The following is a 72,089-nucleotide window of genomic DNA, read 5'->3' as shown; positions in this document are numbered from 1 at the left end:
CGAGTTTCCAAATGCGACCTGAGTTTCCAAATGCGGCCACACATCAGAATTATTCAAGGTCACACCTGCCCATGGTTCTGATTGGTTTTTTGTTTGTTTTGTTTTATTTAGATGTGGTCTAGGAGCCTGTAGGTTTGGAAAAGGCCCCAGATGATTGGGACACTGACACTTTGAGAGGCTCACATGTGTTCACCAGATATAAAAAGTACAATTAGATGCAGTGGATCTCAACCATGAGTGCATGGTAGAGTCACTTGAAGCTTCTGAAAGTCCTAATGTCCAGGCTGGACCTGAGACCAGTGACATCAGAGTCTCTTGGAAGGAAGGACGGAGCATGTATCCAACCTTGAGAACTACTCATTTTTTTTTTTTGTACTGGAGTTTATTTATTTATTTATTTATTTATTTTGGTGGTACTGGGGTTCCTGGAAGTCCTTCTACCTCCGTGCTACACTCCCAGACCTATTTTATTTTTGGAAACAGGGTCTCTTAAGCCAGAGTGGCTGGCTTCGAACCTGCGTGATGCGCGATCCTCCTGTCTCCGCCTCCCAAGCGCAGGGATTACAAGCGTGCGCCACCATGCTCGGTGGTACTGGAGTTTAAACCCAGGGGCATTCTACCTTCGAGCCATACCTCCAGCCCTATTTTATTTGTCTTTTGAAACAGGGTCTCGCTAGCTTGAGAGTCTCCTTGCTGCGGGTGTGCAGTGATTTAGAGGGAAGAACAGCAGCAGGGGGCATCAGAGGACTCTATAGAGAACATGCTTGCGTTAACCTTTGAAGCCGGGCACACAGGTGGAAGGGCCTTTCCAAACAGAGAAGAAAAACTCATGCCACGACACAGAGGGGAGAGAGTTCAGCACAATGTTAGGACCTTGAATTTCACCTTGTTACCCTAAGAGAGATAGCTATATGCAAGTTCTTTTGTGTGCGTGTGGTGCTGAGGATTGAGCTCAAGGGCATCCTCTTCTCTGAGCTATACTCCCAGACCCAATTTTATTTTTTGTTTGGGAAACAGGGCCTCACTAAGTTGCTGCGGGTGGCTTTGAACCTGTGAGCCTCCTGTTTCAGCCTTTCCAAGTACTGAGATTACAGACGTGTGCCACCACGCCTTTCTCTACTGAAGTTCTTTTTAGCTGCTGTCTCATCTGTAAAACAAAAATCAGATTCACACCAAGTTCAAATTGTTGTGTAAAGCTCTTCATAGCCAAAGCTTAGAACAGTGCTTGCTTGGCACAAAGTGCTCAAGAAATGTGAGCCGTTATTAAGTTTTAGCTGGCATCTTGAAAGTGGCTATGGTTGTGTTATGGTAGTGCACGGTAGTGCACAGTTTGGGGGCTCTCCAAAAGCATTTTTACTCTGAAAGCGTGGTAGTTGATCAGAAGTGTCAGAGGAGGGGGGGAGGATTCAAGGATGCTGGCCAGACTGTTGCTTGGAAAACTGAGTGATCGTCAGATCTATTCATTGAGATGAGAAAGTGGGAAGAGGCCGGGTTTGGGGCAGGCGATGGTTGGATTTAGAACAGGTTGGGCTAATCAGAGCATCTGTGGACATTGAGAGGTGGTGGTAGTCAGTCGACATGGAACCCAAAGGTATGAAAATTTCCTAAGCGAGATAGGAGCTGGAGATCGGGAACTTGTCAGATGTTTTCTTGCTACCTGCAGCCTGTAGGGCCAGAAGGTGGGTGTCCTAGTGAAAACTGGTCTGAGTCACTTCCTTTCCGAAGGAACCTGAGTGAGGGTGTCCTTGGCTCTAAGTCATTATTACCTCACACATTCTTTGTGGCTTGGTGTAAAGCTTATATGTCTTGTCTTCCTTCCTGTTTTTTTTTTTTTTTTTGGTGTGGTGCAGGGGATTGAACCCAGGGGCATTCTACCTCTGAACTATACTCCCAACCGTATTGTATTTTTTATTTGCACCCTCAGCCTTATTTTAATCTTATTTTGAAACAGAGTCTCCCTAGGTTGATGAGAATCTCACTGTTTGCTGAGATTGTCCTTGAACCTGTGGTCCTCCTGTCTCAGCCTCTCAAGTACTACAATTATAAACATACACCACTATGCTCATCCTGAATGTTATTTTATCTTATTTTATTATTTATTTATTTTTTGCAGTATTGGAGATTGAGCCCAGAGGCATTCTACCTCCAAGCTACACCACCAGCCTGTTTTTTTTTTTGTTGTTGTTGTTTTTTTTTGTTTTTGGTGGTACTAGGGTTCCTGGAAACCCTTCTACCTCCGGGCTATACTCCCAGACCTATTTTTTATACTTTTTTATTTGGAAACAGGGTCTCTTAAGCCAGCGAGACTGGCTTTGAACCTGCATGACTGTGATCCTCCTGTCTCTGCCTCTCAAGCTGGGGATTACAAGCGTGTGCCACCACGCCCGCCCAGCCCCAGCCTATTTTAATTATTTATTTTGAAAGAGAATCTCACTAAATTGTGGAAGGCCTGAGTCGCTGAGGCTGGCAGGCAAACCTGCGATCTTCCTGTCTCAGCCTCCCAAGTACAGTACAAACATGCACTACCACCATGCCTGGCTTTCAATTTCTCTCTCTCTCTCTCTCTCTCTCTCTCTCTCTCTCTCTCTCTCTCTCTTTCTCCATGCCTTGCTCTGAATATCATTTTATTTTATTATTTTATTTTTATTTTTTGGTGGTACTGGGGTTCCTGGGAACCTTTCTACCTCCGGGCTACGCTCCCGGACCTATTTTTATACTTTTTTATTTGGAAGCAGGGTCTCTTAAGCCGGTGCAGCTGGCTTCGAACCTGCGTGATCCTCCTGTCTCCGCCTCCCAAGCGCGGGGATGACAAGCGTGCCCACCACGCCCGGCTCTGAATATCATTTTAAATGCCACATATTTTGAGATGTAGTAAGATATTTTCCCCTTACAAATGATCTATCTGAGGAAATTCCTGAGGAATTTTAGTAAATACATTTTTTACTCTCATAAATCAATTGTTTTTCTTAGTGCTGGGGATTGAACCCTGGGGCATTCTGCCTCCAAGCTATATATATCTCCAGCCCTTCTTAATTTTTTGTTTTGAAACAGGGTCACCTTAGGTTGCCGAGAGCCTCACTATGCTGGTGAAGCTGTCTTTGACCTGAGATCGTCCTGTCTCAGCCTTCCAAGTACTGGGATTACAGATATGTGCCATCATGCCCGGCTAAAAATCAGTTTTTTATGTGCAGAATTAATTGCTTATTTTTTTCCCCCTTTCCTACCCTTTGAAGAAGTTGAGCAGTAGATCACAAAGAAGAAGGAAAAACTGCCCTGTAGCTCTGGACTCAGTGTGAAAGCATGGGCTCTGGTTCTAGTTGCTGTGTTTCTGGCGAGGAGGTTTCTTAATCTCAGAAGCCCAGATCATGGTACTGTTGCATAGTCATTTCTGCTCCTGGTCTCCCAGGGTTGTTGGGAGGGGCAATGAGAGAACATCTATGAGAAGGCAGGGTGAACTACAAAGCATTCCATAAATGAGTGCGGTTTCCCATCCCTTCTACGTCACATCCATCCCCCGAGGTGATCTGTGGTTGCAGGTTGGTACTGTGAACCTAGGACTTCAAAAAGTAGATCAAACTTACACACTTTCTCATCTTATTTGGAAGTGAATTCTGCTAGGCCTTTGTAGCATTCTTCCATCTACTTCTAAAATGCAAATAGCCTCCCAGTTGCTACTAGCGCTGGAAGAGGAGGAGGTGGTAGATGAATTAATGCCTTAAAAGAATGAGGAGCCAGGCGTGGTGGCGCACGCTTCTAATCCCAGCATTCGGGAGGCTGAGACCTGAGGATCACTGTTCGGGGCCAGCCTCAGCTACTTAGTGAGGCTGTCTACAACTCAGTGAGACCTGGTTTCAAAATAAAGAATAAAAAATAGGGCATGGGGTGTAGCTTGGAGGTCGAATGCCCCTGGGTTCCATCCCCAGACCTGCAAAAAAAAAAAAAAAAAAAAAAAAGAATGAGGAAATAAGAGCTGGGCCTGCTTCTGTACTTGGGAGAGAGGAGGATCGCAGGTTCTCAGCCAGCCTCAGCTACTTAGTGAGGTTCTCTGCAAGTTGATGAGACTCTGTTTCAAAATAAAGAATAAAAAAATAGGGCTGGGGGTATAGTAGTTCGGAGGTAGAATGCCCCTGGGTTCCATCGCAGTACTGCAAAAAATAAAAAATAAAAAAAATTTTAAAAAGGGTTGGGGTATAGCTCGGAGGTAGAATATCCTTGGGTTCAATCCTCAGTACCAAAAAAAAAAAAAAAAGAAAAAAGAAAAAGAGGAGAAATTATAATAAATGAACTTATTACCCTATGAGGCCTGTTCATGTTAGTAGACTTTTATGATATAAAGGCTTGATTTATAGTCTATATGTAGATGTATTTCACACCTATGCCTTTTCCAGACCACACTGGAACTTCCTAGAGGTTAAGAAATGAATTTTTTTTGTGGTACTAGGGGTGAACCCAAGGGCTTTTCTACCTCTTGGAAACAAGGTCTCACTAAGCAGCTGAGGCTGGCTTTGAACCTGCGCGATCCTCCTGTCTCAGCCTCCCAAGCGCGGGGATTACAAGCAGGCGCCACCATGCCCAGCATAAGAAATGAACTTTGATATTTATATGGTACATTTAAAATTACAAGTAATTATATGCATAAGAAATCTCTATAGCAAAATACCTTTCTGATTTTCAAAGTTTAAAGTTGACAATTTGTACTTGCCAACTTTGAAGCAACTTGAGCAACAATTTGAAAGTGCCAAAAGGTTTTTTCTTAAATGGAGGAATTGAAAGAGTTTGAATCTGTCGCTTTCCCCCAATAATGATGAAATGAAAATTTATAGTTAGTTCATACAATATGAAACTTTACTGTAGTTTTTTTTTAGGGAGAAAAATATTCCCATCTAATGATCTGTTTGAGGGTTTGAAAGGGTTTTTTTTTTCTACTTCTGCTGAGTTTTCCCTAATTTGTGCATGGCTTCTTGTCAGTTTTATTCGAAACCTTCAGCAGTGCCAACCTCTCAGTGCGGTAGCTTTTTAAACTTGCGTTCGGTCGTATGCCGAAACTTGGAGAAGCAAGAATTTAGAGCAAAGGTCATAGAATTTTCAATATGCTGAACGCCTATAAATTTGAAAATTAAGCTGTATTTTCACGGACAGCTTTGTGCATTACAGATAGTGTAATTGGGTTTGGAGTGAGCTTTACTTTAAAGGCACTCAAGTACAAGTCGTCCTTTGTCTTCGGACTTCTTTCTGGGTCTTTGAAGCAGTGCGGTATGTTTTATTCAGAGCCCACACTGGCTCCCACTAAGGACTTCTTTGTTTAGATCCACAGGACGAGGAGGCCTCTGTAGAAGCTACGCATAGTTTCCCAAGTACATGTTCACCGCCAGAGTTGGGAGGGGTAACTAGTGGATTCTCTTCCAGATATGTCTGTTCATTCTTTTTGAACAGTCTATTTTAAGTAGGATATATGAAAAGAGTAAAGGTTCTATTTTTTTCTTCTCTCTTTCCTCATTTCACACTTTGAATTCTTGCGCAATAGCCGCCTGTTTTTTTGTTTTTAGTTTTGGTCTGGCTCGAAGGAACTTCCTTTCCTATTGGAGGGGCTGATTCCTGTGTCATACTATGACATAGGCTAGAAGCCGGGGTAAGTACGCAGAAAGGGACACAAAGACTCCAGCAAGCGCCCTAAATTGTCTGCTGGTGGCTTCCAGCACCTGGCAAATAATTGGCTTTGAGCCTGTTGCTGGTGGAGTCGGTCACACGGAGAGCTCTGTTAAAGTTGCTGTGTGTAGTCCAAATATTTATTCTTCTTGTTTTTTTATTCCGTAGCTTTGCAGAGATTTTCACTACAAATCCAAGTGATCATTTGCACTTCAAAGAAGAAAAGCACAAGAGTAGCTGAGATGACACTGAAGGCAGTTCTCAGCAGAGAGGGCCTGTTCTCTGTGCTTGTGGTGGCCTATTAGGAAATGAAACTTGGGTCTAGATATACCAGACTTCGACCTAGTAACTCTTCCTACTAAATTAGGCACAATTAGCTGGGTGTGTCTCACACCTGTAATTTTAGTACGCAGGAGGCTGAGGCTGGAGGATTGCAGGTTCAAGGACAGCCTCAGCAACTTAGCAAGACTATCAGCAACCTAAGGAGACCCTATTTCTTTCTTTCTTTTTTTCTTTTGCGGTACTAGGGGTGGAACCCAGGGGCACTCTACCTCCAAGCTATACCCCCAGCCCTATTTTTTATTCTTTATTTTGAAACAGAATCTCACTGTGTTGCAAAGGGCCTCACTAAGTAGGAGCTGAGGCTGTCTTTGGCCTCAATAAGTAGGAGCCGAGGCTGTCTTTGAACCACCGTCTTCCTGTCTCAGACTCCCAAATGCTGGGATTACAAGCATGCGCCACCATGCCCAGCTGGAGACCCTATTTCAAAACAAAAATAAAGCCTGGCGTGGTGGCGCCCGCTTGGGAGGCAGAGACAGGAGGATCACGTAGGTTCGAAGCCAGCCGTGCTGGTTTAAGAGACCCTCTTTCGAAATAAAAATATAAAATAGGTCTGGGAGTGTAGCCCGGAGGTAGAAGGGCTTCCAGGAACCCCAGTACCACCAAAACAATAACAACAACAAATAAAAAATAAAAAGTACCTCGGAGGTAGAATGCCCCTGATATCACCAAAAAAAAAAAAAAAAAAAGAAAAAGAAAAAAGTGCACATTTTTTTCATTTCCTTGAAAACAGAAACCAGGCATGCTGGGACACACCTGTAAACCCAGTAATAGGGAGGCCAAGACAGGAGGATTATAGGTTCTTGGCCGGCCTCAGCAACTTAGTGAGATCTTGTTTCAGATTAAAAAATAACAGCCGGGCGTGGTTGCGCACGCTTGTAATCCCCGCGCTTGGGAGGCTGAGACAGGAGGATCGCGCAGGTTCGAAGCCAGCCTCAGCTACTTAGTGAGGCTCTCAGCAACTTAGTGAGACCCTGTTTCCAAATAAAATAAAAATAGGTCTGGGAGTATAGCCTGGAGGTAGAAAGCCTCTGGGTTCCACCCCCAGTGCCACCAAAAATAAATAAATAAATAAATAAATAAATAAATAAATAAAAAATAAAAAAGGGGCTATTGACATAGCTCCGAGACAGAGTGCCCCTTTGTTCAATCCCCAGTACCAAAAAAGAAGAAAAGTAAACACAGATTTGAAAAGCAAAACTTGAAGTAAATTTATCCTACAATTTTTTTCCTTCCTGTATTCCCTGATCTTATAGGAGATTCGTTGAATCTCAGGATGCCAAGCCATCAATTTTTGTCTGGACGAGGAAGTTCAAAATAAATGTAGAACTTGGTAAATTATGTATTATCTGTGTTCCAAGACTGTGAAACAAGTACAGCTGAACTAGAGGACTCGGAACCCACCTAAAAGAACAATTATCTCACTTTTTGGCCCTAAGGTTTCTTTCCTGATTATCACATGTTTAGTATTTTTTCTAACAAATTATATAAAAACCGATCGCTGTTTTTACAGAGGAGAAAATGAAACTGTTGTGGATAAAACATGTGTATATTTCTTGCTTTGTTGGTCTAATTTTGAAGCGAAGTCTGTCCTCTCAAGATAAAATAGAATTTGTTTGTGAGAAAAAGATAATGTTAATCTTGAAACAGCCTCATATTTCCTTTGCTTATCTTTTCTGATTAAGCCTGTTTGTAGTGGATGAGGAAGAACTAAGAACTATCAATTGCATTTACAGAACTATAGCATTGAAAGCTTCTCACAAAATAGTTCGTCATAGTAAGATTTTCTTGTTCAAAGTTTGAACTCTTAGAATATTGACTTTATAGTCTACTATGAAACAGATTGAACGAGTGTGGTTTCATATATATATATTTATTTTATTTTATTTTATTATTATTATTTTTTTGCAGTTCTGGGGATGAAACCCAGGGGCATTCGACCTCCGAGTTACACCCCAGCTCTCTATTTTTTTTTTATTCTTTATTTTGAAACAGGGTCTCACTGAGTTGCAGAGGGCCTCACTAAGTAGCTGAGGCTGTCCGCGAACCGTGATCCTCCGTTCTCAGCCTCCCGAATGCTGGGATTACAAGCGTGCACCACCACGCCTGGCTTGAGTGTGCTTTCTTTTGTTAACAAATAGGAATACTCCCAAATGTATACATCCACATGAGTACCTGTTAAAGCAGTTGTTTTGAGAGTATAGATTTGTCGATAAGTGATCAGCATATTTATCCCAAAATACCACAGAATATATACATATATTCTGTGAAACATATATGTATATACTCTGTGATACACACACACATATATATCTATATATCACTCTTTGATATATATATATCTCCACTCTTTATTTGGAATTACCTTTATATTTATATTTTGTGGCAAATTCTTTAGAATACCCTCAGAGAGCCAGCAATTTTTGTTCTTTACATTTTTTGTGGTGTTGGGGTTTCAACCCAGGGTTGTTCAACCTCTAAGCTACACCCCAGTCTTGTTTTATTTTTTATTTGGAAATAGGATCTCGCTAAATTGCTTAGAGCCTTGCTAAGTTCCTGAGGCTGGCTTTGAACTTGTGATCCTCCTGTCTCCGCCTCCCAAGTACTGAGATTACATGTGTACATTACTATGCCTGGCTATGTTCTTCACATTTTATAAAACAAATTAACAAGCCGGGCTAGACAGTATAGACTACTAATGTCATTTTTCTTTCTGCAGCACTACCGAGCTGTACTCTCAGCCCTACTCCACTTTTCTTTCTATGAAGGGTCACACAGCCAACAGAACAGAGGCTTTCAGTGCAAAGGAAATCAGAGGGAGGCAAATAATAGGAGCCTAACCATTAACTGTATTATTTGGACTTTTGAAAAGGAAAAGGTATTTTAGTATTACTTTATTATTTATTTATTTATTTATTTATTTATTTGCGAGTCTGGGGATGGAACCCAGGGGCATTTGACCTCTGAGCTACACCCCCTGCCCTATTTTTTATTCTTTATTTTGAAACCAGGTCTCACTGAGTTGCAGAGGGCCTCACTAAGTAGCTGAGGCTGGCCGCGAACTGCGATCCTCCTGTCTCAGCCTCCTGAATGCTGGGATAACAAGCGTGTGCTGCCACGCCCGGCTAGTATTACTTTAAAAAAAATTATTTAAGCTGGGCATGGTGGCGTAGGCTTGTAATTCTAGTACTTGGGATGCTGAGACAAGAGGATAGATAATCTTATTTTCATATACAATTACATTGCACCAGTAATTATAAGAAAAGAAAAAGAAAATTGTATTAAAATGTGGGCACCTACTGAGTGCTCATTATGGGGCAGGGTATTTCCTAATTTGGGTTGGGGGTGCGGGGGATTGAACCTAGGGACATTCTATCACTGAGCTATACCCCAGACTTTTTTTTTATTGTTTTGAAACAGAGTCTTGCTAAGTTGCTGAGGCAGGCCTCAAACTTGGCATGCACCACCATGCCTGTCTTGGTATTTTCATTTTTGCAGTTCTGGTGATGGAAGCCAGGGGCAGTCTACCTCTGAATGGCACGTCCAGCCTTATATTTTATTCTTTGTTTTTAAACAGCGTCTCACTGAGTTGCAGAGGGCCTCCCTAAGTAGCTGAGGCTGTCTGCAAACCGCGATCCTCCTGTCTCAGTCTCCCGAATGCTGAGATTACAAGGGTGTGCCACAATGCCTTGCTAGATATTTTCTGTTTTGATGTTTCAAGAATTACAGACTCCCCAGTACCACAAAAAAAAAAAAAAAAAGAATTACAGACTCGTTTGGAATGATTTCCTTTATTTTTAATTTAATGTGTCCTTAGGGACACAAGTGTTGCCTGATTTGGACAAAACTGTTGATTGTTTTCATGATTTTATTTTACCCTAAATTCCTTCACACAGTTTTTCATTTCCTGTTAGTTACTTAAAACAAGAGTAACCCTAAAAATATTGTCAGTTTTCATAGACCTTTCTTAAAAAAATCGATTTCAAGGCTGGGTGTGGTGGCGCACACTTGTAATCTCAGCATTTGGGAGGCTGAGACAGGAGGATTGTGGTTTGTGGACAGCCTTACTTAGTGATGCCCTGTGCAACTCAGTGAGACTCTCAAAATAAATAATAAAAAGTAGGCTGGGAGTATAGTTGGAAGTTAGAATGCCCCTGGGTTCAATACTCAGTACTGCAGAAAACAAAAACAAAAGCAATTTATTTCAGATTTTTGCATCTTAAACAACTGAAAAAGAGTCAAATTTAAAAAGTTTATTTTTGTTCTGTGGTACTGGGGATCTATCCCAGGGCCCTAGTGCATGCTAGGCTAGTGATACCACTGAGCTACATACAAAGTATTTTGTTTCAAAAGAAAAATGATTTCGGAATGGAAACTATTTTTAGACAAGGCTGGTCAAAGATCAAAGAATCAGTGTAATATTTGGAGAAAAATACCTGGTTATGCCTCTTCCTGTAATAGGGAATTTAATCTAAAGTTAATTTTAAATGGCATTTATTTTATTTTTCATGCTTTTATTGGTGCATTAGAGCCTCACATCATAATGTAAATCATACTGACAATGACATCCATGCACACGCTCTTGGTGCCCTCTCCCCATTTCTCGCCCTCCCAATACAGAGTACCCAGATTGATGCTGGTGTATTCTCACGTGAATACACGTAGTCGATGGTAGTATTTCTATTAATGAACCCAAGTCTTCCTCCACCCCTACCCTTAGATCTCCTCCCTGGCTCCCCTGCGCTTTCTCATCATCTGGAGTCTCTCTGGTATCCCAGTTACTCCCTATTCTGCACACATTAAAGAAAACATATGACCCTTTGCTCTCTGTGATTGGCTAACTTCAATTAACATAATGTTCTCCAGTTCCTTCCATTTTCTTGCAGATGATGTAATTGTATTTTTCTGTATTGCCGAGTAGAATTCCATTGTGTGTATTACCTATAGTTTTGTAATCCATTTATTTGTTGATGGACACCTAGGTTGATTCCATAGTTTGGTTATTGTGAATTGCACTGCTCTGAACATGGGTACGCATATATTACTGTAGTCCTCTGGTTTCAACCCTTTTGGAAAGATACCTAGTAGTGCTATGGCCAGATCATATAGTGGATCCATTCCCAGTTTTCTTTCTTTTCTTTTTTCTTCTTTTTTCTTCTTTCTCTCTCTCTTTCTCTCTCTCTCCCTCCCTCCCTCTCTCCCTTCCTCCCCCCCCTCTCTCTACTGGGGATGGAACCCGGGGGCATTTTACCTCCAAGCTATACCCCAGCCCTACTTGATTTTGAAATAGGGTCTCACTGAGTCGCAAAGGGCCTAAGTAGCTGAGACTGTCTTCAAACCACAGTCCTCCTGTCTTAGCCTCCCAAATGCTGGGATTACAAGCGTTGTACACCACCATACCTGGACTCTCCACAGTGGCTGGACTAGTTTGCAATCCCACCAATGTAGAAGAGTGCCTATGGCATTTACTTTAAAAATATCTCCCAATACATTTATTTTCCATTTATGAATGATCATAGGCCGGGCGTGGTGGCGCACACTTGTAATCCCTGTGCTTGGGAGGCTGAGACAGGTTCGAAGCCAGCCTCAGCTACTTAGTGAGGCTCTCAGCAACTTAGTGAGACCCTGTTTCCATATAAATTATAAAACAGGGCTGGGAGTGTAGCTCAAAGGTAGAATGCTTCTAGGTTCCATTCCTAGTAACACACACACACACACACACCCACCCACCCCCACACACACACACACAAATGATCGTATGCAAAAACTTTGGAGATAGCTGCACATTTTAATGTACAGGTTATATGACAGTCAAATAAGTTATATGCCAGCTAAAATGCAACAATTGAAGCATTAGATTTGTTTATGCAGTTTTTGACGCCAAATTATTTTGAGTTGATTATCATTAAAACCACGCCTGACCTTAATATTTTAAAAGAACTTCATAAGCCGGGCATGGTAGCACATGCCTATAATCCGAGCTATTGGCTGAAGCTGAGGCAGGATTGCAGTTTTGAGGCCAGCCTAGTGAGACCCTGTTTCAAAATAAAATAAAACATAAAACAGGCTGGGACTGTAGCTCAGTTATAGTGTACTTGCCAAGCATATACAAGGCTCAGAGTTAAAAAAAAAAAGAACTTGTTGATTGAGAAGTTTTTTTTTTTTTTTTTTTTGGAGTACTGGAGATGGAACCAAGAGGCATTCTACCTCTGAGCTACCTCCCCAGCCCTATTTTTTATTCTTTATTTTGAAACAAGATCTCACTGAGTTGCAAAGGACCTCACTAAGTAGTTGAGGCTGTCTGTGAACCGCTATCTTCTTGTCTCAGCCTCCCAAATGCTGGGATTACAAGTATGTGTCACCATGCCTGGCTTGAGAAGGGTTTTTTCTCTTTTTTTTGAAGATTTAAAGAAGTTTATTAAAAAGATAGGAATACAGAAAATAGAAATACAGGAAATAGTTACAGCCCCATGCCAAAATGGCATGAGGGAGGAGGGTGGCCCGGGCCAACCCACCATTCCCCGAGAAGGTTTTTGATATTACTAAAACAGCAACCACTAAATGGTCTTCCATATTTGCTCTGTATTGAGATCATATCTATGCATGGGTGTAGACAAAAAAGATTGTGATGTGTTGAAAATCACCCTCATGTTCCAAACCTTTGGTACTCCTCTTCACAGAGACTTCCTAGTAACACTGAATCTTTTTTTTTTTTTTTGTGGTACTGGAGATTGAACCTAGGGGCATTCTACCTTTGAGCTACACCCACAGCCCTATCTTATTCCTCATCTTGAAATAGGGTCTGAGTTGCAGAGGGCATCACTAAGTAGCTGAGGCTAGCCACGAACCTGCGATCTTCCAGTCTCAGCCTCCTAAGTATGGGGATTGCAAACATGCGTCACCAAGCTCAGCACACTGATTCTTAACATCAGTTTATTGGGTGATTCAGCTAGAAAAAAATTTGGAAACTTTCTGATTATTGATTTTGCCTCCTCTCTGCAGTTTCCCCCCAGTTTTTTGGTTGTGGCAAATTATTCCTTTTTCTGTGTTAATCCTGCCCCTCATCTGGTAGTGCATTTATCACAGGTCTAGTAATTTGTTTATCTACATTATCAGTTATACCAACTAAGGTTGAATAACTGCTTCCTGTGGAGGCAAGGACTGTATCTCATTGTCTTTGAAATCTATTTTCAAAGCTGGGTGTTGTGGTGCACACTTGTAATCCCAGTACTTGGGAGATGGAAACAGGAGGATTGCAGGCTCAAAGCCAGCCTTGGCAATGTAGCGAGGCTCTCAGCAACTTAGTGAGACCTTGTTTAGATTTGGGGGTATAGCTTTGAGGTAGAATGCCTCTAGGTTCAATCCCCAGTACCCCCCCAAAAAATCTATTTTTTTTTTGTGGTACCCAGGTGCTTTTCTACCTCCAGGCTATACTCCCAGATCTATTTTATACATTATTAAGAAACGGTCTCACTAAGTTGCTGAGAGTCTCATTAAGTAGCTGTGGCTGGCTTTGAACTTGTGCGATACTCCTGTCTCGGCCTCTTAAGCGCTGGGATTACAAGCGTGCGCCACCACGCCTGGCTGAAATCTATTTTTATTGTTTTATCAGCAGTTGCTTTGATGGTGTCGTCTGTGTGGGACCATTAAGTGAGGTAGGGAACATCACAGAAAAATAGTTTTTTAAGAGAAAGATATGTTTAAAACATCATGTATACCTTAAATATGTATACTTATATATGTTAAAAAATGCATATATACAAGCCAAGCGTGGTGGCACACGCTTGTAATGCCAGCATTTGGGAGGATAAGACAGGAGGTTCGAGCCAGCCTCAGCTACTTAGGTCCTTTGCAACTCATTGAGACCTTGTTTCAAATTAAAGAATAAAATATAGAGCTAGGGGTGTAGGGGTGTAGCTCAGAGGTAGAATGGACCACAATAAATAAACAAACAAATAAATATATACAAAAGAAATACATTCTATTACCTCAAATAAGGCCACGTTTAGGTGGGCATGGTGGTACACGCTTGTAATCCTCCTACTTGGGAGGCTGATAGAGGAGGATCACAGGTTTGCAGCCAGCCTCAGCTACTTAGTGAGGCCCTTTGCAACTCAGTGAGACCCTGTTTCAAAATAAAGAATAAAAAATAGGGCTGAGGGTGTAGCTCAGAGGTCGAATGTCCCTGGGTTCCACCCCCAGTGCTGCAAAAAAAAAAAAAAATCGTTTACAGAATAGGCGGGGAGTAGACTTGTGAAAGCCAGAGAAAGAGTTGGACGATGATGGTCGCCAGCTGTCCCTTGGGGCTTAGCAACTGGGAGGCTCTTAGTAGTGTTGGGAAGAACCATTTTCGGTGTGTTTGAGTAGTGAAGGGAGGAGGGGATTAAGTCAAGAAAGCGAAAGAGTTTATCTTTTTCGGCAGTATTGAAATATACATACAAGAAAGTACTTGCATTTTAAGGGAATTTTGACAAACGGAATGTGCTGGAATATCTAGTGCATTCTAAAACTGTGTATCCCTTCTGGTTGCTTCTCAGTTTGCCAAGGGTGTCTAGTACAAACCTCAGCAAGAGGATACTGGGTAGACCTTCAAATTGAAAAAGAAAGCAAGGTGTTAGGGAGTGGAGCCCCACCAGTTGTGACCGTCTTTGAATAATTCTCGGCATCATATTTATTTATTTATTTATCTATATATTTATTTATTTATTTATTTATTTATTTAATTTTATTTGTATTCTACTTGTCATCGTATTTTATTTGTCTTTAGAACAGTTTAGCTTGAGTTTTTGTCTTTAGAACAGTTTTACCAGCCAAGCGTGGTGGCGCACGCTTGTCATCCCAGCATTTGGGAGGCCGAGACAGGTGGATTCCAGTTCGCAGCCAGCCTTAGCTCCTTAGGCCCTCTGCAACTCAGTGAGACCCTGTTTCAAAATAAAGAATAAAAACTAGGGCAGGGGTGTGGCTTGGAGGCAGAATGCCCCTGGGTTCCATCCCCAGCACCACACACACACACACACACACACACACACACACACACAGCCAGTTTTACTGGTGCACAATCAGAATATGGTCCCAGAGCTACATTGTTCTGGGCAGTACTTTTTTATTTGCAAAGCAGAACTGGTTCCGCCTTCTGGGTACCTATTATAATAGTGCTTATGGCCTCACCAGACTCGTATCTTGGTTAACTGTGTCAGGGAACCTAGCCTTGCTGCTGGAGTTGAAGAATAAACTCTGTCTTCTGACCGAATCTTTTACAGAATACTAATTATGTCTTTTTTTCTTTCTTTGGGGATTGAACCCAGGGGCATTCTGCCTCTGAACTACACCCCTGGCCCTATTTTATTCTTTATTTGGAAACAGGATCTTACTAAGTTGCGGATGGCCTCACAAGTTGCTGAGGTTGGCCGCAAACCTGCGACCTTCCTGTCTCAGCCTCCCATGTACTGGCATTTCAAGCATGCGCCACCATGCCCAGCTTGCCTGAGTCCTTTTTAGTAAACCTATATACTTCCTGAAGCTCTTTCAGGGCAGGACTATGTCTGCGTAGTGCACCTGATAGGGAGTAGGCATGTGATATTTGTTTTTGAAATGAAATTCTAGTCAAACTCTTCTAATCATTATATGATGTGGAACCCTGCTTACCTGGCTGGATTTGTTTTGCAATCATCAGTCCTTGGCAAACTTCAGTGGAAAGAAGAAAATGAATCCCTTTAAGATAATGGCAGTCTAGCCTTTATAGCAATTGTTTGGGCCCCCTTTAATCAGAGGCCATTCTAGTTGCTCAATTTCCATTGGGAGTTAAGCCACCTGTGGGCTGAATAAAACAAAAGTGGAAAGACAGAGTTCAAGATAGAGAATGTACCTCACTAGGGTGTATCTTGCTGGGGAGTAGAATCAGAAAGAAAGTTTTAGCCACCTGAGCCAGGGAACTCAATGGCACTACTGAGGTTCACACAGCTGAGGCTCACCAATTTACCTTTGAGCTAAATTTCAGTTTTCCCTACCAGTGTGGGCCTCATAGCTGTATTCATAACTTCAAACCAACCAACACATTGGGGTCCTTGCTTTAAGACCCCCCCCCCAAGCAGCTAAATTGCAGGAGAGGCATCTAGCAGTTGAAGGATGAAGTCCAGAGGGGTGGCATCTAAAGGAATAGTCTTCAGAATTAGTTTATGGTTTAGTACTCATTGAAGATGCTGCTCTTAACAGCGCAGGCTTGACTTGGATCCAGCAAGCCAAGACCCTTGTAATCCAAACTAGCCTCGGGAAGGTGGGGTTCTGCTGAGGCAAGGTGGGTAGTATTGCAGCAAGGGGAGCCCGCTTGGCTACCAAAAAGGAAGGTGGCCTCCCCTAAGTATTGAACGCATCAGCATCAGCTTTGTCTACTGTGGACCTTCTGCTGAGGCTTCTCTCGGGGCTTTCCATCCAACACTCAGGTCAGTATCACCTACTTCCATACTGTGGTCAGGTGTGTGGCTGGATCCTTCTAAGAATGATCTTTGGCCTTAAGTTCCCACCTATATCTTGGTGTGAACTTGGCACATAGTAGGCATGATGGAGGCCATGTTATTTCTTTGTAGGAGTACTGAGGATTTAACTCAAGGACATTCTACCACTGAGCTACACCCCCAAGCCCTTCTTAAATTATTGTGAGTCAGGGTCTTGCTAAGTTAGTGTGAGCTGACTTCAAATTTGCGATCCTTCTGTCCTCAGCCTCCCAAGTACTGAGATTACAGGTGTGTACCCCATGCCCATCTTGGGCTATGTGTTTTAAAGCATGAAGATTTTCTTTAAGTCTGGATGGTGAAAGATGTCAGCCATTAATATTTATTCAAATAAACCAGTGGTTCCTAATGAGGAGTGTCTCCCCAGAAGCACCTGGCAGGTGTCTGGCAATATTTTTGACTGTCAGGACTCAGAGAGGATGCTACTGGCATCCAATGGGTACAGGCCAGGGACAAGGCCAGCCTCCTAGAATACACAGGACAGCCCCACAAGAAGGAATGATGCAGCGCAAATGTCAACAGTGCCGAGGAGGAGAAACAGTAAATCATGCTTTCTGGGGAGAGAACCGTGCGCCTGGAGCGTACCAAGCTGTGGGCCTCCCAAGCCTGCTGGGTAAGGTTTGTTGTTTCCTTTGTTTTGTTTGCCTGATGAGAGCCTGGTGAGGCTGAAAAGGCCACTCCCACCCTGTGGTTGCAGTTTTTGCCGCGGATGGGAGTTGGGGGCACTTGGGGAAGAAAACTCATAGGAGAAGAGAAAGAAGAAAACAACTCAGGCAATAAGGGGGTCAGGCTTAGGATAACATTAAAACTAGAAAAAGAAGTAAGATGAGAGGGAGAACTAAAGTAGGAATTAATAATTAAGAATCTAGTAAAATGTTAAAAAAGTAAATGAGTCAAGCTTTGAAATCAAAGATGAAAGCGAGTGAGGATATTCATTAAGAACATAAAAGTGAGGGCTGAGGGTGCAGCTCAGTGGTAGAGCATATGCAAGGACCTGGCTTCCATCCCCGGCACTGCGAAAGCAAACCAAAAATTAAAAAAAAAGCAGAAAGAGGAGGAAAAAGATAGATCTTGAGAAGCTAAATGATACGTGTGAAAAGTAAGCATTGAAAGCAATCAAGGAGGAAAAAGGTCAGCCTAAGGCAGTCCAGAAAATGAGGATGAGGACAGGGGACAGGGACCCCAAGGACTTAGAGGTTCAAGTGCTAGATGGGGGAGTGAAGAGGGGGCATCAGCCAGAGCAGATAAGGGGGTGTGGGAAACAAAGTCCTTGGGCAGGGCCAGCTCAGCTGGGTGCAAAGTCCCCAGTTTAAGTGGCCAGATGCACAGGGCAGAGAGCAGTGAGTTCACACCTCCAGATAAAGCAGCTTCTGCGCCTTCACCTGGGGATCAGGGCAGGCTCCTTCATGACAGCGGCTGGGAACCCATGGCTGACTCAGGCCCCGGATGACCTGGCCAGGTGACCAGTTTGGATGCTCTTGACCCAATCCAGGAAAGAAGTGAGGGCCCAAGGAAAAGCACAGGAATGGATAAAGAAGGAAAAGTAGAGTTAAGGTCATTAACTCTACTTTTGGAGAGTTAAATGACCCTGGAACCCTGGGTCATTCTACCTCAGAGCTACACTCCCAGCCCTATTTTTTTATTCTTTATTTTTTATTATTATTATTATTATTATTATTATTATTATTATTTTTGGTGTTACAGGGAATGGAACCCTTCTACCTCCAGGCTACACTCCCAGACCTATTTTATATTTGATTTGGAAACAGGATCTCTTAAGCCAGCGCGCACGGCTGGCTTCGAACCTGGCTGGCTTCGAACCTGCACGATCCTCCTGTCTCCGCCTCCCAAGCACGGGGATTACAAGCGTGTGCCACCACGCCCGGCTTATTCTTTGTTTGTTTGTTTGTTTATTTTGCGGGTCGGGGATGGAACCTAGGGGCATTCGACCTCTGAGCTATATCCCCTGCCCAATATTTTATTCTTTAATTTGAAACAGGGTCTCACTGAGTTGCAGTGGGCCTCACTAAGTAGCTGAAGTTGTTCTTGAACCACGATCCTCCGGTTCAGCCTCCCAAATTCAGGGATTACAAGCGTGCGCCACCATGCCCGGCAGTATTCTTTATTTTGAAATGGGGTCTCACTGAGTTGCAAAGGACCTCATTAAGTAGCTGAGGCTGGCTGCGAACCGTGATCCTCCTGTCTCAGCCTCCCATATGCTGGGATTACAAGCTTACAAGCGTGCGCCAGCACACCGAGCCAAGTTAAAGTCATTTAATAGGCAGAATTAGCAGGACTTAGTGACCAATAGGGGAGTAGTGGTGAATATAACATCAGAGTTTCTTAATTATAAATGAGCCAGTAAACATCATATTTATTGTGTACAAAACAGGCTTTGAAATATATATATATATATAGCATTAAGATGTATGACTATAAGCACCAATAAAAAATTAAAAAAAGAAACATATACAGCAATTCCACATTAAATCAAACTAACTAACATGTATTACCTCACATATTTGCCACTTTGTGTATAATCTAAAAATGTTGAACTCATAAGAAGCAGATAGAAAGGTGGGATTGGGATGGGAAGTGCTGAGAAGTGCTGGTCAGAGGCTACCAGATTTCTTTTAGACAGGAAGAATAAATCGGAGCTCTAGTTAATAACAATGTGTCCTATTTTGGAGAACTGCTGAGAGTCAGCTTTAAGTGACCTTGCAGTTTCAGATGGGGTTGTCACCCTGAGAGGTAGAGAAAGAGGATCGGGTCTCAGGGAAAGACGATGAGTTGGCTTTGAACATGCTCCAAAGATTATCTTACACACAGAACGGTATCCGTCTCGCTGTCTAGCTCTTTTATTTCCTCGAAAGCCTGGGTAGAAACACTGAGGACCTGTTGTCATTTGGGAAATTAAGATAAAGCTGGCCTGAACTTTCCAGCCTGTAAGAACATGGATTTTCAGTTCTGGCTACCTCAGAAGTCAGGAATATACTTACTTCTGATAAAGCACAATTAGCCTCGCAGGCCAGGCGCCGCTGAGGTTATAAAGGTGCGTGCGTTGGACGCTCTGCAGCACGGAGAGAAGGCTTAAGATCGCTTGTGTGTTGCAGGTAATTCAGAGGTCCGTGGGGCCGGCCAGCCTGAGCCTGCTCACCTTCAGAGTCTATGCAGCACCGAAAAAGGACTCGCCTCACAAAAGTTCCATGAAGGTGGATGAGGTAACCTCTGCTCATGTAGTGACAGATACGGAACATCTGATGTAATAACTGGGGGGGGGGGTTGGCAAATTGTTTATCAGGAAGATGGTTAGAAGATATTTCTTTTTATTTTTGCAGTGCTGGGGATGGAACACAGGGCCTTGCACATGCTACTCTACTACTGAGCTACACCCCGGCCCAATTAGAAGATATTTAAAGCCGGGCGTGGTGGCGCACGCTTGTAATCCCCGCGCTTGGGAGGCGGAGACGGGAGGGATCGTGCAGGTTCGAAGCCAGCCGCGCGCGCTGGCTTAGGAGACCCTGTTTCCAAATAAAAATGTAAAAATAGGTCTGGGAGTATAGCCCGGAGGTAGAAGGGCTTCCCGGAACCCCAGTGCCACCAAAAAAAAAAAAAAAAAAAAAAGAAGAAGATATTTAAAAAGAGGAAATATTATTTCTTTATACTTTGTTTTCTGTGTGGGGAAACAGTAAACTATGACCTTTTCAACAGAAGAATCTTTTTTGGTGGTATTGCAGATTAAACTTGGGCATTCTACCTCTGAGCTACACCTACAGCCCTATTTTACTTTTTTTTTTTTTTTGAAACAGGGTCTCACTAAGTGTTGGAGGAGGGGTCTTGCTACATTGCTGAGGCTGGCCTTGAAACTCTGATCCTCCTGTCTCAGCCTCCTAAGCACTGGAATTACAGGCATGTGCCACCACACTTAGTTCAAGCTGTTTTGTTTGTTTGTTTTTTGGTGGTACTGGGGTTCCTGGAAACCCTTTTACCTCTGGGCTACACTCCCAGACCTATTTTATATTTTATTTGGAAACAGGGTCTCTTAAGCCAGCGAGGCTGGCTTCGAACCTGCGCGATCCTCCTGTCTCCGCCTCCCAAGCGCGGGGATTACAAGCGTGTGCCACCACGCCCGGCTCAAGCTTTCTTTTAACCTCCCCTCTACTGTTATTTCCACCCTTTAGAGTAATAGAATCTTTTTCCCAAACTAAATCTGAGGTGGAACTGTCAAATACTAGTAATAAAATGGATCAAGGGGAGATGCCCTGCCACCAGTGAATGGGCAGGTGAATACAAGGTGACAGGGCACCCTGTAGCCCCGTCTTCTTGGCCTTGTCCTTATTAAGGAAGTAAGGTGACAGGGCCATCTGAGCTAAAGTTACGGGTTCTATATAACCCTTAGAGTCACTGTAATTTATGAATTATTAGAGATCTTAGACTCTACATTTGATAATTTAGTATGTGATATAATTACTGTATTTTGTTTGTTTGTTTGTTTTAATTTGCACAGCTTTCACTCTACTCAGTTCCCGGGGATCAATGTAAATACGTGGAGGAGCCAAGGACCCAACTTGAAGAAGGCATCTCCCAGCTGCGCCATCATTGCGAGCCGTACACAAGTTGGTGTCAGGTACAGCTGCTTAGAGTCAATGGTGAAAAGCCTGCACTGAAAACAAGTTTACAGCTGGGCGTGGCGGCACACGTTTGTAATCCCAGCATTCGGGAGGCTGAGGCGGAGGATCGCGGTTCGCGGACAGCCTCAGCTACTTAGTGAGGCCCTCTGCAACTCAGTGAGACCTGGTTTCAAAATAAAGAATAAAAAAATAGGGGAGGGGGTTGAATGACACTGGGTTCCATCCCCAGACCTGCAAAAAAAAAAAAAAAGAAAAAAAGTTTACAATGGCTATATGTTTTTTTTTGGGGGGGGGAAGCATAATAAAGGGCCCTAAGATAAAAGTGCCCTACTTACCACTGTCTATCAGTGTCACCTGCAGAGCAGGTGTAACAGTGCCCCCCCTTCCTGATGGCAGCTGTTGTCCTAGCTGCAAAGAGAATTTCACTCTTTCTGACCGAGGTGTGGCACCTTGGCTAGAGAGCAGAAGAGGGCTGGCAACTACCTTGTTGTGATTATGAAAATATGGTATCTACAGGGGAGGCTGGGGAGTATAGCTCAGTGTTAAGAGTGTGTGCTTTGTAAGCACAAGACCCTGGGTTTGATCCCCAGCACAAATATACATACATATGTGTGTGTGTGTGTGTGTGTGTACGTGTGTGTATATATATGTATATACACATATGTGCAAATGCATATAGCCTATATATGTGTGTGTGTTTTTGTGTCACGTAGGTATGACTACTGTTATTTCCAGTTTGATTGTTTTTTGTTTTTGCTTTGGTGCTGGGGATTGAACCCAGGGCCTTGGCTTGCTAAGTATATGTTCTTCCACTGAGCTAAAGCTCCAGCCTGATTTTTTTTTTTTTTAATTCGGTCTCTTTACCTTTCAACATAAGGTTGCTTTTGTTTTTTATTTTTTCTTCTATGTATGATACTCAGTGCAACAAGATACCTCGCTGGAAGATAAACTAGTTGTCAACATGTTTTTGTACTACTTTGAAATAAAAAATTATAGTGGTTTTGTTTTCCTGGGTATAATGAAATCTTCATGAATAGAAATATTTCTAATTTCTGGCTCTTCTTGAGACCCGCCATTCCTTCTTTGAAGAATTTACTTAATTGTTTTAATAGTAAAAGATCCATTTAGCAAAAGAAGTGGGCTGTCACCCTAGACATCAATCTGTGGGTTTTCTTTTTTTTTAACAGGTAGAAAAACCAGTAATGGATTTTAATTATGTGATGTTCAGATCTTTATGCCCTCCCCCCAACCCAGCATCTATTATTTAAGACCATTTAAAAGAATGACTATGACTCGTTCTGACATGATCTGAATTACATCAAACAGATCCTTTTCCAAGTGGCAGCACAAAGTTTGTTTTCCTGTTGTGTTTTGTTTTGAGACAGAGCCTCACTGTGTCGCCCGAGCTGCTCTCAAATCCCTAGGTTCAAGGGATCCTCTCTTAGCCTCTTGAGTGCTGGGGCTACAGGCAAGCACCACTGCTTGTGGTCACAAAGCTGTTTATTATTCTGAAGAGAATGTTGATACTTCGTATACTTCAGGATTGTGTCTCTCAGAAGACTCCTCTGTCTCATTAAAGCTGCTCACTCCTGCTTCAAATGGCCACTTGCCGGATGTAGACTCTAAACTAACAGCAAATCAGGAAACAGACTGAATATGAAAGACAAAACTGATCTCACAGGGAAAGGATTGCCACTATGATTATCAAGAGGCTTGATTTTCTTAGTCTGTTTCCTTCAATTTTAGGAGAAGACCAAGAAAGCCACGTTGTTGAAAGCACTCTACTTGGAATCTTCACTTCCTATAGCAGTAGGAGGTCGTTCTGCTGAGCGGTTTGCAGTGAAGGGGAAATTGCAGAAGAAAAGAAAAAGACAAAACCCAGAACATATATCCCTTTTTTCAAAAGCTGTTAATAGCTGGACGTGCAGCTCAGTGGTGGAGTGGGTGCATAACCTGTCCAAGGCCCTGGGTTTGGTCTCCAGCACCAAAAATAAGAGCATTAACAACTTGATAATTTATTCAGTAAAATATATTTATTCTGTTACTTTCTTTAAAAAATTTTTTTTCTTTGTGGTATTGGGGATGGAACCAGGGGCATTCCACCTTCGAGTTACACCCCCAGCCCTAATATTTTATTCTTTATTTTGAAACAGGGTCTCACTAAGTTGCGGAGGGCCTCACTAAGTAGCTGAGGCTCCGGTCTCAGCCTCCCAAATTCTGGGATTATAAGAGTGCACCACCACAGCTGGCTCTTTGTGCTGTTGCTCTCTAATCAGTAAACCTCATTTTGTTTCTTTTTACCTTTTTAGGAAAGGTACTCTCAAACTAAGCCCAAGATACAAAGTTTGGTTCAAGGGGGTTTAGGTAAGTTGATTTTTAGTTGGATATAATAAGTTTCTCAATTAACATTGAGCCATTTTACTGGGGTTTCATGAATGGGCTCTCGAAATCTGTGGGTTTCTTAAAATCATATATGGAATTTGAGTTATGTGGATTTTTCTGGAAATAAAATGTATTGTTTTCAGGGGGCTGATATCCCCTAGATCCGTCAACATCATCAGGGTTATTGATGGAGGTAGGTAGTGTGCGCAGGTACACTGGATTTTTTTTTGTGTGTGCGGTACTGGGGACAGAACCCAGGAACGTTTTACCTCCGAGCTACACCCCCAGCCCTATTTTTTATTCTTTATTTTGAAAGATGGTCTCACTGAGTTGCGGAGGGCCTCACTAAGTAGCTGAGGCTGTCCGCGAACCGCGAGCCTCCGGTCTCAGCCTCCCGAATGCTGGGATTACAAGCGTGCGCCACCACGCCTGGCCTGATATGCTGGTTTGAAAGAAAACAGATTTCCAGGTACAATGTGATACAGCACACTAACTCATCAGTAGATTTTCAGAATCAGAGTAGCGCATTGGCAGTGCTGTTCCTAAGCGCGGTAGAAGTTTTGAGTCGGGAAGGCACTGGTCTGATGTGCTTGGGAAAGTTCTTATTGCATAATTAGTAGCATTCGTACATTTTTTTCCTTTGGCTTTTTTCGCCCTTCATCGTTTCTCACATGTGGGCCGCTTAGCACACACACTCCTCAGCCGAGTCTATGTTTTGACTAATGTTAATCGGGACCTAGTAAAATAAAAGAGACACTGACTATATATATATATATATATATATATATATATATATATTTTTTTTTTTTTTTTTTTTTTTTTGTGGTACTGGGGTTCCTGGAAGCCTTTCTACCTTCGGGCTACACTCCCAGACCTATTTATATATATATTTTTTTATTTGGAAACAGGGTCTCTTAAGCCAGTGCGGCTGGCTTCGAACCTGCGCGATCCTTCCTGTCTCTGCCTCCCCAGCGCAGGGATTACAAGCGTGAACCACCACGCCCGGCTCACTGACCATGTTTTATTCCCCTTATTGTATATCTTGGTGAGTCACAATCTTGTCTCTTTAAGAGCTTATTTTCATGATGGAAACAAATAAACAGGTGTGACTGAGGAAGTCCCTCATCGTCACCTGTCATTTTCCATGGCCTCATAGCAGTAGGCATTATTTCCAGTATTTTCTTGGGCTCACAGTTCCTGCAGAGACTCTTAGGAAGGACCATTCCAGTATGACTTGTGTTGCTGTCTGCCAAGGCTGTCAGACCATTTTCTGGCGGTCACAGCCCCGGCACGTTACCAGAAGCTGAGCTTGGTCTCCAGTGCAATCTTCAAACATGTTTTCTTTCCTATTTCTTTATAACTTACCCATGGGCTTAGCTCCCCAAAGCCACCTGGGTGTCCTCCTGTCAACTGCTCTGGGTGCACATCTAGAATTAAGCAATACAGTGCTGGTAAGCAAAAATAAGGGGAAGTAGAAAATCACCTCAAATGACCCGGATGAGAGAAAGGAAAGTAAAAGCTGGTTCAAGGCAAAATAAGTAAAAGAGCAGACAGGAATCAATGCAGACTTAAAACCAGCCCTACCGCAGTGTTTAAAATGTTCACATTTCCCAACGAAGCCAGGAAAGGACTATTGGGCATATATCTGGTATCACTCTGGGGAGAGAGAATACTGACTATTCTGCTTTTTTTTTTCTTTTTTTTTTTTGCGGGTCTGGGGATGGAACCCAGGGGCATTCAACCTCTGAGCTACACTTCCTGCAACAGGGTCTCACTGAGTTGCGGAGAGCCTCACTAAGTAGCTGAGGCTGTCCATGAACCGCGATCCTCCTGTCTCAGCCTCCCGAATGCTGGGATTACAAGCGTGCGCCACCACGCCTGGCTCTATTCTACTTTCTTTCTTTATTTTTTGCGGGTCTGAGGATGGAACCCAGAGGCATTTGACCTCTGAGCTACACCCCATGCCCTAATTTTTTATTCTTTATTTTGAAACAGCGTCTCACTGAGTTGCAAAGGGCCTCACTAAGTAGCTGAGGCTGTCAGCGAACTGATCCTTCAGTCTCAGCCTCCCAAATGCTGGGATTACAAGTGTGCCCCACCACGCCCGGCTACTATTCCATTTTCTTTTTTATTTTTTAATGAAGTTTTATTTGGCTCATAATTTATTTTTTGGTGGTACTGGGGGTGGAACCCAGCGGCTTTCTACCTCCGGGCTATACTCCCAGACCTTTTTTATATTTTATTTGGAAACAGGGTCTCACTAAGTTGCTGGAAGCCTCACTGAGTAGCTGAGGCTGGCTTCGAACCCGTGCGATCCTCCTGTCTCAGCCTCCCAAGCGCAGGGATTACAAGCGTGCGCCACCACGCCAGGCCCGCTGCGATTTATTTAATTCATCCAGTATTCCCCAGCTCCTGGCAGCATTCTGAATATCTGAATGAGTAGCTACTGGTAGCACTGAGGGAAGATAACATGCAGGTCTAAGCGGTCTACCATGATTGAACTGACATTCTCCGTGGGGAGGCATAAAACTCACCTGAGTAGCTACACACAGGCGCAGTTTATGGAATTGTTTCCCAATCTGATTCCTTGTAGACAGCTATGAATATCTCCAAAATGCACCTCCTGGATTTTTCCCAAGACTTGGTGTTATTGGTTTTGCCGGCCTTGTTGGACTTCTTTTCACTAGAGGTAAGTGCAACTTTGTGAGGTTTTCTTCCAAACAGTTCATATGGCGAAGATAAGACATGTTTGGGTTTTTACTTTCATTTAAGAGTTTTTTTGAATAATGATATTTTCTGAATATAGCCTTCTTAATATATAATGAACATAGTTGTTTAATCCATTATATTGACTTTAGTTATTTTTGTGGTACTGGGGATTGAACCCATGGGCAGTCTACCTCTAAACTATACCCCCAGCCCTATTATTTATTTATTTATTTATTTATTTATTTATTTTTGCGGTGCTAAGGATGGGACCCAGGAGCATTCTACCTCCGAGCTACACCCCCAGCCCGATTTTTTATTCTTTATTTTGAAACAGGGTCTCACTAAGTTGCAGAGGGCCTCACGAAGTAGCTGAGGCTGTCTTCGAACCTCCTGTCTCAGCCTCCCGAATGCTGGGATTATAAGCATGCTCCACCACACCTGGCTTTTATTCTTTATCTTTTTTTTTTTTTTTGTGGTACTGGGGTTCCTGGAAGCCCTTCTACCTCCGGATACACTCCCACGGGCTACACTCCCAGGCCTATTTTTTTTTTACCTTTTTTATGTGGAAACAGGGTCTCTTAAGCCAGCAAGGCTGGCTCTGAACCAGCGGGATCCTCCTGTCTCCACCTCCCAAGCACGGGGATTACAAGCGTGCGCCACCATGCCCGGCTTATTTTTTAATCTTGAAACAGGGTCTCACTGAGTTGCAAAGGGCCTCACTAAGTAGCTGAGGTTGGCTGTGAACCTATGATTCTCCTGTCTCGGCCTCTCAAATGCTGGGATTACAAGCCTGAGCCACCACACCTGGCTCACTTTTATTTTTTATTTTGATACAGTCTCACTAAATTGCTGAGACTAGCCTCAAATTTGTCATCCTTCTGTCTCAGCCTCCCAAGTCCTGGGATTATAGGTGTGTACCACCACACCTAGCTCCTTACGTTGACTTTAAGCATATACAGAAATTGTATACTCTTGGTAAAAGAAATTAGTTATTCTTACTGAGCATATTTACTTGCTCAGGTACCTATTGCTCTTTGGCACAGAAAGTGAATTTTTGATCAGTCTCTCACACCTAAGAAATAAACTGTTTATAAATGTTACACTATTACAACCAGGCTAATAATCATAGTAAATAGGACAGCAGGCTGAAAGTGGTACTGCACACATCTGTAATCCCACTACTTGGGAGGCTGAGACAGGAAGATTACAGGTTTGAGGACAGCCTCAGCTACTTAGCAAGATTTAATGAGACCTTCAGCAACTTGAAAGATACTGTTTCAAGATTTAAAAATTAAGCTGGGTGTGGTGGCACAGGCCTGTAATCCTAGTACTTGGGAGACTGAGATAGGATCACGGGTTCGAGGCCAGCCTCAGCAAGTAGTGAGACAATCATCAACTAATGAGACCCTGTTTCCAAATATGAAATAAAATCAGGGTAGGGGTGTAATGCTAAGGTTAGAATGCTTCTGGGTCCCATCATCAATACCATAAAAAAATAAAATAAATAAAAATTTAAAAAGGGCTAAGGAATGTAGCTTCGAGATAGAATATGCTTGGGTTCAATCCCTAGGGAAAAAAAGCAAATGGAGCATTGTTTTAATACAGATTTTAGTAACTTCTTTTTTCTTTTGCGGTGCTGGGGATGGAACCCAGGGGCATTCTATCTCCGAGCTACACCCCCAGCCCTATTTTTTATGCCTTATTTTGAAACAGGGTCTCACTGAATTGCAAAGGGCCTCACTAAGTAGCTGAGATGTCCTCGAATCAGGATCCTCCTGTCTCAGCCTCCCAAGTACTGGGATTACAAGTGTGTGCCACCACGCCCAGCAGATTTTATGAACTTGTTGATATGTCATGGCTTCAGTCAGTAATGATGTAAAAAGCTGTAAAAATGCTTAAAATTAAAGCCAGCCATGGTGGCTCATGCCTGTTGCTTTGGAGGCTGGGGCAGGAGTATGAAAAGCTCAAGGCCAGTGTGTATAACTTAGTGAAACCCGATCTAAGACATACTTAAAGTTTAAAAACTAACAGATACCAACTTAAAAATGTTACAAGGGCTGGAGATGTAGCTCAGTGGTATAGTGCTTTCTTAGCATGTGTGGGCCCTAGGTTGATCCCAGCACCAAAAATAATTAGTACTATTTTCACTGCTACATTATAAAACATTTTTTGGGCTGGGTGTGGTAGCACACATTTGTAATCCCAGTACTTGGGAGGCTGAGACAGGAGGATCACAGGTTCACGGTCAGCCTCAGCTACTTAGTGAGGCCCTCTGCAATTTAGAGAGACTCTGTTTCAAAATAAAGAATTAAAAGATAGGGCTGAGAGTATAGCTCAGAAGTAGAATGTCCCTTAGGTTCCATCCCCAGTACTGAAAAAAATAAAAAAGAATTATTGAAAATAGAGGATGATAAAAGACTTCACAATGATGATGATGGTGGTGGTGTGTGTGTGTGTGTGTGTGTGTGTGTGTGTTTGGTAGTGGTTATTAAACCCAGGAACATTCTACCTCTGAGCTACCACCCCAGTCCTTTTTATTTTTTGTTTTGAAACAAGGTCTTGGCTAGGTTACTGAGAGTCTTAATTGCCAAGGCTGGTCTTGAACCTGTGATCCTCCTGTCTCAGCCTTCCAAGTACTGGGATTCAGCTGTTAAAAAATTCCTCATAGAGAAATTCCTATAGAGCATGACCCCTATAACCCCACTCTTATAAAAGAGAACTACCAACAACCAAAAATTGTCACTTGCAGGAAAATGGAGGGAACTGGAGAACGTCATGCTGAGTGAGGGCCGCCAGCCTCGGCAGTTTAGTGAGGCCCTCTGCACCTTAGTGTGAGACCCTGTTTCAAAATAAAAGAATAACAGAGGGATGGAGGTGTAGCTCAGAAGTAGAATGCCTCTGGGTTCCATTGAAATAAAAAAGAAAAAGGGAAAGAAAATCAAGGGCGTCAGGTTTTCTCTCATATGTAGAAGCTACAAAGAAAATAGGAAAGCAAAGCTATCTCATAAAACCTTAATGATTTAAAAAATATCCAAGCCTGGCGTGCTGGCACAGGCCCGTAATCCCAGTATTGGGGAGGTAGAGACGGAGGACTGCATGTTCAAGGCCAGCCTCAGCAAGTAGTGAGATTCTTATCAACCTAGCGGGATCCTGTTTCAGAATAAAAATAAAATTGGGTTGGGGATATAGCTCAGAGGTAGAATACCCTTGAGTTCTATCCCTAGTACCACACACACAAATATCCCTGCAGGCGTGGACATGCGCAGGCGTACACATGATCATGCACATATAGGCGACAGCAAGTCTTCTCACATGGCTGCTGGGTGGAGAAGGGCCCGAGGTGAGCAGCATCAGAGGCGCCACTGTGGAAGACAAGCCGATCTGTTGATCTATTTAGGGGCGGCGAGAGTAGTTCACAGGCCCTGCCGGGAAGATGGTCCCCAGCACTGGGAGCCGCAGGATGGGCTCCGAGGTCCCTCCTGTTTTTTTTTTTTTTTTTTTTTTTTTTAGCATCTTTGCTAAGTAGTATGCTTCAATTGGCGAGGCTGCCCATGATGATGGTCGTTACAGAAGGCTCCCAGAGAGATCGTGTGGCCGCTGTTGCCTCTGGTGACAGTTCCCGTTAGTGGCAGCCAGTGATTCCCCTTTGGCAATGCTGATAGTCACTGCCTACACCCTGGCTTCTTAGGAGGTTCTGTGGCTCTTGGCTCATCGTGTGGACCAGCAGGGCAGACTGGAGGCCCAAGGGCTGCCGCTCATCAGCTTTCCCTAGTGGAGTGAAAAACACTGGGAGACACTTAGGGGACAGTTTGCGGCTCTTCATTTGGTCCCCACTTGTGTGTTTGTAAAGCTTCAAGTGGATGGGAGGTCCCAGGGGCAACAGGCTTTCGTCTTCTAGCATAGCTATAGCCTTTCAATCCAGGCGGTAGGGCAGTGAGAGAAATGTTAAGTTATTAATAGGCTGGGTTGGTACCCTTTGTATTCTCAGTAGCCCCAGTTTCATTTAGGGAGAATTATCTGTTTAAAATGGAAAACCCTGTCTGGCACAATGGTTCATGCTTGTATTCCCAGTACCTGGGAGGCAGAGAAAGAGGATTGTAGGTTTGAGGCCAGCCTCAGTAATTTAGCAAGACCCTTAGGAACTTAGACCCTGTTTCAAAATAAAAAATACAAAGAGGGAATAGCTCAGAGGTGAAATGCCCCTGGGTTTGGCCCTCAGTATACATAAGTAAAGTTAAAACCAGAGATGGGCTAAATGGCACACACTTATAATCCTAGATACTTGAGAGGTTGAATTACAAGAGTGAGGTCAGCCTCAGCAACTTAGCAAGACCCTGTCTCAAAAAAAGAATAAAATATAATAAAGTTTAAAACTAGGAACTGGTTTGTAGTTTAGTGTTAGAGCACTTGCCTAGCATGCCTGAGGCCCCGAGTTGGAACTCTAGCACCAAAAAAAGTTTTAAATAAAAATAATTTTTAAAACCAGTAAACAACAACAACAACAACAACAACAACAACAACAACAACACATTATACTTGTGTTTGTATCGGCCCTATGTCAAAAATACTGTGCATCTCAGTGGACAGCCTGCCTTCTTTCCCTCCTTCCCTTCCTTCACTCCCCCCCCCCCCTCAGTGGTATTCTACCCATAGACTGCATCTCCAGGCCTTTTTATTTTTTATTTTGCAACAGGGTCTCACTAAGTTGCTGGAGGTCTTGTTAAGTTGCTGAAGCTGGCATCAACCTTGATCCTCCTGTCTCAGCCTCCCAAGTACTGGGATCACAGGTATGCACTACCACTCCCAGCCCAGTGGTTACCCTGTTTCTGATGTCAAATCCACATCTATTCTTCTCTTTCACCCTGTACCATTTTTTTTTTCTTATTCTCAGGTTTCTCCAGACTCGACATCCTGCTATTCTATCCATTCCTCTTTCCCCCATAGATCTGTGTCCTCTGCTACCTGGCCCGAGACTTCAGTACAATTGTTGTCTTGGTTCTTCATACTCTCCGTGGCCTGAGTCCCCTATTTTTGGCTTCCATGTTGTCTCCTCCTTGTTTTACTGTGCTGTGTTGTTACACTACATGCTTAAGTCACTTTCAGAAAAGTGGATGTTGGGTGCGAACTTCCCAAGACCTTGAGTGCCTGCCTTTATGTGGAATGATAGTTTCGGTAGTAATAGAATTTGTTTGCCATCATAACTTTGAAAGTTGTGCCTTCTAGCATCTGGCATGTAGATGGGAGAGTCAACTGGTTTGGATATTTGTTGCTTCTCAAGTGATTCTTTTTTTTTTCTTCCTGGAGCCTTTGAGGATGTTTTCTTGATCTTTAGTGTTCTGAATTTCCATGGTGCTGTGACCAGAATGTTTTCGTTCCTTGGTTGGACATTTTAGTGGCTCGCAGCTTTCAGCTGAAGGATAATATCTATCTGATGTTTCTTTGAAAATTTTCTCTCTTTTTTCTTTCCTGAACTCTTACTGATTAGCAATTGGGTTCTTCTAAAATGGCCCTAAAATATCTCTCACATTTTCTTGATTCTTTTATTTTTATTTCATTCCTTTTGGATTCTTTGAGTGTGGTCATTTCCTTGAGCTCTTGTTTTCTGAATAGTCCCTTTTTCACAGACTTCTTTTTTCTTTTGATGTAGTTGTGTCTTAGGTTTATTTGATGATACTTAATAGCAGGTTTCGTTTTGTTTTGAAGTTCTGTTTCCTTGGCATCATTAATTCCTTCTTGCTAGTCTTGGTCTTTCTCTTTTACATCGTAGGCTTTCCTCCAATGACTGGCGATCGTTGATTTCCAGACATGTGGCAGAGTGAGGCAGCTTACATGCTAGCCAGAAGTCTTTGTGCATAGATGGGGCTTCGTGACAGGCAGTTGAACCCCAGGGTGAGTTGGGCAGGAGTACACCTTATATGGATTTCTCTTATTTAGGGCCATCGTTTGAGGAGGGCTTTCCACTCAGGAACTAAAACACACACACACCTACCTCTCTTAGTTCTCAACAGAAACTCCGTGGCATAGGGGAAGAAAGGGGCCAGCTGGTCCATGTTCATACCGGATTGCACTTGTCCTCTGTCTTCATCCCTGGTGGCCGTCTCTGCACCCACAGTACCTACTGTCTTTGCCCGGGACAGATCTTGTCCTTCCTTGGCTACAGCACTTCCTTACGACTTCAGAGCTGCCTGGCCTCTTTGTAGTGCTAGGGATGGAATCGAGGGCCTCTCGTGTGCTAGGCGAGCGCACTGTCACTGAACTACACCCAGCCCTGCCAGTGTCCCCTCCACATATTTTCTCTTCATTGCAGTTTATTAGTCTATATTTTATTCTTTTGCTCTTCCTTTAATGAAATCTCAGAAAAGAAAGGAACAATTATGCCTATGATTTAAATAGGAAGCCAGTTTGCTGTAAGAAACATAAACCTTAAAAACCCCAATACTGATTTGTTTGTTTGTTTTCAAAGCAATCTTTTTTCCATGCTTCCTTAGAAATTCTGGTTCTCTTGAAAACACTTGCAGAGTGGAAGAAGCTAGTGTAAAGAATCACAGATTCAAGCCAGGCGTGGTGGCGCATGCTTGTACTCCCAGCGTTTGGGAGGCTGAGACTGGAGGATCGTGGTTTGAAGACAGCCTCAGCTACTACTTAGCGAGGCCCTTTGCAACTCAATGAGACCCTGTTTCAAAATAAAGAATAAAAAAATAGGGCTGGGGGTGTAGCTCAGAGGTAGAATGCCAGTACCACACACAGAAAAAAAACAACCACAGATTCTAGAATTCCACTGTTATGAAATGTGGAGACTGGGCGAACCCATAGAGCTAGAAAGTAGATTTGTGGCGGCCTGGGGCTGGAGGGATAAAAGAAATAGAAAGGGACTGCCAGTTGATAGGGGTTTCTTCCCCTCCCTACCTTTCTCCCTCCCTCCTTTCTCCCTCCCTCCTTTCTTTCTCTTTCTTTCTTTCTTTCTTTCTTTCTTTCTTTCTTTCTTTCTTTCTTTCTTTCTTTCTTTCTTTCTTTCTTTTTGTGGTGCTGCAGATGGAACCCAGGGACATTTTACCTCCGAGCTTCACCTCCAGCCCTATTTTTTATTCTTTATTTTGAAAGAGGGTTTCACTGAGTTGCAAAGGGCCTCACTAAGTCGGAGCTGAGGCTGTTTTTGAACCACGATCCTCCTGTTTCATCCTCTCAAATGCTGGGATTACAGGTGTGTGCCACCACACCTGGTTTCTCTTTCTTGAACCTGGAGTCTTATGCACGCTAAGCCTGTGCTCTACCACTGAGCTACATCCCCAGCCCAAAGGTATGAGTTTCTTGTGAGGATGATAAAGTTGGTTGTGATGGTCACACAACCCCGTGAACATACTAAAATCCATCAAATTTTGTACTTAGTGGGCAGATTGTTTGAGTTATATCTCAATAAAGCCGTGAAAATGTGGCGATTCTTTTTGGTATACATGCAATACATTAAATTAAATTAACATTAACATTAACATTAAATACATTAAATATATTCTCACAATTTAGGGCCAAAGAAGTCACATTCAGTGTTCAATGTAAACGGTAAAATGTAATGGTAAGGATAACGAGTCATCTGATGATGTGTGTGACCTTTTATTTATTAGGTTCAAAACTAAAGAAGCTGGTGTATCCACCCGGTTTCATGGGATTAGCTGCCTCTATCTATTACCCACAACAAGCCATTGCATTTGCCCAGGTGAGTTAGACGCAGGAAGCCTGAGTGGACTTCATTCTTGCTCATATGGGATGTCTGGGTTTGCCGCTTCATTCTGCTTTATTTTGCAGTTTTTATAACACCAGACTGAAGTTATCTAGCAAATTTAAATATTTTTCTCTACCTAGGTACTGCAGTCCTGGCCCTCCTTTCAGTAATGCCAGTATTCGGAGAATACATGCTAATTTGAATATTAATCCAAGAAGAGTCAAACATAGTTTTGCATGCTTAGAAGTCTAGAGACTCCAGCTCTAAAGTTGATAATTTGGGGTCACTCTCAGTTTGGGCATACGTAGTGACAACCTGCCCTTGTCGTCTGTGCTCCCGCCTCCATCCCCTCTCCCTGGTATTGGTTCCAGCCTCTTTTCCCTTGCTGGGGACTTGGGATGGGTGGTCCCCTCTGCCACGAAGGGCCTTCTCCGGGCCCTGAATTGGCTACTCCTTTCTCACCTTGCAGGCCTCAGTTTGGTGTTATCGTGGCAAGTAAGTAGATCACAGTGGCAGGCAACCATATATAGGGCAGATGCTCTATATGTCTACCAGTGGGTCTAAGAATCATAGCATATCTTGTATCTTAAGAACAATAGGAGCAACCGGAACAATATAACTCATGAAATTAGCATGTTGCAAAGGCCACTGGATTTCCTCCTGCTGTGGCTTTCCATGAGGCACTTGGCCTCTGTTTCCTTGCAGCCTTTGTTTTCTTTCTGTTTTATAGGGTAGAGATCATTCATGTGAAAATGCTTTGTAAGCCAGACACTACTATATAGATATTAAGCGTTAAAAATGAGGAAGAGAATATTAATGCCTTCAGAAATTTGAACTGTTATCAGCATTCTTTGTCAGAAGTGGGACCAATGAATGCAAATTACTAGAAGCCTATTTTTTTTTTTATGGTACTGGGGGTGGAGCCCAGAGGCTTTCTACCTCCGGGCTATACTCCCAGGCCTTTTTTTAATACTTTATTTGGAAACAGGGTCTCACTAAGCTGCTGAGAGCCTCACTAAGTAGCTGAGGCTGGCTTTGAACCCGTGCGATCCTCCTGTCTCAGCCTCCCAAGCGCGGGGATTACAAGCGTGCGCCACCACGCCCGGCTCTAGAAGCGTAGTTTTGGAAAGCTCAGTACTTAAAAAAATTTCCTAGCATTACAAGCCAGCTAGTCAGAGGTGGACAAGTGTATTTTATGGTCACGAGCTCCCAGAGCTTGGGGCTTCCCTCTGGTGGTGGATGTTGGAGGAACAGTGATGGATTATATTGCTTCTTTTGTGTGTGTGCTACTGGGGATTGAACCTAGGGCCATTCTACTTCTGAGCTATGCCCCCAGCCCTTTTTATTTTTATTTTTTGGTACTGGGAATTGAACCCAGGGTTATTCTACCTCCAAGCTATACCCCCAACCCTATTTTTATTCTTTATTTTGAAATGAGGTCTTACTACGTTGTGGAGGGCCTCACTTAAGTAGCTGAGGCTAGCCATGAACCTGTGATCCTCTTGGCTCAGCCTCCCAAGTACTGGGATTACAAGTGTATGTTACCACGCCTGGGTTTTATTTTCTGTTTTAAAACAGAATCTGGCTAGGTTGCTCAGAGTCTTGCTAAGTTACCAAGGCTGGCTTTGAACCTGTGATCCTCCTGTGTCGGCCTCCCAGGTGTGTGCCACCATGTCTGGTTGGTTTGTGTTACTGCTAAAATCCCCATACAAATTCAAAGAATTTACGTTTACGGGGGTGGAGGCTGGGAAAACTTGGATAGTCTTCCTTGTGTTCACTTTTTGTTTTTTCAGTACTTGGGATAGAACTCAGGGGCATTCGACCTCCGAGCTACACCCCCTGCCCTATTTTTTATTCTTTATTTTGAAACAGGGTCTCACTGAGTTGAGTTGTGGAGGACCTCACTAAAGAGCTGAGGCTGGCTGGGAACGTGTGATCCTCCTGTCTCAGCCTCTCAAGTGCTGGGATTGTAAGTGTGCACCACCACACCTGGCATGTTACTCAGTTTTGATGTGTATGTCCTGCCTATAGTAGCCATACAATTACATGTGGTTCTTCTGGAAGCAAGAAAAGAAAAAAAAAAAGAAAACAGAAACGTGTCTTCCTTATCAGTCATATATGAAATGGCAGAAGATCTTTTCTGTTTCCTTTCAAGGCCAGTGGGGAGAAGTTATATGACTGGGGTTTACGAGGATACATCATCGTCGAAGATTTGTGGAAGGAGAACTTTCAAAAGGTGAGAAACACTGTTTTGATCATCATCCTTTTGGTTTAAATCGGTGGTTTCTCTTGGGCTTTGTAAAATACTAGATAACCCTATTGGTTTTCTTGTCTTTTTTTCTTTTTTAGTTACATCTCTAGCTCAAATTTTCTAGCACCCTTTATTGGAGGAACAATGAAACTTCTGAGCATTTGGTTATTATCAGCGTGGCCAAATCAGTGGTGGCCACAAATGTATTCCACCGTAGGCTTAGACCATACTCTCCAGTCTATTCTATTTATAGTTCGCTCAAAATGTAGCATATTATGCAAAGTTATTTTTTTATCAATTGGCTTCAGAGCCGGCGTGGTGGTACACACCTGAAATGCCAGCTATTCAGGAGGCTGAGGCAGGAGGATGTGAAGTTTGAGACCAGCCTGGTCAATTTAACACAACCCTTTGTCAACATCAAAGAAGAATGAGGGATGCAGCCCAGTGGTAGAGCCTTGCCCGGCATGCACAAGACCCTGGATTCCATCCCTGGTGCTGCAGGAAATGAATAAAGCCATACATTTAGAAAACTGGCTTCCCAGGAACGTGCCACACGCCCAGGAACAACACACAATTGAGGCTCCCTCCTCTGACCCTTTCACTTGTGCTTCCCTGGACCAGTACTGTATCCACTCTTCCCCCAGCTGAGGACACTGAAGACAGTGTGTTGGGCATCAGCCACCAGCTGCAGGCCACAGTCTCTGCCATCTGGTCGATGAGCAGCAGAGGCAGGACGTTGTATAAACGTCAGGACGTGTCACCTTTTATCTCTTCTAGCGGTCACAGAGTCGATGGAACGTGGCCTATGTTTGCTGGTACATCTTTCCTTTCTCTTGGTAAGGAAGAACGAGTGTAGAATAAGGCATCGGGGCTCCTCTGAGCATTCAGAGGCACAGCCAGCCGAGAATTCAGGGCTATTTTTCATGGTGGCACTAGGGGTTAATATCCAGGGCCTCACACATGTTGGGCAAGTATACTGTTACCGAGCTTCCCACTCGGCACCCTTTTTGTTTTTGGTTTTGTTTTGTTTCGCTTTGGTTCCTTTTTATTTTTTTAAGTAAAAAAAAATTTTTATTGGTATATTGTAGTCATACATCTTAATGGGATAAACTTGTGTAGACATACATGCACACATCGCCCAGTTAGCCCTGACCCATCCCCTCCCTGGCCCTCCTCATGCTTGGCTTAGTGACTGACTTTGACATGTTTGTTTAAGTACATCGTGTGCTTTAGAGAGCTTCCCTCTTCCCCCCCCCCCCACCCCCTCAGTCAGGTCGCCTTATATGCTCCTCTATAGGATCTCCTTCTTCATCTAGAGTTCCTCCTGTGACCCTTTTTGATTTTGATTTTGAAGCAGGATCTTGCTAAGTTGCCCAGGTTGGCCTCAAACATGCCATCCTCCTGTCTCAGCCTCCCAGATAGCTGGGATTGTAGGTGTGGACCACCATGCTAGGCAGAATTAGGGTTCTTAAATTAACATATCTTCTGCATCAGAGATTGAAGGAAGTTTATTTCTACTCCAATTATTTTATTTATTTATTTATTTATTTATTTATTTATTTATTGCAGTATTGGGGATGGAACCCAGGGGCATTCTACCTCCAAGCTGTACCCCTAGCCCTATTTTTTATTCTTTATTTTGAAGCAGGGTCTCACTGAGTTGCAAAGGGCCTCAGTGAGTAGCTGAGGCTGTCTGCAAACCTTGATCCTCCGGTCTCAGCCTCTCGAATGTGAATGCTGGGATTACAAGCGTGCGCCACCACGCCTGGCTCTCTATTCCAATTATTTTAAATGAAATACTCTTTGAAAAATATATAGGACTAGCTGAGTGCAGTGGCATGCACCTGTAATCCCAGTACATGGGAGGCTGAGATAGGAGGATCAGAGGTTCGAGGTCAGCCTCAGCAACTTAGTGAGGGAGACCCTGTTTTAAAATAAATAAATAAATAAATAATAAGTTAAAAAAAAAAGGCTTAGGGCATAGCTCAGAAGTAGAATGCTCCTGGGTTCAGTTTCCAGTACCAAAAAGAAAAAAGGAAAATATATATATAGGATTGAGGGTGTAGCTCAGTGGCAGGACATGTGCTTAGCATGCATGAGGCCCTGAGTTTGATCCCCAGAACTGGGAGAGGAAATATATATATGTGTATATGTGGTGGGATGTAGCTCAGTGGTAAAAGTGCATGTTCAGCAGATTCTAGACCCTGTACTGGAACCCTAGCACAACTATTTGAAAATAAAAATCCAAGCTGGGAGCTGGGCGTGGTGGCGCACGCTTGTAATCCCAGCATTCAGGAGGCTAAGACCTGGAGGATTGTGGTTCGCGGACAGCCTCAGCTACTTAGTGAGGCCCTCCGCAACTCAGTGAGACCCGGTTTCAAAATAAAGAATAAAAAAATAGGGCTGGGGTGTACCTCGGAGGTCAAATGCCCCTGGGTTCCATCCCCAGACCCGCACACAAAAAAATCCAAGCTGGGTGTGATGGCGCAGACCTGTAATTCCAGTACCTAGAGAGGTGGAGACAGGAGGAGCGTGGGTTCAAGGCCAGCCTAGCACTCAGCAATTTAACAAGACTCTGAGCAACCTAGCCAGACCCTGTTTAAAGACAAAAAATGAAAAGGGGTGAGGGTGTAGCTCAGAGGTAGAATGCCCCTGTACCCTACCCACACCCACACACCCACACATACACACTCCAAAATTTGAACTAGAACATGAAAGTAACATGATAGAGTAAGCCATAAAGCGGGGCATGGTAGCGCACGCTTGTAATCTCAGCATTTTGGGAGGCTGAGACAGGACGATCGCGGTTCACGGACAGCCTCAGCTACTTAGCGAGGCCGTCTGCAACTCAGTGAGACCCTGTTTCAAATAAAGAATAAAAAATAGGGCAGGGGGTGTAGCTCAGAGGTAGAATGCCTCTGGGTTCCATCCTCAGACGACCCCCCCCCCACACACAAAAAGAATAAGCCATAGCCTTTGTGTACATAATCTTGCAATGAGATCTTAAGATTAATATTTGGACTGGTGGTTTCTGAAGGAGTTAGTCCCTCTTGAGCCTTTTAAAACTCGCTATTGAATAGGAAGTTCTATATCGGAATCGAGTGTCCCCTGACACTCCCTTTTAAAGAATAAATAGTTTTCATTTCTCTGACATTTTCTTTGGAAGCTTTCTTTCCTGTTTAAGGAATTCCTTAACAATCCCACACCAAATTTTATATGGGAAAGGAAAGAAAATATCAGGAAAAGGATACACAGCCCCAGAAAGAAATGTGGAAAATGAGATGAAATCAGCTCCCACCGGCAATGCTCAGGGTGTTTTGCCCGCAGACTGTGGCGTACAGAGCTCGGGGGACGCCCCCAGGAGCGTCAGCGCGTCTGCAGATGTGCACGCACACAAAGCTCAAGTGGGTCGGACGGGAAATGGCCTTCTCTGGCTGTAAGTTTACCCGGTACAGAACTGTGGTTGAAGCACAAATTAAACACGCTAGCATTTGGTGACGATTTGAAGACCCTGGGCATTAAAAGCTACGTTGTTTGTATATAAGTCTTTGGGGAGTGGGATGGTAAAACTTGCTAACTAGCTCGTGGTTGGTCTGCATTGCTGTCTCTCCCTGCGTTACCTTTGCCCTCTTCAAAGGCAATGAGAACTTAAGCTGTTCTCCCATTTGTTTACCCTGCAAGCATAAATTTTCCTGATAGCTGTTTGTTCTCAATAGAAGGCAATAAAATGGATGTTGACTGTGTTAAACATTTACTACAAATTTTAACTGTGCGTGGTGGCACACGTTTGTAGTCCCAGTACTTGGGAGGCTAATACAGGAGGATCATAGGTTTGTGGCCAGCCTCAGCTACTTAGGGAGGCCCTCTGCAATTTAGTGAGACCTTGTTTTCAAAATAAAGAATAAAACATAGGGCTGAGCTTAGAATGCTCCTGGGTTCAATCCCCAGTAACACACACACACACACACACACACACACACACACACACAAATATACGTTTTATTATTATTTTTTAATTTATTTTGGTGGTACTGGGGTTCCTGGAAGCCCTTCTCCTTCCAGACTACACTCCCAGACCTATTTTTATATATTTTATTTGGAAACAGGGTCTCTTAAACCAGCGCGATCCTCCTGTCTCCGCCTCCCAAGCGCGGGGATTACAAGCGTGCGCCACCACGTCCGGCCAAATAAAAGTTTTAAATAAAAAATATTAGAAGGGGGCCAGGTGTGGTGGTACACGCTTGTAATCCCAGTACTTGGGAGGCTGAGACAGGAGATCATTGTTCGTGGCCAGCCTCAGCTACTTAGTGAGGCCTTTTGCAATTAAGTGAGACCCTGTTTGAAAATAAAGAATAAAAAATAGGGCTGTGGGTGTAAGAAAGCCTTATAAACTCAAGATTGTATATACTTAGATTTCACAAATTATTTGATAATGAAATATTTTTGGATATGATACTCCCTCACCCCAACTGTGCCTTCTTGGGTTTTATGAGTTTTGTACTTTTTATTAAATGGGAGCAAAGATTTAAGTTCTTCTGAAACAGGAATATTTTGGGGCCCTGGAGCTGAGTACATTCTCTTCATTGAATAGCAAATAATTAAAAATAAAAGCGGGGGGGACACAAGCCTATAATTGTAGTACTTGGGAAGCTGAGACACGAGTGTACAGGTTTCAGACCAGCCTCAGAAACTTAGCAAGGCTTTGTTTCAAAATAAAAAATGAAGCCAGGTGTGGTGGCGCACGCTTGTAATCCCCGCGCTTGGGAGGCGGAGACAGGAGGATCGCGCATGTTGGAAGCCAGCCGTGCGCGCTGGCTTAGGAGACCCTGTTTCCAAATAAAAATGTAAAAAAATAGGTCTGGGAGTAGCCTGGAAGTAGAAAGGCTTCCAGGAACCCCAGTACCACCAAAAAATTAAAAATAAAAAATGAAGCTGGGCGTGGTAGCACATGCTTGTAATCCCAGTATTTGGGAGGCTGAGGCTAGAGGTTTGCAGGTTCAAGGACAGCCTCAGCAAATACTAAGACTCTCATTAACCTAGCAAGACCCAATTTCAAAGTAAAAAAAAAAGTATTGAGGATGTAGCTTGGAGGTAGAATGTCCCAGGGTTCAATCCCTAGTGCCACAAAAAAATAAGAAATGAAAAGGGCTTGGGGTGTAGCTCAGTGATATACATCCCGGGATTTAATTCATAGTGCCACACAAATACATGTATGTGTGTATGTGTGTGTAAAATCTAATAATGCATAATTTAGTAACGGAGATAAAGAAATTGTACAACCGAAATGCAAGGAAAGCATGGTAAGCACCAAAAGAAAGGCACTGAAAAAAAATGAATGCTTTTTGGAAGAAGAGAGTCTGGCTCTTTGAAAGGAATTGAAGGAAGCTTCATGAAGAGGGATTTTTGTTTCTTGGCTTGTTTGGTAGTTGGTTTTCAAGTCAAGTTTAACTACCAGTCTCAATTAGACATCTTGCAATTAATAATTGTACACTAATGATGGAACAGGTGTACATGCTTTGTGGCAATTTGTGGATATTATGTTTAGAAAAGGGCCCTAGAATTTTATTTACTTATTTATTTTATTTTATTTATTTTTTGCCGGTCTAGGGATGGAACCCAGGGGCATTTGACCTCTGAGCTACACCCTGTGCCCTATTTTTTATTCTTTATTTTGAAACAGCGTCTCACTAAGTTACGAGGGGGGGTCTCACTAAGTAGCTGAGGCTGTCCGCGAACCGAGATCCTCTGGTCTCAGCCTCCTGAACGCTGGGATTATAAGCGTGCGCTGCCATGCCTGGCTTATTTAATTATTGATTTGTTTTATTTTCAACTGGGGTTGAAGTAGTACCTTCAAGCTATACCCCCAGCCCTTTTTATATTTTATTTTATTTATTTTGCGGTACTGGGGATTGAACCTAGGGACATTCTACCTCTGAGCTATACTCCTAGAAGTATTTAATTTTTATTTTGAAACAGGCTCTCTCTAGGTTGATGAGTCTCTCAGTACTTGTTGAGGCTGTCTCAAACCTGTGATCTTCCTGTCTCAGCCTCTCAAGCACTGGAATTACACGCGTGTGCCACTATGCTCGATTTATTTTTTATTTTAAAACAGTGCCTTGAAAGACAGGCAGTGTTTGAAAGAAAGTTAGAGGAGCCACCCGGGCGTGGTGGCGCAGGCTTGTGATCCCAGCATTTGGGAGGCTGAGACAGGAGGACTGTGCTTCGCGGCCAGCTTCAGCCACTTAGTGAAGCTTTTCATAATTCAGTGAGACCCTGTTTCAAATTAAACAATAGAAATTAGGGCTGGGAGCCAGGCGTGGTGGCGCACGCTTGTAATCCCCGCGCTTGGGAGGCGGAGACAGGAGAATCGCGCAGGTTCGAAGCCAGCCTCAGCTACTTAGTGAGGCTCTCAGCAACTTAGTGAGACCCTGTTTTCAAACAAAATATAAAATAGGTCTGGGAATGTAGCCCTGATATAAAAAGGCCCCTGGGTTCCATCCCCAGTACCACCAGAAAAAAAAAAAAAAAAAAAAAGAATAGATGACATTTATATAGCTTGAAATCTACCAATATAATGGCCACACATGTATCAACCATCTAGCTACCTCTAGAAATAGGAAATTACCAAGCCAGGCATGGTGGCACATGCCTGTAATCCCACCGTGTGGGAGCTAAGACTTGAGGTTTGCAGGTTTGAGGACAACATGTGGTAACCCAGCAAGGTCCTGTTTCAAAATAAAGAATAAAAAAATCAGGCTGGGGTGTAGCTCAGAATTAGAATGCCCCTGGGTTCATTCCCCAGTACCCCAAACAAAACAAAATAAAAAAATGAAATAGGACTGGGCAGAGCACAGCCCAATACCCCTGGGTTCAATCCCCAGTACCCCCAAAAAATGAAATTAGCAATGCCTTCTACATTCTCATGGGCACCCTCGTCTCCTTGGAGGGAACCACTATCTGGAATGTTGTGCTTCTCATTCCCTTCTAGTTTAACCACATATGTATATATTCTAAAACACAGTGGTTTGGCTTGCTTATTTTTTCCTTTTTTTTTCTTCTGGTACTGAGGATTGAACCCAACGGTATTCTACCTCTGAGCTATACCCCCAGCCCTACTTTATTTTTTAAATTTTGAAACAGGGTCTCACTAAGTTGCCGAGGGCCTCTCTAAATTGCTGAGGCTGGCCTCAAACATGCAATCTTCCTGCCTCAGCCACCAAAGTACTGAGATTACTGCTGTTGCACCACCATGACCGGCTATTTATTACCTCTATAATATAAATAAATATATCTGCCTCAGCAACTTAGTGAGGCCCTATGCAACTTAGTGAGACCCTGTTCCGAAATAAAAAATAAAATAGGGCTGGGTATGTAGCTCTTGGGTTTAATCCCCAGTTCAGAAATAAATAAATACATATATAAGCCAAATATGTATATGTAGTTTATCTCAGTGTGGTCTAACTATATGTATTATTTTGCACCTTGGTTTTTCTCCCTTAACATTATGTTTGTGGACTGTGTGGCAACTTATTTTTCACTGCCGTACCTCTTTGTTGGAAAATACCCCATGTCGATGGCTAGCTAGGTCGCTTTCAGTTTAATGCTATTATGCATGCAGATGTGAGCACGTTTGTACCTGCTTCATGGTTTGTTTTTTATTTTTAGATACTGGGGATGGAACCCAGGGGTATTCTACCTCTGAGCTACATTCCCAGCCATTGCATTTTTTTGGAAACAGGCCGGCCGTGAACCTGTGATCCTGCTGTCTCAGCCTCCCAAGTACTGGGATTACAGGTGTGTGTCACCATGCCAGGCTTGCTTCATGGTTTTTTCTTGTTTTTTATTTTTTTAGGTACTGGGGATGGAACTCAGGGGCATTCTACCTCCGAGCTACACCCTCAGCCCTGTTTTTTATTCTTTATTTTGAAACATGGTCTCACTGAGTTGCAAGGAGCCTCACTAAGTAGCAGTTGAGGCTGTTTGCACACTGTGATCCTCCTGTCTCAGCCTCCCAAATGCTAGGATTACAAGTGTGCGCCACCACGCCCGGCTTTGCTTCATGGTTTCTGAGGGAATTTTCTGGAAGAAGATTCCTTCTTCATAGGATCTACCCATCTTCAGTTTTTCTAGATGATGCCAAGTGGTCATTTTCATTTTGGCCAGTATGGTGGCTTTAAAACGGATTTTCATCATGGGTGGTGTGTATATATGACTTGAGTTCATTTTCCAGTTTTTATTTTGAAGAAGTTTCAAAGCTACAGATCAGTGGCAGGAGTAATACAACGAATATTTTCACTTCGATTCACCTAATTGTCACTCGCTAATTCGCCATTTGTCATTTTCTCATCTTTTTATACGTACTTGCTGCTCTCACATACTTATGTATATTCTTTTTCTTTTTCTGAACCTTTTTTTTGTGTATTTGGTATTGGGGGTTAAACCCAGGAGCATTCTACCTTCAAGCTATATCCTCAGCCCTACTATATATATATTATAAATTTTGAAATAGGGTCTCGCTTGGTTGCTGTGGCTGCCATGAACCTGGGATCCTCCTTGTCTCAGCCGCCCAAGTACGGGGATAACAAGCATGCTCCACGATGCCTGGCTTAATTTTAGTTTTAAAACAGGGTCTCACTAGGTTGCTGAGAGTATTGCTATTTTGCTGAGGCTGTCTTCGAACCTGTGATCCCCCTGTCTCAGCCTCCCAAGTACTGGGATTACAGGTATGGGCCACTCTGCTTCAGCTTGGATATTAATATTCTCAATTTCATGCTTGCAGATGTTTTCTCAAATTTAAAGCTTGTCTTTCTAGGGTTTTTGGTTGTTGTTTGGTTGTGTTTTGGGGGGATTGGGGATTGACCTAGGGTATCCTGTCTCCGAGCTCCACTCCCAGGACTTCTGGTTCTTTTAATTTTGAAACGGGCTAAGTTGCTGAAGGTCCCGCTGAGCCACAGAGGCTAGCCTTGAACCTGCTGCGATCCTTCTGTCTCGCTGCACTTGGCTTCCTTAGGCTGTTGAGGGAATGCAGCAAGTGCTGGACACAGTGGCCCGTGCCTGTAACCCCCGTACCTGAGAGTCTGAAACGCGAAGATGAGAGCCAGCCTCAGCAGCAGCTTTGCGAGACCCTCGGCAACTTAGCGAGTTCCTGCTTCAAAATAAAAAGGGGTGGGGGTGCCGCTCAGCGGTACGATGCCCTGAGTTCAGTCCCCGGTACCAAGAAAAGAAATCCAGCAAGTTACTATCAGACTTGTAGAATGACTGAAAGGCCAACGGTAACTCTTTAAAGGACAGGAAAAAGCCTACAGAAACGACCAGTGTGAAAACTGAGCAGCTCTTCTAAAGCTGAGCTTCTAATCGTTTTATTCGGGCGCTTGCCAGCTCTGCAGGACAGTGAAAGGGAAGGCCAGCCTCCACCCTGAGTAAGCGGGCCCTGCTTGCGCTTCCTCTGGTCCATACTCCTCAGCCCTCCAAACAGGCCACGGTGTAGCTGAAAGTTATGTGAGCTTAAAATACTTGTCTTTGAAATCAGCTAGACACACAAGGACAAACACAGCATGACTCCACTCACATGAGGCATCTGAAATAATCAAGCGCAGAGAATAAAGAATAGCATGATGGTTGCCAGGGGCCGGGGGAAGGAGAAACATGGAGTTGCTCCTCAGCGGGGAGACAGTTTCAGTCAAACAAGAGAAATGAATTCTAGAGATCCGCCGGAAGTCCCCGTCTCGGAGGACAGCACTGTATCATGCACTTGTAAATCTGGTCAGGGCCCGGCGTGGTGGCGCACGCTTGTAATCCCAGCATTCCGGAGGCTGAGACCAGAGGATAGCAGTTCACAGACAGCCTCAGCTACTGAATGAGGCCCTTTGCAACTCGATGAGACCCTGTTTCAAAATAAAGAATAAAAGTAGGGCGGGGGTGTAGCTCGGAGGTCGAAAACCCCTTGGTTCCATCCTCAAACCTGAAAAAATAAAATCTGTTCAAAAAGCCAGGCGTGGTGGCACACGCTTGTGATCCCAGCGCTTGGGAGGCTGAGACAGGAGGATCGCACGGGTTCAGAGCCAGCCTCAGCTACTTAGTGAGGCTCTCAGCAACCTAGTGAGACCCTGTTTCCAAATAAAATAGAAAATAGGTCTGGAAGTATAGCCCGGAGGTGGAAAGCCCCTGGGTTCCACCCCCAGTGCCACAAACAACAACAACAAAATTACAGGCAGGCATGGTGGTGTATGCTTGTAATCTCAGTACTTGGGAGGCTGAGATAAGGGGATTGTAGGTTCAAAGCCAGCCTCAGCTACTTAGTGAGGCCCTCTGTAAGACCCTGTTTCAAAATAAAGAATAAAAAATAGGGCTGGGGGTATAGCTTGGAGGTGGAATGCCTCTGGGTCCAAGCCCCAGTACCATAAACAAGTCAATCAATCAACCATTACAGCAAGGTGTGGTGGCATACACCTGTAATTCCAGTACTTGGGATGCTGAGACAGGGGGTTACAGGTTTGAGGCCAGCCTCAGCAATGTAGGGAGACCTAATTACCCCTTCCTTCCTTCCTTCCTTCCTTCCTTCCTTCCTTCCTTCCTTCCTTCCTTCCTTCCTCCCTTCTTTTTCTTTCTTTCTTTCTCTTTCTCTTTCTCTTTCTCTTTTTCTTTCTGCAGTACTGAGGATGGAACCCAGGGGCATTCTACCTCCAAGCTACACCCCCAGCCTTATTTTTTATTCTTTATTTGGAAACGGTGCCATTGAGTTGCAAAGGGCCCAAGTAGCTGAGGCTGTCTACAAACCACAATTCTCCTGTCTCAGCCTCTCAAATGCTGGAATTACAAGTGTGCACCACCACGCCCAGCTTAAATAAAATAGGGCAGGAATATAGATCAGAAATAGAAGGGTTCAATTCCCAGTATAACAAAAATAATACTAATAGTAATAATAATAACTTAGCAAAATAAAAAGCTAAGAATATTGAAGAAAAAAAACAATTTCCTTTTTTTTTTTTGCAGTACTGGGGATGGAACCCAGAGGCATTCTACCTCCAAGCTGCACCCCCAGCCCTATTTTTTATTCTTTATTTTGAAACTGGGACTCAATGAATTGCAAAGGGCTTCACTAAGTAGCTGAGGCTGTCCGTGAACAGTGATCCTCCGGTCTCAGCCTCCTAAATGTGGGATTACAAGTGTGTGCTAAATGTTGGGATTACAAGTGTGTGCTACCACGTCTTGCTGATAATTTCCTTTTGACAAAAGTATACTGGCAGGATGCAGCCTGGCCTGGTGGCCAAGAGGGTGGACTCGAGTGGAAGTTCCAGGCTGCTACTGAGCCTCTGCCTCACCCTCAGCCCTGAAACCTTGGGACGTTACTCTCTACTCCAGGAAATAGGGATAGAACTTCTGGTGCTGTTTTGAGGATTTCTTTTTTTTTTTTTTTTTTTTGGCTCTGGGGATTGAGGGCCTTTCTACCTCCAAGCTACTTTTTATTTATATATATTGAAGCAGGGGCATACTGAGTTGCTGAGGCTGCCCTCAAACCTGCTATCCTCCTGTCTCAGCCTCCCAAGTACTGGGATTACAGGCATGTCCTACTGTGTCCTGCCCTGTTTTGAGGACTGAAGGATCTTATTCATGTGAGGAAGTCATGAAATAGACGCTAGCACATGATAGCCATGAACCACTACTCATGTGATGCCACACAATTTTGTATCTGCCTGAGAAGATAGTCTACTGATAAGAAATGGGATCATTCGGCTCAGTCCCTCTAGGCAAGAGACCTTATATGATTGTTTTAGATTCCTCTTGCTACTGAAACAATGACTGGAAATTCTCAGGCCTCATGTAATACGAATTTATTACCTTAGCTCTAGGTCAGAAGTCCAGTACTAAGTCAAGAAGTCACCAGGGTCGCATTCCTTTCTAGAGGCCCTAAAGGAGCATTTCCTGCTTGTTTGGGTTGGTGAGAGAATTCAGTTCCTCAAAGTTATAAGATTAAGGTCTGTTTTGCTGGCTGGCGGCTGAGGCTATCCCATAGTCCTCTTCCTCCATGTTCAAAACCAGCAGCAGCATCAGGCCAAGCCCTTTTTCAGGTCCCTTCTCTCTTTATTATTGATACTAGGGATCGAACCCAGGGGCATTCTACTCAAACTATACCTCTGGCCCTTTTAATTTTTGACTTTTTTTTCTTGTGGCAGTACTGGGGATTGAACCCAAGAGCATTCTACCTCTGAGTTATACCCCCAGCCCTATGTGTGTGTGTGTGTGGGGGGGTACTAAGGATAGAACCCAGGGGCATTCTACCTCCAAGTTACAATCGCCAGCTCTTATTTTTTATTCTTTATTTTGAAACAGGGTCACACTGAGTTGCAAAGGGCCTCACTAAGTAGCTGAGGCTGGCTGCGAACCTGAGATCTTCCTGTCTCAGCCTCTCAAGTACTGGGATTACAAGCGTGTGCCACCATGCCTGGCTTAATTTTTTATTGTGAAACAAAATCTAGCTAAGTTGCTGAGGCTGGTCTTGAACCTGGGATCCTCCTGTCTCAGCTTCCCAAGTACTAGATCATCATCACCCCCTTTTGTCTCCTTCTTAGACTCTAGTTGCCAAAGACCTGCTCAGGCCAATTCAGGGGTTCTCAAAGGTGGTGAGGAGTTGGTGACTCGAAGGAAGGAGGTGTGACTTTCTCGGAGGTGTGACGACATCTGTCATTCAGAGTTGATGCTTTATTTTTATATGCTTTTACACAGAAATATCTGGTATTAACAACTTTTGGCAAAACATATCCTCAAATATACCTGGATACAAACAACTTTTAGCAAAACATGTTTTCAGTACACCTAGGTACATTTTGCGCTTATCTAGAACAATTCAACCTGCCCCGATGAGCTCAGATCCCAATATTGTGGTTGAAAAAAACCACCCGAAATTATCCAAATTAACGTCATACAAATCATTCTGGTTACCTAGCCACAAAGATCAATTTTATTCTAATTATTAACCTAAGTAACAATGGAGCTCTATAAAGCACTTTCAAACCTAAGGCTAAACTGAAAGTACAGAAAACAAGGGGCTTTTTCATTAGAAGGAACACAAAGATTGTAAGAGATCTTTAAGGGGCACAAAACTTTTTTTTTTTTTTTGGCACAAAACTTTTATATTTTATATTTTAAAATACGAAGTGTACAATTTATTTTCTTGAATTCTTATGATCTTTGGTCATAAACACCAAAAAGGGGAGGCTCTGCCTAGCCAATCTCTCTCTCTGTCACACATAATAAACTTGAAACTTATCCTTAACTACTAAATGCCAAACTTAACTGTTTTTACTTCTAAAATTAGCTGCTCATTTTGTCTGTTATTTTTGACCACTAGATATTCTATTAACTTATTCTGACTCAACCACCAAATCCATACTAAACTTACTCTATTTCTCTAACATACAATGCCTACATCTAATTTTCTACAATACCTATTAAGTTGTTTACCAAGAGGGCTCTTTTGTCTACTGAGCTGGCACCAAGGAGGTCCCTGCCTGCCCAACCTCTCTGTAGGAATGGCAGAGTCCTGACATCAAGCCTATTTCCAGTAATATTAACTCTGTGCTTTCCAATCATCATACACTCCTGTACAGGAAAGTGGAGGATGGTTGGAGGTGGAAAAGTATTCTAATTAGTGCTAGCCCCCTAAGGGGATACCACAGTCGACCCCCTAACTTATAAACAACATATGGAAGGCTTTGCAGAGTAGGTATAATTTGCCTAAAGTTAACTTTTCCTTTAATGGCTAAAACCTTAAGTGAGTTAGGTGTTGTAAAGCAGAGGAGCAGAGAGCTCTTTTCTATGTAGCTTCTTGAAAGTTCTCCCAAAGTCATATTCTTCTTAGAGCTATTCCCAGTACAAATCTTAGGGCATTTTCCAGTCATATTCACATCAGTTTTCAGATTATTACAAAACAGCAATCCTCAGTCAAAGCAATGTTAAAATTTCATTAATATTATCATTATTATAACTAAAATCAAGAGGCATAATGGCTTCAGTTTTGCCAGAGTCTTCCAGCCCTGTGAAATTTTCTTCCCAGATGTGACCATACGGCAGGAATGGTGCTGCCTCCGCCATCTAGTAACTCTTGAGATTCCAGTGGGCCCACCCAAATCATCCAAGATAATCTCCCATTTCCATTTGAAAGGCAACTGGTTGGCTACCTTAATTCTAATGAAGCCTTAAATTTTCTTTGCAGTGTATGGGGGCATAGTCACAGGGTCTGGAATCAGGACGCAGACATGTGGGGGGAGGGCACTAGTCTGCCTACCACATTCCAGCAAACTGGAATTTTGTTGGGTTCCTTAACAGGCCATTTATCTAACTGGCCTTTGTGTTGAATGCCTATAATTTCAGTACCTAGGTGGCTGAGGCAGGAGGATCCTGGGTTCAAGGCCAACCTGCTGTAGCTTAGTGAGACTATTTCAAAATCAAAAATAAAATGGGTGTGGTGGCTCACTCCAATAATTCCAGTAATCAGGAGACTGAGGCAGGAGAATCACAGGTCCATGGCCAGTCAGAGCAATTTAGCAAGGCCATTCACAACTTAGTGAGACCCTGTTTCAAAACAAAAAATAAAATAGGGCTAGGGGTATAGCTCAGAGGTAGAACCTCCCTGGGTTCCATCCCTAGCACCACAAAAATAAATGAGTAAAATAAAAGAAAATGGGCTAGGGCACAGAGGTAGAACCTCCTTGGGTTCAATCCCTAATAATTATGACAACAACAAAAAAGTAGGTAATTTATTCTTATCTTTTTTTTTTCATCAAAATAAAGTGACCTGCCATAGGAAGGTAGGTCACACTTTTTTTTTTTTTTGGTGGTACTGGGGTTCCTGGAAGCCCTTCTACCTCCGGGCTACACTCCCACACCTATTTTTTACATTTTTATTTGGAAACAGGGTCTCCTAAGCCAGCGCGTGCGGCTGGCTTCGAACCTGCGCGATCCTCCTGTCTCTGCCTCCCAAGCGCGGGGATTACAAGCGTGCGCCACTACGCCCGGCAAGGTCACACTTTTTTTGAGCATGGCTGTGGGTGCTGTGTTCTTTGCTCAGGAAGAGCCTGTCAGGCAGATCCTATTATTATCTCTATTTTGCAAGGGAGGAAACTATATTTCAGGAGAGTTGGATAATTGATGAAAATCATCCAACTGGTAGATGAAGGACTCTTCAGTAGGCTGCCATACCTCAAAGGTTTGGCGGGCAATCCCCCTTCACATGGCAGTACATACTAATTAGAAATCACTGTTTTGGCTGGGTGTGGTAGAGGAACATCTGTAATCCCAGCATTTGGGGGGCTGAGAGAGGAGGTTCGCAGGTTCGCAGCCAGCCCCAGCTACTTAGTGAGGCCCTCTGCAACTTAGTGAGACCCTGTTTCACAATAAAGAATAAAAAATAGGGCAAGGGGTGTAGCTAAGAGGTTGAATGCCCCTGGGTTCCATCCCCAGCACCAAAAAAAAAAGTATCACTAGACATACTGGCAAACTTTATGTTGAGACTTAAAATGTATTAAAGTGGATAGAGAAACATGTTGTTTTCATGGCAGACTGTTGTTGGCTGTGTTTATCTCACTCACCTTCATAGGCCTCCCCCCCCCCCCGCGGTACTGGGGGTGAAACCCCCAGGCTACACTCCCAGACCTATTTTCTATTTTATTTGGAAACAGGGTCTCACTAAGTAGCCGAGGCGGACTTCAAACCTGCGCGATCCTCCTGTCTCAGCCTCCCAAGCGCTGGGATTACAAGCATGCGCCACCACGCCCGGCTCATAGGCCTTTCTTGGTGTGTGGCACTGAGGATGGAACCCAGGGGCATTCTACCTTGAAGCTACACCCACAGCCCCCTTTATAAATTTTTGTTTTTGAAACAGGGGCTAAGAGGCTTGCTGAGTTGCTGAGTTGCTGAGGCTGCCCTCAAACCTGTGATTCTCCCATCTCAGTCTCCCAAGTTCCGGGGTCATAGGTGTGCGCCTGGCTCTCCTAAGCCTCTTTTTCTCCTGTTCTTCATGAATCACACGTCTTGACTTTTTTTTATCCATCAGCTCTCTAGGTTCTACTCCACTCCATTTGTTTATTCAGCAAAGATTTGGCTATTCTGTGCTGGGATGCCCCAGGGGTAGTATGTCTTCATAAAGCTTATGGCTCGATGAAGGATTCAAACATGAAGGAAGTAATTATACACATGAGGAAGGGCATGGTTGCCTTGAACGTGAATAAAAGGTTCTAACCTAAATTGAAGGGCAGGATGCAAAGAAAACCTTCACCCAAAGGAGTATTACTTGTTGGTCTACCAAGTGGTCCATCTGCCCAATTCAGCACAGCTCCCCATCAAGTGGATGCGGTTACCGTGTGATTTATCATCCAAACTCTGCTACTCTGAAGAGTGAGAGTGACCTCGGTTCATTCTGCTGGGAAAGCAGCTATAAAGCCGCACTTAGAGATTGCTTCTCAACCACTCCAGGGAGCCCCTAAATGGCGTAGAAACTCTGCTCTGAAACTAAAGTCAGTCAGGTGTTCCCGCATTCCACCGCTGCCCTTCATTCACCCGTGAAGACCTCCAAGAGAGGGCCACAGAACCAGCGCCCAGGCTAGACCACACAAGCACAGCCCCACCGCCGCCGGCTGGAGCATAGAGATTCTCAGACTGCTGGCTCCTGAGAGCTCGGACCTTTCATGTCAGTCAGTCAGGTCTTATTAAAACAATTTCAGAATTAAAGTCTTACAAACACGTAGGACAGAAATTAAGGCCTTAACACAAGAACTCTTCCCACTAGAAACTTTCCTACACCGCTTCTCATGGATGAGGTGACCTAATTACATGTTCCCGGATGGTTGCCAGGCAGAATGGGTGCGGTCCAATTTTCACCTCCTTCAGAGTAAGCATATTTGGTGACTTGAGCCCTACTGCAATAATACACAGAGGAAGTACCCAGGAAGCCTTCCACTGGTACAACATCCGTGATAGTGGCAAAAAGCAATACATCTAATGCATGCTTTCAGGAAAGAAATCTTTTCACTATTGATTTTTTTATAGGATCAACTGTTTGGCTGAATATACATAATGAGGATTAATGGAGCTTTATTTCTACTCTCTGCCCAAGTCACTCTCTAGAGTAGGGCCAACAGGGACGCTTAGTAATTCCCTCTGTTTATTGAGAAATGGGTCACTTTGCGTCATATTTAATGGTCAGTGACAGCAAGCCCAGCTGAGAATTTGGGATTTAATTGTCCTCCCCAGCCTTTCTTTAACTCCTTCGAGCCCATCAATAAAGTGGCTTGATACCCTCCAAGAAAAATAATTTTTTTGGCACTAGGGGTTGAACCCAGGGGCATTTTACTTCTGAGCTACACTCTCAGCCCTGTTTTATTTAGAAACAGGGTCTTGCTAAGTTGCTGAGGCTGGCCTCAAACTTGTGATCCTCCTCCTGTCTCAGCCTCAAAGAACTGGGATTACGGGTGTGCGCCACCACACCTAGCTAAGAAAAAGAATATTTTTTAATGTTTGCACTCAGCCAAATACTGAAGACCCTTTGAAGAGTTTTATCTGTTGCTTTTCACACTTCCACTAAAACTCTCACTTTTCTTTTACAAGCCAGGAAATGTGAAGAATTCACCAGGAAATAAGTAGAAAACTCCATGCTCTGCTCATTTTAATCAGGTAAAGAACTTTTGAAAACTCTGGGTATTTTCAGCATTGTATATGTCAGCTGAAATGACTTCTCTTTAATCAATTCAATAATTATAGCAGTTTCACCTCTATGGGGAAAACATAAGAGTTATATTTTATTCCATCTTTTTTTTTTTTTTGTGGTACTGGGGATGGAACCTAGGGGCATTCTACCTCTGAGCAACACCGCCAGCCAGATTTTTTTTTTGTTCTTTATTTTGAAACAGGGTCTCACTGAGTTGCAAAGGACCTCACTAAGTAACTGAGGCTATCCTCAAACTATGATCCTTCAGTCTCAGCCTCCCAAATGCTGAGATTACAAGCATGTACTACCACACCTAGTTTATGTTTCTTTCTTTCTCTCTTTCTTTCTCTCTCTCTCTCTCTGTCTCTTTCTTTCTTTCTTTCTTTCTTTCTTTCTTTCTTTCTTTCTTTCTTTTTTAGTTTTTGTGTGGTACTGGGGGTGGAACCCAGGGGCTTTTATACCTCCGGGCTATACTCCCAGACCTATTTTATACTTTATTTGGAAACAGGGTCTCATTAAGTTGCTGAGAGCTTCACTAATTAGCTGTGGCTGGCTTTGAACCTGTGTGATCCTCCTGTCTCAGCCTCCCAAGCGCTAGGATTACAAGCGTGCGCCACCACACCTGGCTTAGGTTTCTCTTTTTAAAGTAATACTTGCTTGAAGTAAACACTGGATTCATTTAGTAAACATTTGTTGAGCCCGGTGTGGTACATGCCTGTAATCCCAGTACTTGGAAGGCTGAGACAGCAGGATTACAGATTCAAAGCCAGCCTCAGCAATTTAGTGAGGCCCTCCGCCACTTAGTGAGACCCTGTTTCTAAAAAAAAAAAAAAAAAAAAAAAAAGCTCAGAGTTAGAATACCCCTGGGTTCAATCCCAAGCACCATAAAACAAAACATAAACAAAAAAATGTGTTAATTGCATGACTAAAGTGATTTAGGGAATTCTGTCTTTACTTTTTCTTTAGTTATTATTAGGCATGATTATTCTTTTTTAATGACTAAATAACCTGAGGCTAGAGAACTTTAAGATATCAGATGAAATAAGAAAATCAGTGAAATTTCTTTTGATTTTACACTCAGTTCACTATTTTTACTTATATGTTCAATATTTACTTATCAATCACATGCTAAGTATAAAAACACTAGTTATATTAAAATTGTATACTAGCTCTTGTGATTTTATAATTAGAAATTAGATTTAATTTGTAAACAACTTAGATATTCAATCATAGGAAGATAGTTTAATTATGGTATGTCCATAAAGAGGAATGCTATTGTTTTGATGATAAGTACTTGCGTGGGAGAGTGTAAACAATTATTAAATGGAGAAAAATTAGTAATATACATTGTTATATGAAAATGTATAATAGAAAATTTAGGTGGGCACCTTTCAGGTAATAGGATTATTTTTATAACTCAGTATTTAAATTTTTTTTTATTTTATAATAAAAAAATTGTGTGTGTGCGTTGCTGGGGATTGAACCCAGAGCTTTACACATGCAAACACTACTACTGAGAGACACGCCAGCCCACATAATGAGAACATTTCTTAAAGCTCTGTGTTACATTTATTGTAAATCACGATTACTGTTTAAAGTCCACGAGCACCCCAGGGTTGAGGTTTTTCTTTCTCAAACTATCTCCATAGTTTTAGAAAGTCATACAAACTTAGAATTTGAGCCGGGCGTGGTGGCGCATGCTTGTAATCCCAGCACTCCGGAGGCTGAGACCGGAGGATCGCGGTTCGCAGACAGCCTCAGCTACCTAGTGAGGCCTCTTCAACTCAGTGATATCCGGTTTCAAAATAAAGAATAAAAATAGGGCAGAGGGTGTAGCTCGGAGGTCAAATGCCCCTGGGTTCCATCCCCAGACCTGCAAAAAAAAAAAAAAAAAAAATTAGAATTTGAGGGAGTGACTGGCCTAAGCCCACACCTCAAGCAGAATTTCCATTTTTGCACCTTCACAGATAGGAAACACACCGCAGGGCAGCCATCTCTGGCCGTTTTAAGTTTTAGGAAGCCGCTTCTTACACTAAGCAAAGATAGGTCTCTTTATGACTCCTGTGCAGTGACTCTACGCCCATTTCAGTGATCAAAGAAAACGGATGGCTCCTCCTTGACATTTATACGTAAGAGGAAATTTGAGGGTGCATCTTTCAGGGACTAGGATGGTTTCCTTCTTTATAATTTTTGTATTTAAACATCTTTCTGCGTTGAATGTGAATGTCATTTTGTTTTTAATTAATTAATTCACTAACTTAATGTGGCAGTGAGGGTTGAAACCAGGGGCTTCTACATCTGAGCTATACCTCCAGCCCTATTTTTTTTTTTTTTTTTTTTTTGCGGGTCTGGGGATGGAACCCAGGGGCATTCAACCTCAGAGCTACATCCTCTGCCCTATTTTTATTCTTTATTTTGAAACCGGGTCTCACTAAGTTGCGGAGGGCCTCACTAAGTAGCTGAGGCTGTCCGCGAACCGTGATCCTCCGGTCTCAGCCTCCCGAATGCTGGGATTACAAGTGTGCGCCACCACGCCCGGCAGCCCTATTTTTTTTAATTTGGAAACAAGTTCTCACTAAGCTGCTGAGGGCCTCACTAAGCTGCTGAGGCTGGCTGGCCATGAACCTGCGATCCGCCTGTCTCAGCCTCCCAAGTACTGGGATTACAAGCATATGCCACCACACCCAGATATGAATGTCATTTTATAATACTTTTTTTTTTTTTTTTTTTTTTTTTTGCTGTACTAGGATCTGGGGCTTTATACATGCTAGTAAGGTGCCCTGCCACTGAATCACACCCCCCTCCCACCCCAGACAAATATTTTAAAAACTTACATCTATTCATTTCTCAGGGGTAATTTGGGTTCATAATTTGGTGTATCATTTTTTGACTTTTAAATTTATATGTAATATATATGTATATTGTAATATATATCTGCATATATAATATGCATGCTTTGGGGATTTTTACAAAATAGGATCATAATTCTTTTTTGTTTGTTTTTTTTTTTTTTGCGGGTCTGGAAATGGAACCCAGGGGCATTTGACCTCCAAGCTACACCCCCTGCCGTATTTTTTATTCTTTATTTTGAGACATGGTCTCACCGAGTTGCAGAGGGCCTCACTGAGTAGCTGAGGCTGGCCATGAACCGCAGTCCTCCAGTCTCAGACTCCCAAATGCTGGGATTACAAGCATGGGCCACCACGTCTGGCTTCATATTCTTAATAATGTTCTGAAGGGACATGGGAAACTCCCTGAAGGCACATAATCATAATTATATTATCATACCTAATAAAATTACCACTAATTCCTTACTATTGTTTAATGCATTAATTCCTTACTAATGTTTAATGTCCAGTCAGTGCACAGATTTCTATGATTGTCTCGATAATTATTTTTTTCCTGTAGTATTGGGGCTTGAACAGCGGCATTCTACCTCTGAGCTATACCTCTGGCCCTTTTTAATTTTTGTTTGGAAACAGGGTGTTGATAGGTTGCTGAGAGTCTCACTATGTGGCTGAGGCTGTCCTTGAACCCGTGATCCTCCTGTCTCAGCTTCCCAAGTACAGGGATCATTGTTGTGCGCCACCATACCCAGCTTAATAACAATTTATTGAGTTGAATTCAAACAAGTTTGAGCCAGGATTCGAGCAAGGTCTGCCCTTTGTGCTTGACTAATAGGTCTCTTAAATCTCTTTCAAGCTGTCAGTTTTTTCAGCCTCATTTATCTTTTGTTGTTTATTTGTAGAGAACCCTGGCTTACTTTCTAATTTGCCATCATTTGGCTGTGGCTGGATACATCCATTCAGTGTCATTCCGTTATATCTGGGGTCCTTTCTTCTCTGTATTTTCCATAAATGGATAATTGGATGTGAAGGCTTCCCCAGATTTAGACTTAGGTTCCACTTTTTGGTAAGAGTGCGTCATAGACAGCGCTATAAACATATATTGAATGAATGAATGAACTTGCATTTTCAACTGATAAATTGTGTATATGTTCCCTTATTAGTTGTTATGGATCTCCCTTATTCCTTTACTTAATATCCTAGTCTGAACTGCTACTATAGTCTGCTTAATCCGTGTTAATATAGGTTGCTTCTAGTTTTTTTCTTTATACAGTAAATCTATTAAATTTTTAGAGAGGCCAAAACAGATTAATAAACCAAGAGAGAAAACAAAAACTAAGCCGGGCGTGGTGGCGCACACTTGTAATCCCAGTACTTGGGAGGCTGAAACAGGAGGATCCGGGTTCGCGGCCAGCCTAAGCTACTTACTGAGGCCCTCCGCAACTTAGTGAGACCCTGTTTCAAAAATAAAGAAAAAAAACTAGGCCAGGCGTGATGACGCACACTTGTAATCCCAGAACTTGGGAGGCTGAGATAGGAGGATCACACGGGTTCGAAGCCAGCCTCAGCTACTTAGTGAGGCTTTTAGCAACTTAGTGAGATCCTGTTTCCAAATAAAATATAAAATAGGTCTGGGAGTATAACCCAGAGGTAGAAAAGCCCCTGAGTTCTACCCCCAGTACCACACACACAAAAAATAGGGCTGGGGTGTAGCTCAAAGGTAGAATGCCCCTAGGTTCCATCCCCAGTACTGCATAATAATAATAATAATAATAATAATAATAATAATAATAATAATAATACAGGGTTGGGGGGTGTACCTCAGAGATGCAATGCCCCTAGGTTCCATCCCTGGTACTGCAAAAGAAAAAAAAAGGGTTGAGGTACTGTAGGTTAAAGGTAGAATGCCCCTGGGTTCCACCCCTAGCACCACACACACACAAAATAAACATAAACTAGTGGTTTATACATTTATTGATGCCCATTTTATATGTTGTTCAATGAAATAATATATAAATATAAAAGCATCTTTCTTCTGGATATCATCATGGTCCATGTAAATACTCAACAGTCAGAATCACCTGCAGGAAGCGCTCCAAGTCACACTGCCAGGTTCACAGACTACGTGTTTACTTTAAGAAAGTGTGCTTTACTATTGAAAGATCACATGCGGAGTCACGGGCCTCTGAGCTGCTGGGGGCTGGGCATGCAGCTCGGTGGTAGCGTGCTCGCCTAGCATGCGTGTGGTCCTGGGTTCCATTCCCAGCACTGGCAAAAATGAAATATTTGTAAACCTGTAATTGCTAGGTATATTTATTGCATATAAGGAAAAAAGGAATCTGGGGAAGACTTTGATTTTGATGTTCTTTGAATTTATGTGTTTTATTCTGGAAAAGAACAATGCAATCTGACCAAGGGAGATAGAATCATGCTGTCCGCCAGCGGATGCATGGACATATAGTTCTCATCTTCAGAGGGGGAGAGCTGCATGGGGTGCGCTGTGCCATTTAGACATTTACTTTGGATTCAGCCATCCATCCAACCATTTAGGCGCAGAGTCGCGGCTGGTTGAGAGTATGAATGTAGTATTGATGGAATGGAAAACCCTTCCGAATTTTAGTCTGTCTGTGAAATGGGAATAATTACAGTTTTCTCTGGCTTGTGATCCTTATGGTCAAGTAATGGTAAATGTGAGGACTTTATATAGCTTCTCTATTTAAATCTAGAGAGTTTTCAAGATGCGAACTTTTAGCGTCGTTTTACATTTTTCTGGCAGTTTGCTTATGTTTTTTTTTCTTTCTTTTAGTTATAGGTAAACATTTGAAACTCCAGACAGTAAATCAGTATTTCTACAGAAAGATGGTGAGAAGTCAGTATTGAATGTAGTAAACTGGCTTTCTTCTTCAGGAAAAACTATACTGGGCTTCTGTTATCTTGGGTGATGCCATACTACAAGCGGACTAATCTCAACTCCTTTCACCTAGAGATAATGTACAAGCCTTAGAACCCCTTGTTCTCATGTTGCTATTTATGTACATAATTAAAACCCAAATCTAAAAAGTGGTCCGGCTTTCATTGAGTGACAGTTTAAGTGGATCTGATGCTCATGTGTACGCATAGGGTGTGTTTCTGTGTGTATGTGTGTGCATGTGGTGTGCCTGGTGTGTGTGTGTGCGCGCGCGCTAAAAGACAACCGTTAAAACTCTTTTGAGGGCAGTATCAGCTGGTGGTCTGCAAAGTCTGAGCCCGCAGACCCAGAGGAAAGTAGAAAAGTTGGGCTCTGGGGCTGAGTCAGTGCTTCAAAAACATGAGAACTCGTAAGTCACACGTGCGCATGCGCCAATTAGAAAACAAACACAAGGAACCAGGAAGGGCGCCCGTGCTGTGGCGGTCACCTCCCGCTCTGTGCGGGTCTTGCAGTTCTTGAATGGCAGTGAGAGCTTCATAATGAAGAGGTTGATGTCCTCTGCCATGGACAGATGGGGATCTGGCTCTATTCCTGTGTGTGTGTGTGTGTGTGTGTGTGTGTGTGTGTGTGTGTGTGTGCGCGCGCGCGCACGTGCATGTGTGTTGTTAGGGTTTGAGCCCAGAGGCATTCTACCTCTGAGCTACATCCCCAGCCCTTTTTATTTTTAAATTTTGGAACAGGGTCTCCTAAGTCGCTGAGGGGTTTGCCATGTTGCTGAGGCTGTCCTGGAAGAAGTGGTCCAAGCCAGCATGAACTGAGGATTAATCACTTGGTGTTGGAGCGCCTCCGGTCTGTAAGGTGTTATTTCCCTTTAGTCAGTATTGAAACATTCCTTTGAAACCTGTTAATTCCGTGGGGTAGTGGGGTTAGATGACTGTCTCCTAGTACCGTCTGATTGCTGTTTAGTACAGCAGAGGAATCATCTCCCAAACAAGGTATCTTAGTTGCCCTTTTAACTGTTTTTGATTTAAGAGTGGTGGCTTAAAAGCTCTTTTGCCTTATCTGGTTGGTTGTATTCAAGTGCTGCTGCTGCTGTGTGTGTGTGTGTGTGTGTGTGTGTGTGTGTGTGTGTGTATTTATATATTTTGTGTGGTACTGGAGGTGGAACCCAAGGGCATTCTATCTCTGAGCTATATCCACAGCCCTATTTTATTCTTTATTTTGAAACAGGATCTCGCTAAGTTGTAGAGGACCTCTCCACAAACCTGAGATCCTCCTGTCTCAGCCTCCCAACTACTGGGATTACAAGTGCGTGCCACCACACCCGGCTTACTGAATTTTATGAGCATGAAAATACAGTTCAGAATCCTTGACTTCAGAGAGAGAGCAGATCGGCACTATGTTGTCATTGCCGTGCACTTAGCATTTGGGAAAACTTAAAATTTAGAGAGTGCTTTTTTTGTGACCAGTGATATTCATGCCTATTGTATCAACTGAATGATTTACCATGAATATACAAGTTTTCACTTTAGTTTTTTAATCTTTTATTTTTTGTGGTGCTGGGGATTGAACCCAAGGACATTCAACCTCTGAGCTATACCCCCAAACCCATTTTTTTTTTTTTTTGCTATGCTGTGGATGGAACCCAGGGACATTCTACCTCCAAGCTACACCCCCAGTCCTATTTTTTATTTTTTATTTTGTTTGTTTGGATTTTTTTTGTTTTAAGGTGGTACTAGTGTTCCTAGAAACCGTTCTACCTCCAGGTTACACTCCCAGACATATATATATATATATATATATATATTTGTGGGGGGGTGGGTCTGGGGATGGAACCCAGGGGCGTTCTACCTCTGAGCTACACCCCTGTCCTATTTTTTATTCTTTATTTTGAAACCGGGTCTCACTGAGTTGCAGAGGGCCTCACTAAGTAGCTGAAGCTGTCCGCGAACCGCAATCCTACGGTCTCAGCCTCCGGAATGCTGGGATTACAAGCGTGCGCCACCATGCTCCGCTATTTTTTATATTTTTATTTGGAAACAGGGTCTCTTAAGCCAGCGAGGCTGGCTTCGAACCTGCACGATCCTCCTGTCTCTGCCTTCCAAGCATAGGGATTACAAACATGCACCACCACACCCGACCTTTTATTCTTTATTTTGAAACAGGGTCTCACTAAGTTGTGGAGGGTGTAGTAGCTGAGGCTGTCCGTGAACCGCGATCCTCCAGTCTCAGCCTCCAGAATGCTGGGATTACAAGCATGCGCCACCATGCCCAGCTCCTTTTTTTTGTGTGTGTGGTACTGGAGGTGGAATCCAGGGGCTTTTCTACCTCCGGGCTACACTCCCAGACCTATTTTATACTTTATTTGGAAACAGGGTCTCACTAAGTTGCTGAGAGCTTCACTCAGTAGCTGAGGCTGGCTTCGAACCTGTGTGATCCTCCTGTCTCAGCCTCCCAAGTGCAGGGATTAAGTGCACTACCACGCCCAGCTCCGATTTTTTATTCTTTATTTTGAAACAGAGTCTCACTAAATTGCGGAGGGCCTCACTGAATAGCAGAGGCTGGCTGCAAACCCAGATCCTCCCGTCTCAGCCTCCCAAGTACTAGGATTACAAGCGTGCGCCACCATACCCAGCTCAAATTTTCACTTTTTATATTGATGCACTCACCCAGTCTAATGAAGAGATACTTTGAGGAGATAAGTATTACATTTATGGGACTAAATTCTGTTTCAAGGCTTAATTTTCACTAAAGGTAAACATTTGCAATAATGTCCTTATTGGCCATTGGTTGAAAGAAACTTGGTAAGATCTTGGTTTTCATCCTGTAAACCACCTGTCTCATATTTCACTTCCCTCTACTATTCAGGCTGCAAGTCAGTAAACAGCCGGCACCTAGTCCTAAAGGTACAGTTTGTCCAGACTCCAGATGTGACCAAAGTTCAGGCTTATTTATGTTTATGAAATTGCAGCCAAGGAAATTTCTGGGTGCAAGGAAAGTTTGTTTTTTCTACATAAGCACTTTACTTTGTTCACTCAGCAGTGCTGAGCAAGTCGCCCGTATTTCACATTTAGGGGCCTTGGTCGTCTTCACAGTAGGGCTTTGTTGTTGGATTCTGGAAGGCAAGAGAAGAGCTAGGGAGTGACTCTTCTCCCTGCCCAACCATGAAATAGCCTAAACCAAAATCCACACAGAGCTAGGGTACAGCTCAGTTCTAAAGCACTTACCTAGCGTGTGCAAGGTCCTGGGTTCCATCCCCAGCACTGAAAAAAAATAACCCTTATGGTCTATACGAAAGCTTTCTCCTGGAGGAATGTCTCATGAGTCTCCCCCTTCAGTGCTGCCATGTTGATGGCAGTGTAGAAGGGGTAAAAGAAAAGGTAAGATGGGTGTGTGGCGCACACCTGTAATCCCAGGACTTGGGAGGCTGAGACCAGAGGGTCACAGGTGTGTGGCCAGCCTCAGCAATTTAGCAAGACCCTGTTTCCAAATTAAAAAAAAAAAAAGGGCTGGGGGACTGTAGCTCAGAGGTAGAATGTCCCTGGGTTCCATCCCCAGTGCTGCAAAAATAATAAATAAATAAATAAATAAATAAATAAATAAATAAAAATAGGACTGGGGGTATAGCTCAGAGGAGAAATGCCCTGAATTTGTTTCCCAGTACCACAAAAGAAGAAGAGGAAAAAGAAAAAGGCAAAGATGGAGAAAAATAAAGGATTAAAGACTGTTCCCATACTCACAAGGTCACAGCAAGTCCTTCAAATGCTGAGGTGAAGCAATACTGGGATTTTACTGGTAGTGACTCAGATTTGTGTATGATTGGCAGAGTACTCTTTTTTTTTTTCAATACTGGGGATTGAACCCAGGGGCATTCTACCTCTGAGCTACATCTCCAGCCCTCATTTTTTAGTCTTTATTTTGAAAGGGTCTCACTAAGTTGTGGAGGGCCTCACTAAGTAGTAGCTGAGGCTGTCTATGAACTGTGATCCTCCTGTCTCAGCCTCCCAATACTGGGATTACAAGTGTATGCCACCACGCCCGGTGGCAGAGAGCTCTTAAATGTTTTGTTCATTCAGAGAAAACATCAGCCTTTAAATATCATACATCTAAATTGTAACATCTCTTGTAGTTTATGGCAAATTGATTTCCAGGTGAATTTTTTTTTCAGTACTGAGGGTTGAACCCAGAGGCATTCTACCTCCGAGATACACCCTAGCCCTATTTTTTATTCTTTATTTTGAAACAGAGTCTCACTAAATTGCAGAGGGCCTAGGTAGCTGAGGCTGGCTGCGAACCTGTGATCCTCCTATCTCAGCCTCCCAAATGATGGAATTACAAGTGTGAGCCACCACAACTGGCCCAAAAGTTGTTTTTTTTTTTTTTTTTTTTTTGAAACTCCAGAAAGACAAGAGAAAAGGGACAGTTTTAGCCAGCCCACGGTACAACATGCCTGTAATCCCAATACTTGTTAGGCTAAAACAGGAGAATCACGGGTTCAAGGACAGCTTCAGCATGTAGTGAGGCTCTCAGCAACCTAGTGAGACCCTTTTTCAAAACCAAAGAGGGGAAGACAGGATTTTGTGTGTGTGTGTGTGTGTGTGTGTGTGTGTGTGGGTCTGGGGATGGAACCCAGGAGCATTCGGCCTCCGAGCTACACCCCCTGTCTTATTTTTTATTTTTTATTTTGAAGCAGGTTCTCATTGAGTTGCCAAGGCCTCACTAAATAGCTGAGGCTGCCCGCGAACCGAGATCCTCCGGTCCCGGCTTCCCAAATGCTGGGATTACAAGCGTGCACCATCACGCCCGGCTAAGAAAAGGGATTTTTAAGATGGCATTAGCACATGAGGAGGAGAGGGTGGTGAGAGGTTAATTAGTGGGTATTGAGTTAGATAGGAATAGGAAATTTTTGTGTGCTGTTGCACAGTAGGGCAAGTATAGATACCTGTTCTGTATTATATATTTCCAAAATCTAAAAGAAAACCGAATGTTTTATTATAGAGAAATGACAAGCTGGGTATAATAGCACACACAGGTAATCCCAGAACTTGGGAAGCTGAGACAGGAGGATCACAGGTTCGTGGCCAGCCTCTGCTATTTAGTGAGACCCTGTTTTCAAATAAAGTAGTAAAATGTTGCTGGGGGTATAGCTCAGAGCTAAAATACCCCTGGGTTCCATCCCCAGTAACACACACACACACACACACACACACACACACACACACTTCATACTTCTTTCTGTCACTGTTCTTTCTCCCTTGGGTCATCTATGGTTGTTACTCAATGATGGGCAAGATCAGAGATTTAGAAATATCTGGCACCCTTTCAAAACCTTTTCGTGTGTGTGTGTGTGTGTGTGTGTGTGTGTGTGTGTGTGCGCGCGTGCGCGTGTACGCACGCGCGTTGGGTATAGAACCCAGAGCCTGGCACGTGCTAGACGAACACTGTTCACTGAGCGACACCCCCAGCCTTCAAAGTCTTGTAAACTTATCTGTACTCCTATTGCTTTCGCCATCCCACATACCTTTCTGAACAACTCATTTCCAGGCATGAAAACATTTCTCTCTGGTTCCGCACCACTGTCTAGCTTTCTGTGGCTTCACAGATATTCTGCCCTTGTTCGTTCATACCTGATCGCTGGTAGACTGTAATCCGCTGAGGCCAGGTCTTCTTAGCATTACGCAGTGTTGACCTAATGTACCAGTGGAGACATTACAAATGTGAGCAAAATTAATTCCATTCCTTTTCTCTTCTCCTTCTCCTTCTCTCTCCTTTCTTTTCTTTTCTTTCTTTTTTTTTTTTTTTTTTGGTACTGGAATGGAAACCAGAGATGTTCTGCCTCAGAGTTACACCCCTAGCCCTTTTGAATTTTTATTTTGAGACAGGATCTCTCCAAGTTTCTGAGGCTGCCCTCAAACCTGTGATCCTCCTATCTCTGTCTCTTTTATTTTTTATTTTAATTTTATTTTTTGGTGGTACTGGTAGTGGAACCCAGAGGCTTTCTACCTCCGGGCTATCCTCCCAGACCTATTTTCTATTTTACTTGGAAACAGGGTCTCACTAAGTTACTGAGAGCCTCACTAAGTAGCTGAGGCTGGCTTCGAACCTTTGCGATTCTCCTGTCTCAGCCTCCCAAGCACAGGGATTACAAGCGTGCGCCACCACGCCCGGCCTATCTCTGTCTCTTAAGCACTGGGATTATAGGCATGTGCCTTGGTGCCTGCCTAGACTGAGTGAATTTTTTATTTATTTTTATTTATTATTATTATTATTATTATTTTTTTTTTTTTTGCGGGTCTGGGGATGGAACCCAGGGGCATTCAACCTCCGAGCTACACCCCCTGCCCTATTTTTTATTTTTTATTTTGAAACCGGGTCTCACTGAGTTGCAGAGGGCCTCACTAAGTAGCTGAGACTGCCCGTGAACCGTGATCCTCTGGTCTCAGCCTCCCAATTGCTGAGATTACAAGCGTGCGCCACCACGCCCGGCATGGCTGAGTTAATTCTTGACTTCTGGCAATTGTGTTATGATTCTGTCCCAATAAGAGCCTTTGGAGGGAGGGTGTCCTTAGGTGTTGATTACTTGCTAGCCACCAAAATCAGAATATATATCCTCATATGTGTGTCTGACTTCCAAATCTTAAAACAGAGGAGGCTGGCATGAGTACTTCTAAAGGCCTTCCCGCTCTGTGATTTCACCCTTGGAGATTTATTAAGCACAATTGAACGCATAGTGGGCAGGGAAGAGAAGCACCGTTCACAATTTAGATTTGAAGATGAAAGAAGTACATGAAATAATCAGATAATTAAAGGGCAGCAGCATCTTAATGTACAAATTAAATATCTGTGATAGATAGCGGCCGGGCATGGTGGCGTGCGCCTGTAATCTCAGTACTGGGAGGCTAAGACAGGAGGATCACAGATTTGTGGCCAGCCTTAGCAATTTAGCAGGACTCTTTTAAAAATAAAAAGGGCTGCCGGGCATGGTGGCACACGCTTGTAATCACAGTATTTGGGAGGCTGAGACAGTAAGATCATGGTTTTTGGACAGCCTCAGCGACTTAGGCCTTCTGCAACTCAGTGAGTCCTTGTTTCAAAATAAATAATAAAAAATAGGGATGAGGTGTAGCTCGGAGGTAGAGTGCTCCTGGGTTCAATCCTCAGCACTGCAAAAAATTAATAATAATTATAGAAGCCGGGCGTGGTGGCTCATACTTGTAATCCCAGCATTTGGGAGGCTGAGACAGGAGGATCGCGCAGGTTCGAAGCCAGCCTCAGCTACTTAGTGAGGCTCTCAGCAACTTAGTGAGACCCTGTTTCCAAAAATAAAGAAAAAAATAGGGCTGGGGGTGTAACTCGGAGATAGAATGCCCTTGGGTTCCATCCCCAGTACCAAAAAAACCCAAACAAACAAATAATAATAATAATAATAATAATAATAATAAGGGCTGGGAATAGAGCTCAGAGATAGAACGCACCTAGTTGAACACCCCCAATACCAAAAGAAAGAAAAAAAACCTTAAAATTCATAGATAGAAAAACTTCAGCTCTCAGAAATTATTACAAATGCCGGGCGTGGTGGTGCGCTTGGGAGGCTGAGACAGGAGGATCGCACGGGTTCGAAGCCAGCCTCAGCTACTTAGTGAGGCTTTCAGCAACTTAGTGAGACCCTGTTTCCAAATTATATATATATATATATATATATAAAAGGTCTGGGAGTATAGCCTGGAGGTAAAAAGCCTCTGGGTTCCACCCCCAATACCACACACACACAAAAGAATAAATAAATATTAAAAAAAGAAATTATTACAAATTCAGAATATTAACAAAACAACATTTGAGTGCTAATCCTTAAGTAACTCTAATTTGAGCATATGTAGGTGGTGTGGCCTCTGTGTAGAAGAGACTGAACATAGCAAGCCTGAGCCTGCCGTCTTTAGAAAGGCCTGTTGGTAGAGTTGGCCCTTAGGAAACTCAGCTTCCTCAAAGTTCCCTGTGCTCAGAAGCTGGGGCACCAAGACCTGCTGTATCAGGTCGCATAGATCGTTCGTGCAAATGCTACGAGTTATGCAAATTCTCTACTTCCTTCTGGGAATCTGGACTTGTGGTTGCTGTACAGAGGGTGCCTGTGTGACCAGCCCGGGGATCCTGAGTCTGTAGCAGGCTTCCCCGGCTGGAAGCATTGCCCGCTAGTAGCTGCATTTTTTTTTTTTTTTTTTTTGTGGCTGGAGAAGGGAACGTGCTCAGTACGTCCCTTCCCAGGCTTGCTGGTTCTGTCACATACACTTTGCTATGAGATCAGCCTAAACCATGAGTGCAGCTACGCACTGAGCCCTCTGAGTCATTTTAGTCAATCTGGGAGATCCCCCTCCCCCCCAGAAATAGCCTGATTAGATGGTGTTGGCTTTATTTATGTTATGGCAGCTTCCCCTCCACTCTACAGGAACACATAAGTAAAAGGACTGTTATATTTAGGTTAAATATTTCCAGGTCACAAGACATTAAAACACGGTTTTTATTCATCTTCCTTGAGCGAAGAGAAAGTCGTGTTTGAAAGCCACAGAAAACTGTAAGCTCCCTTGTTGAGATCAAATTAGGGATTTTTTTTTTCTGATTCCCACAGTAGAGTCTTTCTTCCTCCCCTCACTCTATGGAGGCAAGCTGTTTGGGCTGGTTCTTAAGTAAATAGGTCATAAACTGCTCTCCATTCAAAAGTGACGTACTTCTGAAAGCATTTATTTGTCCTACAGAGAGATCGCTGGCTCATTGCAAATATTGTTCTCAGCCGAGATCAGAATGCTAAAAAGCACACATCGCGCATTTTGTTATAAGCACAATAGTGGAATTGTTTCTTTTTTCATGGTGCCAGTAACTACTTCCCTGGGAAAGCACTACCAAATAGGTAAGACTTGTAGAAATCTGTGTGGGATCAAACATCTAAGTATTGGAGCTAAAATGACAAGACTCAGAAGACACCGTAGGAGAAAATCTTGGTAAAAGATCAAGTCAGGACATCGGGTTGGCACTGGTTTCTTATTGTGAGACCAATAGCACCACTGACAAAGTAGAAAAACTGGACTACTATAAAACTTAAAAACTTTTGTGTTGCCAATAATAACCAGCAAGAAAAATAAAACAGCCCATGGAGTATGGGAAAATAAATATTTGTAAGTCATATGACTGATAAGAGACTTGTGTCCAGACTATATAAAGAACATTTACAACTCAACGGTAAAAACACACATAACCCAATTAAAACTGGATAAAGATTTGAACAGACATTTTTCAAAAGAGATATACAAATGACCAGTAAACATGTGAAAAGACGGTGCCCGTCATTAGTCATCAAGGAATTGCCCATGAAAGCCACAAGGGATACCACTTCTTGCTATGAGGATGGCTGAAATAAAGAAGAATAACAACTGTTGATGAGAAGGAAACAGTCTGGTAGTTCCTCAGAATGGTGAGCAGAGAGTTATAGGACCCGGCAATTCCAGTCCTAGGTATTTATCAAGAGAAATGAAATGTATACAGTTGCGTATGCAAAAATGTATACAATTGTCCATAGCAAAGCCGGCCATGGTTGGTGTCTGCCTGTAATCCCAGTCCTTGGGAGGCTGAGATAGGGGGATTGCAGGTTTGAGGCTAGCCTCAGCGACCTAGGCCCTCAGCATCTTAGTGAGACCCTGTTTCCAAATTTAAAAAAAGGTGGGGGAGGGTTGGGGCTGAACATGGTGGTGTATGCCTGTAATCTCAGTACTTGGGAGGCTGAGACGGGAGAATTGCAGGTTCGAGGACAGTCTCAGCGAGTAGTGTGACTCTCATCACCTAGTGAGACCCTGTTTCAAAATGAAAATAAAACAGGGTTGGGGATATAGCTCAGAGGTAGAATGCCCCTGGGTTCAATCTCCAGCACCACACACACACACACACACACACACACGCGCGCGCGCGCGCACGCACACACACGGGTTAGAGTATAGCTTAGAAATAGAATGCCCCTGGGTTCAGTTTTCAGTCCCTAGTACACCCAAAAAATCCATAACAGCATTATTCATAATAGATATAGTAGGAATAACCCAAACTCCATAACCTGATGAATAGATAAAACATATTTCCATACAAGAGAATATTTTCAGCCATACAATTGAGCCAAGTAGCCAGGTGTGGTGGCGTATGCTTGTCATCTCAGTACTTGGGAGGCTGAGACAGGAGGACCACAGACTCGAAACCAGCCGCAGCTACTTAGTGAGGCCCTCTGCAACTTCGTGAGACCCTGTGTCCAAATAAAAAATAAAATTGGGCTGGGGCCAGGCGTGGTGGCGCACGCTTGTAATGCCAGCATTTAGGGGGCTGAGACCGAAGGATCGCAGTTCACGGCCAGCCTCAGCTACTTAGTGAAGCTCTTCGCAACTTAGTGAGACCCTGTTTCAAACATAAAGAATAAGGCCGGGCGTGGTGGCGCACGCTTGTAATCCCCGCGCTTGGGAGGCGGAGACAGGAGGATCGCGCAGGTTCGAAGCCAGCCGCGCTGGTTTAAGAGACCCTGTTTCCAAATAAAAAAATATAAAATAGGTCTGGGAGTGTACCTCAGAGGTAGAAGAGTTTCCAGGAACCCCAGTACCACCAAAAAAATAAATAAATAAATAAAAAGAATAAAAAATAGGTCTGGGAGTGAAGCTCACAGGTAGAATGCCCCTGGGTTCCACCCTCAGTACCACAAAAAAGAAAGAAAGAAAGAAAGAAAGAAAGAAAGAAAGAAAGAAAGAAAGAAAGAAAGAAAGAAAGAAAGTCTCTTTAGGTTGTTGAGAGTTTCTCTATGTCACTGAGGCTGTCCTTGAACCTATAATCCTCCTGTCTCAGCCTCCCAATTAGTGGGATTACAGGCAACTGTCACCATGACCGGTTATCCAGTCTTAAAAAGGAAGGAAATGGTGTCACAAATCATAAGTATAATCAGCCACTTGAAAACCCCAAATTCTACATGATTCCACTTATATAAAGTGTCTAAAATAGTCAAATTCACAAAAACAGAAAGTAGAATGTTGGTTACTAGAGAATGGGATGGGTGTGGGATATAGGGGATTGTCCAATAGATACAGAATTTCAATTTTGAAGATGAAAAAGTTTTGGCCAGCCGTGGTGGTGGTGGCGCACGCTTGTAATCCCAGTGCTTAGGAGGCTGAGACAGGAGGATAGCAGGTTTGCCGTCAGCCTCAGCTACTTAGTTGAGGCCCTCCACAATATAGTGAGACCCTGTTTCAAAATAAAAAATACAGGGCTGGGGGTAGGTAACTCAGAGGTAGAATGTTTCATGGTTCAATCCCCAGCAGTGCAAAAAAATAATGTTTTGGAGATCTGTTGCACATTAATGTGAATATACTTAAAAAATGGTTAAGAATTAGCCAGTTGTGGTTGTATATGCCTGTAATCCCAGTACTGGGGAGGCTGAGACAGGAGGATCACAGGGTTTTGTGGGTTTTGTGTGTGTGTGTGTGTGTGTGTGGGTTTGGGGATGGAACCCAGGGACATTCGCCCTCCAAGCTACACCCCCTGCCCTATTTTTTATCCTTTATTTTGAAACCGGGTCTCACTGAGTTGCAGAGGGCCTTACTAAGTAGCTGAGGCTGTCTGCGAACCGCGATCCTCTGGTCTCAGCCTCCCGAATGCTGGGATTACAAGCGTGCGCCACCATACCTGGCCTAGGATCACAGGTTTGAAGCAAGCCTCAGCAATTTATTTTTGTGGGTCTGGGGATGGAACCCAGGGGCATTTGACCTCCGAGCCACGCCCCCTGTCTTATTTTTTATTCTTTATTTTGAAACAGGGTCTCACTAAGTTGTGGAGAGATTCACTAAGTAGCCGAGGCTGTCCACGAACCGCGATCCTCCGATCTCAGCCTCCCAAATGCTGGGATTACAAGTGTGCACCACCATGTCTGGGTAGCCTCAGCAATTTAATGAGGCTCTCAGCAACTTAGTGAAACCCTGTTTCCAAATCAAAAGTAAACAAATAAATAAAAAGTGGTTGGGGGGTGTATCCAGAAGGTTGAATGCCCCTGGGGTCCATCCCCAGCGCCACATACACACAAATAGTTACGAGTTCCGTACATGCTTAGCACGTGCAAAGCCCTTGGTTTGATGCCCAACACATAGAAAAGGTTACTATCATAAAATAGTGGCTGCCTGGCCCTTCTCTGTGTTTCATGGGCAGCAAGGGGTTGTTTCATGGTGCTCCCCGGCCTGTGTGCCCTGATGTATTTGGGGACTGTCTGGCCTTGGTTCTGATTGTGGGTGGGCAAGGAGAGCAGCCCACAGCTGAAGTGCCAGACCAGGACATGTTCGACTCCCTGGAGCAGCCCCACTTCCTCATTTACCAGCCCTTCGCTCGCAGCCTCACGGCCAAGGTGACAGCGGGTGAACTCTCCCGCGGGCGGGGCCGGGCAAGCCTCTTT

The 72,089-nt window shown here is 43.3% G+C and overlaps 1 protein-coding gene across 1 annotated transcript; it reads left to right on the top strand.

Annotated features, from left to right (window-relative positions):
- Nucleotides 1-19,606: 19,606 nt before the first annotated feature.
- On the top strand, nt 19,607-53,820 carry APOO (apolipoprotein O; the record flags this gene model as incomplete). The annotated part of the gene is made up of 7 exons (XM_080718570.1): nt 19,607-19,714; nt 21,001-21,120; nt 23,434-23,488; nt 26,100-26,195; nt 33,835-33,926; nt 36,088-36,168; nt 53,785-53,820. Exons 1-7 carry the CDS (start codon nt 19,700-19,702, stop codon nt 53,818-53,820), a joined length of 495 nt encoding a protein of 164 aa, XP_080574696.1. The 5' UTR covers nt 19,607-19,699.
- Between the last annotated feature and the right edge of the window lie 18,269 nt (nt 53,821-72,089).

This window comes from Muscardinus avellanarius (genome assembly GCF_963383645.1).
Source record: "Muscardinus avellanarius genome assembly, chromosome: X".
Taxonomy (NCBI): Eukaryota; Metazoa; Chordata; class Mammalia; order Rodentia; family Gliridae; genus Muscardinus; species Muscardinus avellanarius.
This window is presented reverse-complemented; position numbering and strand designations above follow the sequence as displayed.